General features: G+C 33.6%; 4 protein-coding genes and 1 long non-coding RNA gene across 12 annotated transcripts in view; 3 read left to right on the top strand and 2 right to left on the bottom strand.

Annotated features, from left to right (window-relative positions):
- Positions 1 to 3,989: 3,989 nt before the first annotated feature.
- On the bottom strand, positions 3,990 to 24,042 carry LOC126689027 (uncharacterized). 8 transcript variants are annotated; one of them, XR_007644398.1, is made up of 8 exons: positions 23,806 to 24,042; positions 20,573 to 20,642; positions 19,823 to 19,885; positions 19,077 to 19,125; positions 17,600 to 17,674; positions 17,376 to 17,475; positions 14,926 to 14,975; positions 6,641 to 6,864 (listed from the first exon to the last, which is right to left on the bottom strand). It is a non-coding gene; the product is annotated as an uncharacterized LOC126689027 (long non-coding RNA). The 8 variants fall into 8 exon arrangements; XR_007644399.1 differs by lacking the exons at positions 6,641 to 6,864; positions 19,823 to 19,885 and adding an exon at positions 3,990 to 4,636; XR_007644392.1 differs by lacking the exon at positions 19,823 to 19,885.
- Positions 24,043 to 26,380: 2,338 nt separating this feature from the next.
- LOC126690257 (uncharacterized) lies at positions 26,381 to 27,199 on the top strand. Its single transcript, XM_050385377.1, has one exon. It carries the CDS (start codon positions 26,381 to 26,383, stop codon positions 27,197 to 27,199), a length of 819 nt encoding a protein of 272 aa, XP_050241334.1.
- A 2,343-nt stretch (positions 27,200 to 29,542) lies between these two features.
- Positions 29,543 to 30,274, top strand: LOC126690256 (uncharacterized). Its single transcript, XM_050385376.1, has one exon. It carries the CDS (start codon positions 29,543 to 29,545, stop codon positions 30,272 to 30,274), a length of 732 nt encoding a protein of 243 aa, XP_050241333.1.
- A 12,925-nt stretch (positions 30,275 to 43,199) lies between these two features.
- On the bottom strand, positions 43,200 to 51,356 carry LOC126689026 (glyoxysomal fatty acid beta-oxidation multifunctional protein MFP-a). Its single transcript, XM_050383999.1, has 18 exons — positions 51,139 to 51,356; positions 49,720 to 49,791; positions 49,570 to 49,635; positions 49,396 to 49,455; positions 49,237 to 49,304; positions 49,012 to 49,093; positions 47,499 to 47,554; positions 47,086 to 47,388; positions 46,915 to 47,001; positions 45,903 to 46,077; positions 45,568 to 45,689; positions 45,302 to 45,465; positions 44,970 to 45,224; positions 44,733 to 44,854; positions 44,497 to 44,618; positions 44,110 to 44,258; positions 43,888 to 44,026; positions 43,200 to 43,456 (listed from the first exon to the last, which is right to left on the bottom strand). Exons 1-18 carry the CDS (start codon positions 51,239 to 51,241, stop codon positions 43,421 to 43,423), a joined length of 2,181 nt encoding a protein of 726 aa, XP_050239956.1. The 5' UTR covers positions 51,242 to 51,356; the 3' UTR covers positions 43,200 to 43,420.
- Positions 51,357 to 59,359: 8,003 nt separating this feature from the next.
- LOC126689024 (uncharacterized) overlaps positions 59,360 to 62,119 on the top strand; it is a 6,722-nt gene continuing 3,962 nt past the window's right edge. Inside the window, exons 1-5 of the mRNA XM_050383998.1 lie at positions 59,360 to 60,557; positions 61,240 to 61,321; positions 61,436 to 61,627; positions 61,697 to 61,761; positions 61,840 to 61,999. Of these exons, the coding sequence (XP_050239955.1) occupies positions 59,518 to 60,557; positions 61,240 to 61,321; positions 61,436 to 61,627; positions 61,697 to 61,761; positions 61,840 to 61,999 (1,539 nt within the window). The 5' untranslated portion in view covers positions 59,360 to 59,517. The remainder of the gene's footprint in view (positions 60,558 to 61,239; positions 61,322 to 61,435; positions 61,628 to 61,696; positions 61,762 to 61,839; positions 62,000 to 62,119) is intronic.

Here is a 62,119-nt window from a genome sequence, read left to right as displayed (position 1 = left end):
TACTAATTTATTTAATTGATAAAGAGGGTTAGATATATTATGGCTCAAGTGACCCAAGCCAATTGTAGACCTATATATTTGTAGAATAAGCTTATTAACCTTAGTAGATTAATCACATGGCCCCAAACTTTAATAAGTAAGAATATTTTTAAACCTACAAGAGTATTAATTAGGTTCCAAATAGTAGCCAATAGATAAAATAAATAAATTACTAATGCAATGGACACAATAAAATGTTACAATAATTTCATAATATTCCTAAATTAACATGTCAACTCACACATGGGCTCACCACAATCACTAATTTAAATTTTTTGCTATACTAATTTAAGAATGTTGTGAAATTTAAGGCTGTCCAGGCAACCCGAAGACCTTAAAAAATCGACCAACCAAACTGGAACTGACCCATCAAGGCCGAATCTGACACCTCCGGCAGTCAGTAATGGGTCTCAACACTCAGAAACCGATTCTGGTTGGTTGAGTGGCGGGTTTCGTCCTCTAAAACCCGAGCCACCCAACCCTATTGACAAAAGCTAAAATAAGGTTGAAATCACCTTGATCTGGTGACGATATGGCATTCCTCAACTCCGATCCAGCCACGTTTAGCCTTCCTTTACTCAGATCCTCTCAAATCCAGCCAAGATCTACTCTCCTCCTTGCTTAAATTTGCTCAAATTCAGCAATATTTAGGTGGAACTGGCTCAAATCTACTCAAATCCGGTGATACTTAGCTTGATTTGGCTCCGATCTATCCAAATCTAACGATATTTAGTGAGATCTGACTCAGTCTCTACTCAGATCAATAGAGATCTAATCTCCTTACGCCCACCATCGCTGCTCATCAAACTCGACCAAACCAACTAATTCTCTCCTGCACCTAATCCGACTCGACCCATGGTGGTCGATGGTCGGTTGCAGGTGCCTTCACCTTCCACCCGACCTAATTAGGTTGAGTCCAAAATTGACTCGGACCAATGAAATCATTGTGTACTTAGCATTACTCAAATTGAATTGTTTAGAGTAATGCTAAGTAAATAAAAAATGATGTTTGTAGTCGACATAAATTAGAACCAATAATAGATTACCAAATAGAATTTTTTGAAAAAAAATTGTGGATGTAGTTTTACTTAATTGTTTATCAAAGACAATTAAAAAAATAAAATAGGAGAAAAAATTAGCAAAGTGAAGGTGGACAACTTTCCAATCATTTCTTTGTTTTATTTATTGTTTTAAAAAATCTTTGTAACTTTGTAGTTTATAGGCAAAAATCACATTTTCGTCCCTATATTTTCACGCAATTCTCGCTTTGGTCCCTAACTTTTATTTCCATCGCTTTTAGTCCCTATCCTGAAAAACGCATCTCATTTTTGTCCCTACCGTTACATCAAAGATGGAAAATGCACACATGACAAACAAAGTACACTGTTGGCATACTAAAAGCTGACGTAGCCATTGAAAAAATAATAAAAAATATTATTTGGCATTAAAAAAATGCCAAGTCAATATCTAAATTAAAAAAATTAATTTATTAATTTTAACTAAATAAAAAATTAAAAACAAAATTAAAAATTAAAAATCACATGAATTGACATCTAAGTATATCTTGAACAAGAACAACAATAATACAAACCCAAATTTAAGAACACAGACCCAAAAATTTATAATATATATATATATAATAAAAAATAAAAACTCTTTTACTTTACTTTCACTTTCTCGGCAACCAAACGGAGATTTACCTAGGGTTTTGGCACCCGATCTTCCAGAACACAGCGTAGGACCAGTGATTCGGAGTACAGAGCGTCTTGAGCACCTCTTTGAGCAAAAACCCCCATGGCTTCTCAAATCAGAGCTTTCAACGAACTATTTTTGGATTGAAGTTGAACAATCAAGCTTGCTTCGGAGCTGAAGAAACAGTAATAGTTTTAAGCTTGAGAGTCAAAAAAATACACAGAGAAGTAAGTCACTGCCGGCGGAGACTTTTTTTTTCCTTTAATTCCGGCGAGTTTTAGCGCTAACTATCGCGGCTCGACCCTCGCCCGCCTGCTTCGTTCTCAAACCTCCGCTTCTCTTCCTCTTCGGATCCAAGTTTCCAGCGAGAGAGAGAAAGCGAACAAGTGAAAGAGCAAAAGAGCGAAAGCAAAAGCGAGAAACTGAGTCTAAAAAAAAAGTCTCACTCCTACACTATTCCAGAAGTTTCTAGCCTTGAAGATTCGAAAAGCCATTTCAGTTCAGTTCTCAGTTGAAAACTTGGAAAAAAAAAAAAAAAAAACTGAGTTGTGATTGGAAACGAAACGAGTCGAAATGATGAAGTGAGACTATGTGAGAGTGATTTTTTTTTTTTTTTTTTTGGTGTCTCAAAGAGTGAAAGACCGTACAACAGAGAGAGAGGTTGGTGAGGTCAATTTCAAGCTCAGAGGTTTTGGTTTTTTTTTTTTTTTTTTTTTTTTTTTTGAGATCCGAATCTCAGGGTTTGGTTTTTCTTTTTTTTCTTTTTTTAATTTCTGCGTTTGTGTTTGTTCTATTTCAAAACATATTTAGATCTCAATTCATGTGATTTTTGGTTTTTAATTTTTTTTATTTAGTTGAAATTAATAAATTAATTTTTTTAATTTAGATGCTAACATGGCATTTTTTAATATCAAATAATATTTTTTATTATTATTTTAATGGTCACGTCAGTTTTTAGTGTACCAACAATGCATTCTGTTTGTCATGTGTGTATTTTCCGTTTCTGATGTAATGGTAGGGACAAAAACAAGACACGTTTTTCAAGATAGGAACTAAAAGTGGTGGAAATAAAAGTTAGGGACTAAGTAAAATCGCGTGAAAATGTAAAGACAAAAATGTGATTTTCATCTAATTTATATGTATAATACTCCTTATTAACAAAAGAAAAAAGTTTTGTGAAAAATTAATCAAGTATTAAAAGGGTTCTTTAGATAATTTATTACTAGCAATACACAATATAATAATAAAAAAAAAGTGGAATATAAAAAACAAAAAAAAAAATTAGATGAACACACATGAACAAAAAAAGCATTAAAAAAACTGAAAAAATTTTGCATCTAAAAATAATTTGAAGAATAGATATTAAGTAAAAAAAAAATCTTTAATTAAATTTAAATATATAAAAGACTTTAATTTAAACACCGTCTTAGGCTCAAAGGATTTTGGGCCGCCATGAGCAACCACACACCCCAGCACCGTGTACTTTAGGCCACCTACACCTATTGCAAGCTCACAAGGTGCCAATGGGTGAAGGACACCTGCCCTCCATAGTGGTACCTTGCCATTCGACTTTGTTTAAAGGGATTGATCCATGCTATTCGAGATCCATGGATTTGAGATTTTGTGGGGAAGGTGAGACCCTGCCATTCCTCTTTGATTTGCTTGCTGCAAAGGCTACAAGAAGAAGATGAAGACGAAGAAAAAGAAGAACTATAGAGCAACGGTAATATATTAAAACAAGCTTACTCTAAAGCTTGGTGGGCCTTACATGAAACTGAGGAAGTCTTGCACTTTCTTCCCCTTCTCTAATAGTGGGCCTTCATGGGCCTTAACTTTGGGCTTTAGGTCATAACATATGGAGGAGGCAATGGGTTTCCCCTTAGACGGTCATTGTTTGGATTTTAATTTTCTCAAATATAGTTTTTTTTTTTTGATAAATTGCAAATTACACCCCTAATATTTAGGGTGTTTAAATTTTACCTCCTAAAATTTCAGAATTTAGATTTTAACCCATGAAGTTTGGGGGTGTAGGGTATTTGGATTTTATACCCTAATGTTTTAGAATTTAAATTTTATCCCTTAATTCGGAAGTATTTAGATTTTACACTTCTAATATTTTGAAACATCAGGATGTAAAATCCAAACATCTCAAATTTTGGAAAGTAAAATCCAAACACTCCTAAAATATAGAGGGTAAAATCTAAATTTTGAATTACCAGGGTGTAAAATCTAAACACCCTCAAACTTCAAGGCGTAAAATTTAAATTTTGAAATTTCAAGATATAAAATCCAAATATCCCCGAACATTAGGGGTATAATTTGCAATTTACCTTTTTTTTATAGAGTGATTCTTTGTATCTGGTTTGTAATCTTTTAATTGTAAAAAAATGACGTGGCATAATAATATTGGAGTTATAAAAATGGACTTTTACCCCAAGTCCTTATTGAATTTAATCTCTTTAGAAAAAATTATTTGATTAGGCCAAATACAAGGTCGGTAAGATGACCTAGGGAGTATGAATGGTTCTATGATCATAATTCTTCCTTAAGACGTGGCAAACTATAAGTGGTTAGCTATCACTTTTACATGGATACACCATTTATTCTCAACTACTTACCATTTGTCATGTCACAATTGTGGGAAAGTTATGAAAATGAGAGTTGTGGTACTAGATTTTCTCTTTCTTGAGTAGTACCCAATAATTTATCCCTACGAGGAGTCCAACACATGAAGTTTCACACAAAAAGTTGGCACACACGCACACACTGCAATCTACTAAATTGACTATCTTTGTTGTGAAAAATTTGTGGCAAGATTAAAGAAGAGATAAGAGAATTTGACATAGAAAATTTACTCAGTTCAGCAATATGTCTACATCCACAAGTGGCGACAGAAAAAAATCCACTATAAAATAATAAAATTACAATATTAGAATTGTCACAATACTCAAAATCCAGGTACATCATTGGTTGTCTCACATAAAAATAGAGCACTCTATTGTATTTTCCAGTGTTGTGACATAACCTTACCACAATTCTAATGTGGCAGACTGTGAGTAGTGAAAAAAAAGTAATAAATTAATATGAAAATGATAGACAGTCAATTACAGTCTACCATATATAATAATTATGAAAAAAAATGCAGTAAAATGGTATGGTTCTAGAATTACTCCTCTACAATTTATTCAATTTATTTGCATTGATGTTTTGCACGCCTATTAACGGAGCCATTTCATAAGCATAACCTTTATCACTTTTTTTTTTCCCTACCTTTCTCTCTAAAAATTTAAAATAAAAAACTTTTATGACTATATGTTTTATTAAGTGAAGTGACTGATTATGACCTGACACCAAAACAATTTAATTAATAAAATACATTTTTACTTGAAGTTTTATGTTAAAGGTTATTGTCTATGGAATGTAATTGAATTTTACTTGAAAAATTGTGTTGTATCATTGAGTTAAAATTTATTGCTCATTCAACCTTTTTTTAAAAATAAAATGAGGATTTTTTAATAGCTTAATTTGCATTCAAAAAATATTATTCGTAAAAGTTCAGTTCCACAATTTGTGCACGTTATTCTCTTTTCACGTGACCTTATCATTGGAATTTTGGAAGTGGTTTTATTTTTGAATTGATGCTTACTCTCCAAAATTGGATTTATTGGACCTAAGCCTTCAAGAAATTGAGGTGTTGCTCGATTTTTTATTTTGCTCATCAGGCCAATTTTCACTCTATTCCTGAAATTGGAGCCAATTTCTTGGAAGAGCAATCATTCTAGGATATAATTAAATGTAAGTGACAAATTAAAAGTGTAGGGATGTTGGGCCCAGGAGTTCATTATCTGTTTATATATTGGGCCCGTGGCCTAAGCCGAGGACAAGAGGACGCCCGAGGAGGATAATCTTTGTCAGAAGAGATAGTGTTAGTAAATAGAGAAATTAGTTTTGGTCATAATGGCTTAAGAGGGTGGGTCGAGGATAAATGCATCCTCAGCTAGCCAAAGCCAAGGTCCGAATATGTGGGTCGCCGTCCTAGGGGATGTTCCAGGGAGTTCTGCTGACATGAGTAAGCATTGTAGAAACAAAGTACAAAGGGGAGTCCTAAAATATCTGAGGAGAAAACTGCTACCACAGCATTAATTGCTCTGTAGCTAACTTTTTGGCCGCATTAATATGGAGTTGATGCCTGAACAGTAGAGACCAGCCTTACAACTACTACAGAAAGCTTATGGAAGGTGCTGATGGGACAAGTATCAACACCAGCCACCTGGCATGCACGTGGAGGGCAAAGACGAAAAGAAAAGAAAATATAAAAGAGAAACAATGCAAGGAAAGGAGGGGATCAGAGAAATCAAGAAAGAAACATTGTAACAATCTAGAACCAAACTTGTAACCATACTTAAGAACATTATATAAAAATCATTTTCCTCGGACATTGCCGAGGACGTTCTTCCTTCGATTTAAACTTGTATATTTTCACTCATTTGTCATCAAGCCTACCTAACTTGTTGTTTAGTTAAATAAAGCCCAGTTTTTCTAACTCATTCTCTACAAATTCATTGTTTTAAACTTTTTGGGTCTAAGTCCATTCATACCTTGGGCTAGGAATTCAAATCTAGTCCTTACAGAAAGTATTAGATTTGAATTGGCTATGGGTTACTCATAAAAGTATTTGATAGAATTCCTTAACTATATACTCATTGGTTTTGACAAGTATTTACAAGTATTTGTTGGGTCTAGAGATGGCAAAACAGATTTATATGCTACTACCTGGATATTATAAGAGCCAATTGTTGGATAAGAGAATAGGAGACAGTAGATTCCCAGTTAACAATATGAGCAATACGAATAAATAAATAAATAAATAAATAAGAAGCAAAAATACCCACACAAAAAAAAAAAGAAAAAAAAAAGGATAATTGAGACAGGGAAAGAATAAAATAAGTAAAGGGGGAAAATGTCTTATTTATTCTTTGGAGATCATTGGTAATTCTTTACATGCATTGGATAATTTATCTACGCGTGGTGTTCCTGTTGAAGCAGTTTGTCCAATATGCAGAACTTCTAATGAAACTGTAACCCATGTTTTGTGAACATGCGTGAGTGCTAATGGAGTCTGGACTTCCTAGACTAAACGAAAACAGAAATGTGTTATTGTTGAATGTAATTCATATATGATATACAAAATAATAAAAAATTGATTCTCAAACAATAATCATATAAATAAGATAAAACTTAAGTAATTAAGTTAAACAAAAGACAAAATATACACAAAAGCTATTCAATTTGATGAAAAATAATTAAAGTAAACAAATACATTAAAAAAAAATTAGAGTAAACAAATACATATGTGTAAGGTTGTAGGCAAAAAAATGGAAGAATAGTGGAAAAACCCTATAGTAGGTATTTATTATGAATTATCTAATACATATATACTCCACATTGAAGAAGTTGACATGAACAAAAAGTCAAATGTTAGTCTAACTTGTGGAGGTGTAAACAATGGTAGTTCTAGGATTTTTTTTTTTTAAGGTGGTCACTTAGAAATTTAAATCACCATAATATTTTTCTTGGTACCATTTTTTAAAGAAATATGAAATTAAAAATTATTTTTATTAAATAGATTGAACGAGTTACAAATTTTATCTTTTTATTTTATAATAGGTTTTTTGTTGAATAATTTTTTCACTTCTTGTTGTTTGGTCTTGTCCTGTTTTTGTTTGGTTTATGTTTGTTGAACGGCTCTAGATTATTATTATTATTATTATTATTATTATTAACAAAGAAATCTACTCTCTCTACAACAATACCACATTGAATTAATTTCACTGTCAATCCATCTCTATCGCTTCTGTCCGAAGAAGTGCAAATCTGGTTGTATGGATTGCCACAAATCGATCCAAATTCGTTTGGTGAGTTCAACCCACCACTCTAATCCAGGCTCCCCTGAGTGTTAGTGAGGCAGCCAAAAAATCCACTAACTGGAAATGGGCAAGACCCAAAAGTCACAGCCACATTAAACAATTTGAAATTCAACGCTAAAGAAAATAATAAAGATAAGAATGGATTGTTTTAAGATTTGGAACTTGCTCACCCAATAATGCTTCTGCTTAATAAGAATTTTCTGACAAAGATTCTGGCAGCTAATCGGAGCTCCTTTTATTTTACTGTTGCTTATGCTTCCACTAATGTGAATGATGATTCTAAGTAAAGAGAGATGAGGTGTCTACAGTTTTCTTCTTTTTTTCTTTTTTTCTTTTTTTTGTGCTGAATAAAGGTGTTTACATACGTCAAAGTGTAATGTACATTCTTGTAATCTTAGATTCATGTAATTATATTACAACAATATAAGATTAAGGTGTTTGGTTCATTAATTACATTCTGATCATAATCCAAAAATGTAACATTCATATATATATATATATATATATATATTTTCAGGTCAGGGTGTTCCTGGGAACACTCTAAGCTGCACGTGGTGCCGCCACTGCATATACTTGATTCATAAACATTGTTAGAAACAATCAAAATTATTATAATTGCAAATTCATTGAAAATAGCCTTCATACCTAAAAATATCAAAATTACCCTTGAACTTCAAAATACCATTGGAAGCCCCAAATTACCCCCTAAAACATCAAAAATACATTCAAAATCTTAAAAAATGACCAAAATACCAAGGAAACCTCTGACATTACCAAAAATACCCTAAATCCAACGAATAGTACCAAATTACCCCCCAAAACCTCAAAATGACCAAAATAGTCCCAAAATCTCTAAAATGACCAAATACTCGTGAAATCACTAGAATATCTGAAATGCCCTCAGAAATCATTAAAATGATCAAAATACTCTTTAGATCACCAAAATGCCATCAAACCCTCTAGAATGAGCAAAGCAAAAAGTCTAAAACCTCTAAAATGACTCAAATACCCAAAATCTCTATAATAACCAAAAAACCCCTAAAAAATGACCCAAAAAAACCTAAAACCTAAAAATGACAAAAATATATCTTGAAACCTCTAAAATGACTAAAATATACCTCTAAAATGATCGAAATTCCCTTGAAATCTCTAAAACGACCAAAATATCTTGAAATCTCAAAAATAACCAAAATACTCCTTAACCTCTAAAATGGCAAAAAAAAAAAAAAAAAAAAAATTAAACCTCTAAATGACCAAAATATCCATGAAACCTCTAAGATGACCAAATACCCAATACCCACTTAGAGGTTTCGAGGTATTCTTGGTCATTTTAGAGGTTTCCAGGTTATTTTAGTAATTTTTAGGTTTAGGTGTATTTTTGTCATTCTAGTTGTTTCGGGAGCAGTTTGGTAATTTTAGAGGTTTTGAAATATTTTCATCATTTTGGAGGTTTTAATGTATTTTTGCTCATTTTAAAGATTTCAAGGGTATTTTGGTAATTTTTAGGGTATTTTTTTGCTCATTTTAGAGGTTTCAAGGGTATTTTGGCCATTCTAGTGGATTCTAGTCTATTTTGGTCATTGTAATGCTTGTGAGAGCGTTTTGGTCATTTTAGAAGTTTCAAGGTATTTTTCATTATTTTTGAGATTTCAAAGTATTTTCGGTTATCTTAGAGGTTTTTTTTTGGGGGGGGGGGGTATTTTAGTTATTTTATTGATTTCAAGGGTATTTTGGCCATTTTAGAGGTTACAATGTTTTGTTTTGGTAATTTTAGAGGTTTAGGGCTATTTTGGTCATTTTAGTGGTTTCGAGGGTATTTTGATCATTCTAGAGGTTTTGAGGGTAATTTGCGCATTTGAGAGGTTTTGGGTTTTTTTTTTTTTTTTTTTTTTTGTCATTTTAAATTTATTGGGGGTACTGTTGTCATTTTTGAGGTTTTTAAGGACATTTTGGTCATTTGGAGGTTTAAGGGATATTTTTGACATTCATAGTGCATTTTTTGGTCATTTAAATGGTTTTGGGATATTTTAGTCATTTTAAAGGTTTATTGATATTTTAGTAATTCTCATAAGTATAATAAAATTTATAAATATAGTGAATTTTGTCAATTCAATAAATTATTACATCTCCACCAATAGGTAACCTTCATTTAAAAAAACAATGAAATTAAGATAATGTGATATATTTTGTAATTTTAGATTACCATAATCTTATTAAAAAAAAAAAAAATCAAATGAACCAACAATCACCTTAATGTAACATTAAGATCACATTACAACAAACCAAATACCCTCTTTTTTTAGAAAGATCCAATAAAATTAATAGAGAACTAGTTCATACTTCATCCTCAAAATTGCCCACACATAGTTAAAATGAAACATGGAAAAACTTCGTCATCAACAACGAGAAATCATGCATGCAAACATACGGGGAAAAAAGTAACGAAGTTAAGTTAACAGTTAACACACGCACGTAGACATGTAATAATGTGTTTGAAGTTACGATCTCAGCCTCCACTAACACTTAAAATGTTTGAGTAATGCCAATTACTTGAGCAACAAGTTTATAATTAATGCAAGTAACATAGCTTTTGAATTTTAATACCGGTGGTCCCTTAACACCACATACCAACTGAAACTGAATAGTGTTTGTGAAAAAACGTTTAAATAATAATCTATTTATATATGATGTAAACATACTTCACTAACAACACAACGAAGCATTTAGGTAAAATCTCCACACAAAAGTGACTTTCACAAAACCGTAAAAGTTGATCAAACAATAATAGGGATCATCATTATTAGCGACCCAAAACAACTTGACTCAATATTGAACTAGAACGATTAGAGTTTGTTTGGATTGGATGAGTTTTGAGTGATATCACTCAATTTTCTATTTCCATCATCCAAATCATGCGAGTCCCGCGGGTGATGGTTTGTTTAGACGAGTTTTGGATGATGGTTTTCATTACTCGGTGATTCAAAAAATGGATTACAGTGATGGAAAATGAAAACAGCTGAAACCTGTTTTCAAAACTCAAAAATCATCACTCAGTGGCACGTCCGTAAATAAGTGAAGATTGTGGGCCCCAAAAGTCAGTGCATTGTCACATCCAGAACAGGCTGAGTTATTACCGTTGGAGCTCCTCTGTTTCATTTCAGTTCTCCACCACCGAACCCAGCAACCCCAAATCAGCCAAACACAGACCCAACAACCCCAAACCTAGCCAACTCCATCAACACAACCACCCACCACCCACTACCGCAACCACAACCAGCCCACCACAACTCAAATTAAAATAAAATAAAATAATTATCACCACCACAAACCCACCTCAACAACGGTCATCCACAACACCCATCATAGGCCACAACCAACACATCACAAGCCACAAGCCACAAGCCACAAACCACACGCCGATCTAACCCATGAAACCCAGCAAACAGATCTATACCCACACACCAACACGCTAACAAAAGAGGGCATCCCAATGCTAACTCCAAAGCGGTGACTCCAAAAGCCCAAATGTCAATTTTCATACGGTACCCATCAACCAAGTTTGGGTTTGGGCTTTTGACTTCCGAAGCAATCCAGTAAGGATTTCCGAATGAGGAGAATGAAATTAGGCCCGATTAAGCGAGTCTTACAAAGCCATTACAATCCATAAGAGTGTTGGAACCTTTAATGTCCCTGTGAATCTCTTTTCAGTCATTGTGAAGATAGGACAGGGCTTTAAGAATAAAAGAAATAAAATACACGATTTAGATAACCTGTTTTGGAAGGACGACGTCACAATGGATTCTATGGAATTGGTTGAGAAAAATGGCATTATCAACCAAAGACTACCATCAACCATGAAAGAACAGTAAACTTTGACAATATTTGGATGAGTGATGCTCTTAAATTTGTTGATAACATCCTCACGTGATCAATCATCAACTATTGTTTTGATAGCCACCTCAGTGGAGTTCTTGGCCAAACATATGGCCTTGTAAACGATGGAGTTGGCACCAACGCCAATTTGCTCAAGTATTTTGTATGAGTAAGAGTTGGATGGGTATTCTTCTTCGTTGTCCATGAAGACGAATTTTGGTTAAAGACTAAAGAGGTTGTGTTTGTGGGTTTCTTAGGTCTGAAGTTCTCATGGTCGTGGGTATTGTATTTGGTTCTTCAAGTGTATGAGAAAAATGAGTTTTTAAGGAATTTTCTTTTGAGGGTTTATAAAGGAAAGAAAATACAATACCCACAACCAAATACAATACCCACAACCATGAGAACTTCAGACCTAAGAAACCCACAAACACAACCTCTTTAGTCTTTAACCAAAACTCGTTTTCATGGACAATGAAGAAGAATACCCATCCAACTCTTACTCATACAAAATACTTGAGCAAATTGGCGTTGGTGCCAACTCCATCGTTTACAAGGCCATATGTTTGGCCAAGAACTCCACTGAGGTGGCTATCAAAACAATAGTTGATGATTGATCACGTGAGGATGTTATCAACAAATTTAAGAGCATCACTCATCCAAATATTGTCAAAGTTTACTGTTCTTTCATGGTTGATGGTAGTCTTTGGTTGATAATGCCATTTTTCTCAACCAATTCCATAGAATCCATTGTGACATCGTCCTTCCAAAACAGGTTATCTAAACCGTGTATTTCTTTCATTCTTAAAGATGTTCTTAAAGCCCTGTCCCATCTTCACAATGACCGATAAGAGATTCACAGGGACATTAAAGGTTACAACACTCTTACGGATTGTAATGGCTCTGTAAGACTCGCTTAATCGGGCCTAATTTCATTTTCCTCATTTGGAAATCCTTATTGGATTGCTTCGGAAGTCAAAAGCCCAAACCCAAACTTGGTTGATGGGTACAGTATGAAAGTTGACATTTGGGCTTTTGGAGTCACTACTTTGGAGTTAGCATTGGGATGCCCTCCTTTGTCACAACTCACTCCATCCAACTCTATGCTTTTTCAAAAGATTTTTGGGAGGTTTGGGTTCGCAAATGTTCATGAAAGAAACAAGAATTATGAAAACAAGTTCTCCAAAGAGTTTCAAGATATGGTAATCCAGTGCCTTGATGTAGATGAGTCTAAGAGGCCTTCTATCAAGATTTTGTTAGATCATGATTTTTTCAAGAATTGTACTCCAAGTTCCGATTATCTCAAACTGAACCTGTTTCAAGGATTGCTGAGTATTGAAGAAAGATCCAAGAATAAAGAACTTGTTGAGTGCATATTCAATGCATAGAGATTAGAATTTGATTTGGGCCCTCCACTACTTTTGTCCAAAGGGTCTAGTGATGGTGGTGGTGAGGGTATAAGCGGTAGGGATGATGGTGGTGACAATGAAATCAGAAAGAAAATTCTAATTCTTAGGGATTTTCATGTCCAATTGAAGGAGAGGATTAGTTTTTCACAAGAAGGCAAGATGGATTTGAATAGTTTAAAACACATGTTGAAAACTGAAGAAAAAAATTGTACATTTTTGCATTTTGAACTATCACTTCTTATGCTTTCTTTCATGAAACCAAAAGAATTTATACCAAATGCCACAGCATTTTTCATACAACAGAAGCCAAGGGTGGTATTTGTAAAAAAAAAAACCCTCTATTGATGAGATTGAACCTAGAAATCAGTCATTTGGCAGAGCTTTGATAAGGCTGAAAAATAGCCTTAAACAACAAAGTGAAGAAATAACCAAGCTTATCTCTCTTTTAGATAAAGATGAGATGGAAGAGGCTCATAAGGTGGCAATGAAGTTGGCGGATATGGTGGTGGAATGCACTGAAGCACATACTCACAACCTCAAGCAATTCATTCCACTGCCAAAGAAAGAGCAAAACACTAAGCCGAATCCTTGAAATTCAAGCAGCCACAACTCCTGTTCCATGCATGGTTGTTTTTTGGTAATAAAATTCTACCTTAGATTTGATCTCCCTCATTCAATTTTATATTCCAATTTTGAGTGTTGTTCCCTGATTTTTGGGCAAACTAGTAAAAAATCCAGTAGGTAGAGAAACAAACAACCACGCAAAAAAATCAGGGAACAACACACAAAATTGGAACATAGAATTGAATGAGGGAGATGAAATCTAAGGTAGAATTGTATTACCAAAAAAACAACCATGCACAGGACAAAAGTTGTGGCTGCTTGAATTTCAAGGATTCAGTTGCTCCCGCCGAATGAAATGCTTAAGGTTGAGAATTTTGGTTTCTTTGCAATCCAGCACCACATCTACCAACTTCATTGCCACCTCATAAGCCTCCTCCATCTCATTTTCATCTAAAAGAGAGATTAGCTTGGTTATTTCTTCACTCTATTGTTTAAGGCTATTTTCCAACTTTATCAAGGCTCTATGAAATGGCTGATTTCTAAGTCCAATCTCATCAATAGGTGGTTCTATTACAAAACCCACCCCTGGCTCCTGCTGTATGAAGATGGTTGGAGCATTTAGAACGAATACTTTTGGTTCCATAAAGGAAAGCATAAGCAGTGATAGTTCAGAATCGAAAAATGTACAATTTTCCTCTACAATCTCCAATTTGTCTTTTAAATTGTTCGAATCCATTTTGCCTTCTTGTAAAAAAGCAATCCTCCCCTTCAATTGAACATGAAAATCCCTGAGAATTAGAATCTTCCCTTGAATCCCTCCTCTTGTCCATCCAACTTTTATCCATTGCGATACAATATTTACGGAAGTTTACTTACAACAAAATGTGTTATTATGAAGGTAATAATTATTAGAATTAGATTCATATGTGATTTGTTAAGAACAAACATACCCAAGTACGCTTAAATTTTCTTAGAACATACAACACTTATTGAAGACTAACTCAGTGTGATAAGCTCTAAAAGAATTTAAGCATAATTGTTTTAAAAAGATATTAACAAATCACATATGAATGTAATTGTAAAATTATTAAATCCGTAATACCATGATGCTTAATTACTTCGGTCATTGGTCAGAAGTGAGTTAAAAAAGATTGCTTGACAATTAAAATTGTAATGATGTTGTTTGTATGTTCATGAATATGTGCCGAATAACCAGTGTGGATGCAAGAGTGTGATGCTAGTTTCATACCAAACATGTGGTTTAAAATGACCTATATGAACATAATCCAGCAACAATGCCTAAATAAAGGAGTCATGTTGTTTGCTTTATGTTTTACACAGAGTCATAACAGAAATAAATAATGCAATGATACCCAATAAATGGCAAAAAGTGGGCCGGTTTTGAAAAGGAAAGTAGTTCATACCACACTTGGTTGTTCTCGTCTAACTCAATGGAAAAGCGTTCTTCCCCAACCTGCAATCCACAAAATTTCCATGACACATTAGTGTCAGCAAGGGTTCATCAAAATTCAAGCAAGTTTAACAGAAATATATTAATTAATTAATTAATTAATAGAAGTGTTAAACAAGGTGAAAAATCACATGTGGAACAACATCATATAAATTATAACAATTTGTTTCACAATCCCCATTGTTTGTATTCTAGGTCGTCCCAGACTACATGTGGAACCAGCAAAAGTAGGAGGCAAAATGGCCAGCCATTATGGTTATATTTGCATATACCTAAAGAGGCCAAAGACTGCAATGCAGCCAGCAAGTTGTATTGTTATCCATCAAGTTGTATCACTCAAAGTGGACCATCTCACATATACAACAACTAGTGGAGGCCTTTATGTTTAGGCGACCATCAAAAGTAAGCACTTCCACTTTGATATTTCTATCACGGTATCACCCTTTCATCAAGGCCTCTATGTTACCTACGGTCAAGATGATTTTGAAAACTGAAAATGTGTCCTAGACCTGAGTCTATAGGAATTGATTGTGGGTTTAGTTTAGGTGGCTCCATGCCCTCATTACTAGCATTGTGCCTGCCTCCCATGTGGCTACCGGTCATTCTTTGGAATGAAGCCTCCATTAAATCTATTCAGGCATGGATCCCAATGTGATTCGATTGATCTTTGCAGATAAGTCTTGGATTGCTTTCAATAGAGTTTTCAAGGTGTGTTTCATAATATTTCTCAAAAAAAAAAAAAGGTGTGTTTCATAACAAATTGGGATTCAGAACCAGAGAGGGCAGAGACTATGTGACCACCATGCCAAAGCATGTAATGTGTGCTAGGCATAGATGTGATTGAGATTAGCAAGCAAGATTCTTCACAAATTAATTTTTCATGTAAAATAAAGGCTAGAGTAGGAAGTTAGTCAATAATTCAAATGGCTAAACTGCAATCAAGTAGTACCAACATTCATGGTACTGAAGGTGATTGTTGGAAGTCAAAAACTTCGACTAGGTAAGGTGAGCTCAACAGTTCATAATGAGGTTATGCAAAGATTTATTTATTTATTTTGCCTCAAGGGGTGACCAAAGAAATAATTGTTGACAATTAATTAAAACCAGCAGTTAAAATAATGATGAATGAAACCAGAACAGCAAATATGCTTCCTGATGCTGGTAATTGTAAATTGATAATCATCACATTATCCTAATCTCAGCTCATGCAACCAGCATATTGATTGGGGTGGATGGATTGAACTTTACTGTCCCTTAGCCAAGAGACTTATGTTGTGCAATGCTTGCTTCTTCAGCATAATAAGGAAGCTATTCATCCATTGGTTGTTTTTATGCTTATTACATATGCCAGAAATATACTGTTCAAGGGCTTGCTACATTTTGTTGCAGCTGGAAATTGATTTTGATAACCATCAATGGTACTTCGTAAGCACCATTATCTGTGTGTTTTACATGTTCTACTTCATTCTCATATCTCTACTGGAAAATGCCTAATCACCATTTGTTTGGGTTTAGTTTAAACCATCAAAAATATTCAAGATCCAATATTTTTATTACCTAAACCCTTAAACATCAAATCCACTCATTGGGCAGAAAAATCCACTCCATTTGGCACCAGGGGGTTGGTAAATTGCCACTACTACACAGGCATTGCGATTAAGCAACTCACATTCACCAAGAATAAAGAGGCATTTATATAAACCTGATTGCACTAAAATAATGAAATTCTATAGCTGTAAGGCCAGTGGTCTGTCTAAGGTTTGATGGTTGTAAAGAAAAAATTTCAGACTATGCTCCAATAATATAAGAGAAAGACATCCTTAAATATTCCAGGCATATGAAGACCTAAAAGGAGGCAGTAAATCTAAAGGCATGAGATTAAATAACAAAACCATATTATAGGTGGACCCCTATAAGACTTCCTGAAGGCTCTAATAATGCTACCTCAAAAAATGAGTCAATATAACTATCAGGGTCACATTTAGCCATATATTAAAGTTCGGTTTAGATCCTACAAAGGAATAATTGTGGCCGGATATACAAGATCTTTGACGGAGAGGCCCAACGAATCTTGTATTAGGGCTTAAGTTTGATATACGTCTCCCTAAAGATAAACATTATGGAATCACCTCCCAACCAACTAGATCAAGCTAGATGAATTCAGATAAAATACCAAAACCATGTTATAGGTATACTGAAAATAGCACTTGAGACCACCATTTATACAAATCAAATTTATAATGCAAGTAACAAATATAGAATAAGGAAGCTCTACTCATCCTAAAAACATCTATGGAAAAAAAAAATAAAGCAAAACAAACAGAATGCTGCCTTCCTAATGAAGCCATCCCAAAACTTTGAAGAAATACAAGAAACAAAATCTATGAAGAAAAAAAAATGTACCTTAAATGTAATCTAATTCCTACTTGGAGCTTAGCCTTTTCCTTTACTCACAAAGAAACTCAAGCTATCACAAACAGCAGGAAGTTCTTCCACCAGAACTCTGTAAGTAATACAAATTGAACCAAAATAACTGATCGTTCATATAAAAATTTAATTAATTAAGTAAATAAATAAAAATTTTAATTGTTTAATTAAATAAATAAAATAAGAGAGGATAGCACTACCAAATATGAACAAAGGATACGATTGAATCTAATTCATATCTTGTATCCTTATTTGATATTATTATTGCCACACTTCTGCATAACAGAGATGTAAAAAAGAAACAAAGCATCATAAGAATAATTCCAAAAACATTTAAACTTTGTTCAGTAAAATCAAGTATTTGAATATTTTCTGCCCTGTATTTGCATAAACCACGGAAATTTTTTTCCCAACAGAAGTTTCGTGTTTTTGTAGTTCAAATAACCGTGCAGCAAGCCAATTCACATAGTTGAAGTTATCTCTTGAATGAACAGTATAAACTGTGGTGATCAGAAGTTACAAGATCCCATAGTTGCAAACTGATTAAAATCAAAAGCTTTAGAGAACAAATGGAAGAAATCCAAATAGAACACCGATCTCTTTCTAATACTCAAAAACTATCCAATATCTATATAGGGTCCTAGACTCCTAGAGTCTTCAAGAAAATAAAGGGAGAGGAAAGGGATCTTAGGTTTAGGGTTCACGTCCTGACATAATATTTTCAGCTTAAATGTTGCAGCACATTAGAATAGACCTAGATTTAGAGGCAAATAAAAAACTAAGTCAGACATAATATGTTTTACAGACTTTACTAGGCACAAGAGAAGGTTATTATGCCAATAAAATGAAGTTTGATATCAATTACTTCTAATAAATTGAAAGAAATGAAATTGAGAATTACAAGTTGTATGACATCCAAAATAGCTTGAGAAATATAATGGGTTTAGAGTGATAAGGATCTTGCAAAAAATTACTTTAGATGTGTATACGGAAAAAGAGGATTAAGGGAGGGGGGCCATGTAATTTCTAGAAGGATGAGAACTGAGGAAAGGAGCGATTACATATCTTGCATAAATGACACATAATTTGATAAGCTTCTGTTTCAATTTTGAGGTTCTTTTTGTATGGACTAAATCTTGGTTGTTGTATGGACTATGGAGTCCTTTAGGAAAGAATCACTTTAGGAGTACCATTTGCTTGGCTTTCACTTTTTATCTGTACAATAGAAGGTGTATAATATATATATATAGTAGTATAATAGAGACATAAATAGACACCGGAGTTATTACGGACCCCCAAAAGTTGTTGTCGTTCTTGGGACACTTAAACTTAATAGAGAAGTAGAAGGAAAGATCGAAGAAGGGAAACAAGTGCAACCCAACAAGATGCAAAAGGACATAATGGAATTGTGATAGAGACATCATTGTCCTATATATATATATATATATATATATATATTAACAGTACGCCTACCACATTTCCATTTGTAAATGCAGAAGAGCCCTTCTTCCCCTCAAAAAAAATGTCATTCATAAACATAAGTAGTCACATGAGACACCAGAATTTCTGTAGCTTTATATATATATATATATATATAAAGCTTCCTAGCACATACTAAAGCCAAACCATAACAGTCACAGTTGATATTATAAGATGAACAGTAAAAAAAGGTAGTACCTTTCAAAGAGAAACCCTTCTTCTCAAAACTGCTAATAATCTCACCAACCTGAAACACAAATAATTTCCTTAGAAACTTGAACTGCATTTAAATAACAAGTTACTTACTACGCTTCCAAAAAAAATCCAACCAAAACTATTTAAATTTCACATTAAGGTTTAACTAATTAAGCTCATCCCCTTTGCTCTACTTAATAATCAAATATGAGCACTGCACCTGACATGTCTAAACTGGAACCATTTGATGGAAACCATTATAAGAGATGGTCTGAGAGGATGTTATTTTATCTTGAATCTATTCATGTGGATTATGTGTTATTCAATGATCATGTATCTGATGAAATGCATGAGCCTGCTCGTTCTGCTTCTATTAGGAATTTTGAAAGGGATAATCATGCTTGTAGGGGTCATATTCTGCATTACTTGTCCAATTCATCATTTGATATTTACTGTGGTTATAACTCTGCTAAGGAAATTTGGGATGCATTGAAAAATAAATATTCTATGGAAGATGCTGGTTTTAAAAAATATGTTGTTGGTAGGTTCCTTGATTTTAAAATGGTAGATGAAAAACCAATCATGGATCGGGTCCATGAGTATCAACATGCTGTTTTAGAAATTTTGGCTGAAGGGATGAAAATAGATGAGGCATACAAGCAGCTGCTCTCATAGAGAAGTTGCCACCTTCTTGGAAGGACTATAGAAACTATTTGAAACACAAAAGGAGAGACTTATCAATGGAGAACCTGGTTGTCCACATCCGGATTGAGGAGTCAAACTGGATGAGAGATAAAACAAATTATCCTAACCTAGAATTCACATATAAAGCAAACTTAGTTGAACAGAAAAATTTCAGAAAAAATGGAAAGGGCCTAATGGAAAGACTGAAAGTATATTCAAGAAACAAAATAATATTGGAAAGAAAAAGAAAGGTCCTTGCTTTGTGTGTGGAAAAAATGTTCATGTGGCTTCTGATTGTAAGTTCAGGAAGGGACAAGATCACCATCACCCCAAGCCTCAAGCCAACTTGACAGAATCTGAGGTGATAGCTGCTGTTGTGTCTGAAGTGAATGTGGTCAACAACACGATTGAATGGGTAGTGGACACTGGGGCCACTAGACACATCTGCTCAAACAAGGAGATGTTTCTTGACTATGAGGAAGTCATAGATAGAGAGAGCGTCTATTTGGGAGATGCTCGTACTGCAAGTGTTGCAGGAAAAGGGAAGGTAATTTTTGAAAAAATAAACAGCAAATAACTAGTGCTTAACATCGCCTCCAACATAACCGAGACAAACCTAATGGTCAACATAACTGAGACAAACCTAAATGCTACCATCAGAGAGCATATTACAGCCACAATATCTTGTTCTCATAGTCAATAGCACCTCGACAATACATCATACATAACTCAGATTCTTTTTTAGGGGGTTGGAAGGAGGGAAGTCAGGGGAGAAGGGCAAGGGGGATTTGGGGATATAGAGAGGCAGTGCTTACCTATGGTTTACGAGGCAGCAATGGCGAACTACTGTGGCTGCTGTTGCTACTGCTTCTTCCTTTAATGGGCCTACACATAAGCAAGCTTCCATCGGAACAAACCCAAATATAAATGAAAGCATGAAACATTTAAAGCTGCCAATACATGTCCTATATATATATATATATATATATATATATATATATATATATATATATATATATATATATCCTCAAGAGGATAGAATGTAGATCCAACTTTTATTCGATCATGGGATCCGGACGGTCCGGGGGGGACCACCATGGCTCCTCTCTTCTCAAGAATCCGTACATCCCTTATCAGTACATGGACAACTATCTCTCAAGCACTGGTTTAGGTTTGGCCTCAATGGGAAAATAAAACGGAGCACCTAACAATGTATCTTCATAGACCAAGAACTACAAAATATATACATATATATATATATATATCAACAAGGAACCTAAAATGATATGTGTTAAAGGAATCAATTTTGAAATTAATTTCTATGAATAACCTAGTTAGGAAATTGTTAGTCTATTAACTAACTAGAGGTTTCGCATGCACCATGTGTGAGCACCATGACTCACAAAATTTCTTTATTAAATTTATTTGAGTTGCTAATTCCCTTCTTCACAATTTTTGGTCCTAACAAGATCCCACTGCCAAGAAAATCTTGGAAAGTGGGAGATATAAATAACTTTAAATAATAAAAGTACAAATCCAAATTATTGTCTATACAACTATATCCTCAAAAGTTGAGATGAAACAGACTTCTACTGTCTTGACTTCTACTATCTTCCATTACTTTGGAGATATTGGAAAAGGGAAAACATCTTCACACCAAAAAAAAAACCTTTTCACACCAAACACAGTTGGTTTTCTATATTAGCATAGATTTAGATCACATATACTACATTTTCTTTCCTACCAAGGTTCAACAATATCCCACCGAGTCCGGTTAGAGGAAATTCAATATTTTTATTCATGTGACTTCTGACTGCACTAGTGCCACCTTAAGTTTATGTACTCTGCCTCTTAAGAAACAAGTACGGACATAAAATGTCAAAAAGGAGAGAAGGCTAAAATCTCAAATTATTTAGCTGCAACAAACTATAACCTCATCTATATGGCAATGGTTGCCTAGTTAGGATACTTGTTAATTCTGTTCATGTGGCATAATCACCCAAAATGATGCCACCTAAGGATTTTGTTGGCTATCTCTAAAGGGGTTATAATCAAGTACAATAAGATAAGCACACCAGCAATAATCTTTTTTATGGAAAACTGGACAATAAAATCATTCCATTTTAAATTAAAAAAACTGGCTTTTAGTGGCAGACATACATTATTTGGTGTGAGAGTCATCACAAATCAGGCATTACCACAACACACAATGATTTCACATGAAGATATAAAAAATAGTTCACTGCATAAAAGATTTGAAATATTACAGCTGAACCACCTCTGATGCTCTAAATGAAATGATTTGATATTTGCATAAAAATTAAGAAATGTCTCCTCAAAGTATAAAATGCAGTATTATAAAAAACGTGTAACATCAACAGCAAGAAGAGAAACTACAAATGTGCAGAGATTTATGATTTTTATTTTGGATAAATGGGGATGTGCTTTTAAAATATAGATAAAATCAATCTATAAGTTAAAGAAAACCACAGGAAGAACAAATTTTGGATGACTACATGAAGCACAAAAAAATCAATGAAAACAGTAAATGAATAAAAAGCAGAGTACATAAACTTAAGGTTGTAAAAGAATTTTTGTGGTTAATCAGTGGCTATTGATATGTATTTTGTTGTGTGTGTGCGTGTGTGTGTTGTGGGGGGGGGGGGGGGGTGGATACAACTCAATTAGTTAGCACCTCTTAGTATTTCCAATAAAAATATCTAAGGTTTAAATTCCGCCACCCTCAACTAAAAAAAGAGAGTAACGAGAAAGAAGAATATAGAAGAGAGAAGAAAATTAAGAGGCCGAACATATTACCTATGGTTTTTAACACTAGGGTTATGAATGAGCCAAGTTGAGCTGAGCGTTTGATTTTATTTCGTATATTAGTTAAGTTTGAACTAATCTACCAAACAAATTAAATATTCAAGTTTGGTTAATTTTTTTTGTCGAACAAGTTCGAGCTTGTTCACGAGTTACTTGATTAACTTATTATTTTCTTATATATAGTAAAACTTTAACTACATTTTTTTTACTTTTTCACAAATCTATGAATTTCTACTATGAATGAATTGTTTATATTACCAATAAACTACAAATAATAACTACCTTGGTTTGGATTTCAAATGGTGTTATTTGGTAAGTTTCAATTTTAAGTGGTAAGTTTCAATTTTGAGTGAGACTTTTTGTCAAACACGTGGAGTACATATTCTAAATGGGAATGAAAAGAATGTTTTACAGCATGAATACACCCAAAAAATGCACCTAAATTAGGCACGCTAAAATTGAACATTGACAAAAGCAAAGAAAAAACTTCAAAATAATCCATAACGAAATTTAAAAAACATTAGTTAAAGTTGAAAAGGCAATCCCTTGTACCTTTTCCCTGTATAGCAGCAACTTTAAAGAAATCAGGAAAGTAGACACATATTTTGTATTTGATTGTAACTCGTAACTTAAATGAAAGAAATTTTATGTAACAATGATCATAGAGTTAGATATGACTGAAGCAAAATTCTTTACAACTTCAATCTTTCACAACAATTCACAAACTGCTATTTAGCAATCCCTTTGCTAAAGTTTAAAGGATCAAATCTAAGCAAAGTAGAAAAGCAAACATTGAATCTTTTGCTGGAGAGAAAAACAAAATGGAGAAGATTCTAGGAAGGATGGTAACTTGGCAAATTAGTGCCAATTACTGATGCTACAGTCAAGATTATAAAGATCACAACTCTTGCGACATCAAAAGACTTGTCTTTGTCTCTCTCTCACACTCGCTGGTAGATTTTTTTTTTTTTTTTTTTTAAACAAACAATAAGGATTTATTAACTGAGACCCAGCATCAAACACCTACCACGCACTATAACTGAAATTTTGAAAACCCTAACTTTAAACTAAACGGATTAAATTTAGAATGAAAAGAAGTTGGAGAATTACCAGAAAATAAAAAAGTGTCAATGTAAGACTGCAAAGCACAAAATAAAAGAATTTTGAAAATTAGAGAGAGATTCAAATAACAATGAATGAATTTGAAAGAGAGAACAGGTACTCGCAGCAATAGAAGGGGAGGCGTTTGAAGGTGGGTGCGAGACTCCTTGTATCTGATCAGCTCTACCTTTGATCGCTTACTTCTTTCTCATCTGAGTTTTGGAGTTTGATTTTGGGGGAAGGAGAGAGTTTTGATTTTTGGGTTTCTGAGAAGAGAGAGCAGGACGGGTTTTAGTTTTAGTTTTTAGAAGAGAATTGGGTTTTGTTTTGTTTGGGGTAGATTTTTTTTTTTTTTTTTTTTTTTTTTTGAGAAGGGGTAGAATTTTTTTTTAAATATATTTGCTGTTGTGTAAAAATATGAGAGTGCGGCAAGCACCAAATAAGTTTTAAATATATATATATATATATATATTTATATAAACTAGTTGAAGGTCCGTCTTGCACGGTTTTATATTAAAACTGGTAGAATATATATAATTATTATAACCAAATAAGTAATTATTATAATGAAATGAATAAATTGAATTGGTATAACAATTATCTTCTAACATACCAATTGTGTTATAATATCATTTATAGTTATATGTATCAAACTTTGGCATATGAATTTTATATCTAATGAATCTATAATATAAGTGATTTGCAATATTGTTAACAATAATATTAATGATTAAAATCTTTAGACCAAGTAACATAAAATTTGCCACTTTTTAAAAATAGAACTATTCGACGAATAGAACCTTTGTTCTAATTAAAAAAAAATTGCAAAGTTCTACATCTAGATTACAAACCTTTCAAAAAAAAAACCAAAAGAATTATTAAAAACAAATATTCAACACAAAATATTCTTCGTGCTCTCTGTAGCACTTCTTTCCTTCTCCGTTAACGTGCTCTCTATAGCATCACCTCTCTCCTTCTCCGTTTAACGTGCTCTCTGTAACAGCACTCCTCTCTGTAGCACCTCTCTCATTCCGCTGATGGAGGTGTCTGATCTCATTTCACGCACAGAGAATAGCTCCTAGATCGATGCGTGCTTAGAGCCTCCTCCAAACCAAAATGTTCCGGTAACTTCCACCTTCATACTCCTTGGTAAACTTATAACCCACAAAAACGTTGGTACTTCCATTGTCTCCGATGTTGTTAATAGAGCATGGAAACCATCCTTCCAGATACGAGTTAACCAGTTAGATGAGAATATTTTTATGTTCCATTTTAACCATGAGGCAAATCTGAGTAATGCGTTTCGAAGAAGACCTTGGTCTATTAGAGGTGGTCACTTAGTCCTCAAATAGTGGAACCCTTCGTTGACATGGCAGGAGATCCCTTTCTCCACTTCATCAATCTGGGTTCAGGTCCACGGGCTCCCTGAGCTTTGGAAGTCCCCAAGCAATCTGAGAAGACTTGGGGAAAAGGCAGGGAATGTTATTGAACTGGACCTTGCAGGTGAGAGGGGTGGAGCATGGAGAAAGTTTGTTCGTATCTAAGTTGAAGTGGATCTCCTTCGGCCCCTCATGCCTGGTATCTTCCTTCCCAGGAGTAATCTGCCTCATTTGTGGGTAAGTTTTCGGTATGAGAAGTTGGCAGATGTTTGTTATCAGTGCGGCCTTATCGATCATGAAACCCAGGTCTGCCGTGGCAAAACCTTCCTCATCTGCAACCCGTTTGGATATGATTTTAATGCTTCGGGGCCGTGGTTAAGATCGGAGAGCAGCATCACTCCGCTAGATTTATTGCGGGTCCCTTCATGCCCTTCGCCGCCAAGCCACTCCACCGGAGCAAATCCAAGCTTGCCTGACGCCACCAAGGATGCAACAGCTAGCATTGCCACCTCATCAATCCAGGACAACTAGTACAGTCTGTGGCAAGCAGGTGTACCTCACCAGAATTGTACCAACGTACTTGTGTAGCTTCCCGAGGCAATAGGTGGCACTAGCACTGAGGGGGGGACCAGCAATCAACAGCTGGTAGCCATATCCACACATGTCAGCCAAAGCAAACCAGGGGAAGAGGATTTTCGGATCACTAGTCATTTACCAGGGGCCCAATTCTCCTCACAAGCTCAGATTACTCTTAACCCGACCACTCAGCCCATTGAAGCAAGCCCAATGTACCCACCTGGCTTCGGCCCACCCATGACAAGTCCAACCAATGATATTTCATTCATTACTAAGACCCCTACGACCAAAGAAAATTCCATTACTGATTCTGAACCAAATCCTGTAACCCCAAATTTCACCTTTTCGGCATCACCACACCATCACCTGAACCTTAGAAGTACAAACCACTTTTCCCCATCGACCCAACAACGCTCCATCACTCAAAAGGAAATGATCAAGGAAGGAGAATAAGTGTTTCCTGAAAAAAGGCAAAACTGAGAGAGTTACTTCTAAGGCGGCATGCGATGGTCCTGGAGCTGTAAGTCCCATCCCCGAATCAAGTCTCATAATCAACAGCCATGAAGAGAGGCAAATCACTTCAGGTACTGAAATACCCATCCAAGGTGAGACTACCTTAAACTCTTTCTCTAATGGAATTGTTGACACTGGTTCTGCTGTTGCTCTCTGTGATGGTGGGTCTCTATCTGTTTCTTCTTTTGTGGCCAAGGAGGCGAGCCTTATCAAACCCCCAACCTCCCCATGAAGCTCCTTGGCTGGAACTGTCGTGGCATCTGCAACGCTGCAACAGTTAGAGCCCTTAAGGCTCAAATAAAAGGGAATAGCCCTAATGTAGTTTTTCTAAGTGAAACTAAAGCTTCTGCTAATAGGATGGGAGCTATGATGAATTCAATAAATTTTTCTAATATGTGTGTAGTAGATGCCAAGGGTTCTACAGGTGGTGTGTGTATCATGTGGAAGGAGGGCCTTATGATCCATCAAGTGGATTACAATAAAAATCTCATTGTAGTGAAAGTTTCGGATGCTCTGTGTAGCTGGGTTCTAATTGGTTTCTGTGGCCCCCCCTATATATCTAAAAAGCAGAAGGCTTGGGAAAACCTTTTAGCCTTCCTAGAGTCATGCCAATGCCCCTGGGTCTGCTTAGGAGATTTCAACTTCACTGTTAATGACAATGAGGTGTTCAGTAAAAATAGAGATGGGGCTGGTTCTTCGACAACCAATTATTTGAAGGAATTAATCTTTGAGCATGGAGCTATTGATTTGGGTTATTCAGGTAATGCCTTTAGTTGGGCCAGAGGTAGTTGGAGAAATTCAGCTATTAAAAGAAGGCTTAACAGGGCTATAGCGAGTATTTCTTGGAGGTTAGCCTTCCCGAAAGCAGCTGTAGCCCATCTCGGAGCTATTAATTCTGACCACACTCCCATCCTTCTAGATACAAATCTAGAGGAGAGTTTTGCACAGAGACCTTTCCGGTTTGAAGCAGCTTGGATTAGAGATAATTGGTGTAACTCTGTGGTTGAGAAGGCATGGAAGGCGGATAAGTGGCTCTACTTTGGATAAGTTGTATAAAAAGCAAGACTTGACTAGACAGGCTCTCCGTAAGTGGAATAAACAAGTGTTTGGGAATTGTCAAGTTAGAATCAATCGTCTTATGCAAAGCATTATGGAGGTCCACAGGAGGCACCCATCTAAGGAGAATGGTAGAACTGAAGAAGCCCTCCAATCTGAGCTAACAGAGTGGTTAACAAGGAGTGAGATACTCTGGAAGCAGAAGTCTAGGCAGCTATGGTTGAAGAAAGGGGACAAAAACACAAAATTATTTCATCTCTTCACTATCATTAGAAGAAGGAGGAATAATATTGATGCGATAAAATCAGAGGAAGGGCTTTGGGTAACAAGCTCTAATCAGATCAGGCATCTATTCTATAATTCTTTTAGGAAGATCTTTACGGTCGAGGAAGTAGATTTCCCTGAAAACTTAGATAACCTCATGCCTTCATGTGTGTCTGAGGAGGAGAATTTGGAACTGAGCAGAATCCCTACACCAGAGGAGATAAAGGCAACTGTGTTTCACATGCAGGACCTGAAGGCACCTGGCCCGAATGGTTTTCCTGCCCTATTCTACAAAGAGTTCTAGCCCACGGTTGGCGATACAGTTGTTCAAGCTATAACATCATTATTTACTGATGCAAGTATACCTAATGAGGTTAATAGCTCCCTCATCGTCCTGATTCCTAAAACTCCTAATCCTTCCTCTGTCAATAATTTTCGTCCCATCAGCCTCTGCAACCTGGTGTATAAGATCATTTCAAAATTACTCGTTGCTAAGCTCAGACCTCTGTTACACAAAATTATCTCTCCATGCCAATCGGCTTTCGTTCCAGGGAGGTGGATAGCAGAAAATCAAGTAGTGGTTCATGAGCTCCTTCACAGTTTTAAGACAAGAAAAGTAAAAAATGGATTCATGGCTATTAAATTGGACCTCCAAAAAGCCTATGATAGAGTAAACTGGGACTTTACTAAAGCGGTGCTCACCAACCTGGGCTTCAATGACACTTTCACAAGGTGGATTATAGACTGCATCTCTACTGTGTCTTATGAGGTGATGGTTAATGGAGGGAAGTCTGATCAATTTAAACCTAGCAGAGGTCTGAGGCAAGGTGACCCTCTTTCTCCATATTTGTTCATATTAGGCCAAGAGGTCCTCTCGAGAATGCTGGATAGAGAACTTTTGTCGAGTAATATCAGCGGTGCAAAAGCTAGTGTTAGAAGCCCTGCTTTGACCACATGATGTATGCGGATGATATTGTGCTCTTCTCTAAAGCCACTAGGCACGATGCTAGTATTCTTGTCAGGTGCCTTGATAGGTACTGTAGCTGGTCTGGGCAGTATATCAACAGGTTGAAATCTAGTCTCTTTTTTTCTAAACACACCTCAGCTAGTATCAGAAGATCTATCAAACAGCAGCTCCTTATGAAAAAACTAAAAAAAGATGCTATATACTTGGGTGCTCCGCTATTTCTATCCAGATCCCCCTCAAAAGACTTCAAATATCTTAAGGAAAAGCTGGAATCAAAGTTGACAGGCTGGAGAAGTCACTGCCTCTCGTGGGCTGGCAGATGCACGCTCATTAATTCTATCACCTAAGCCATCCCCAACTATACTTTTTTGGCTTTCAATGTACCAACCAAAAATTGTATCAAGTTGGATGCCCTCTCAAGGAGATTTTGGTGGAAGCTCAAGGAAAGGAACAGCAGATTCATTGCATGGACTGCATGGGATAAGTTGTGTCAACCTAAAAAACAAGGAGGTCTTGGCTTTAAAAAGGCAAAAGAGATGAATTCTGCACTTCTAGCTAAACTGGCCTGGATGGTTGCCTCGGGTAAGCAAAGCATATGTATGGAGGTGCTTAGAACAAAATACAAAGTCGGTAATGGATGGATGACTGCGGAACCTTTGAAGGCAGGTTCCCCTTCTTGAAGAGCTATTGTAGAGGCCAGAAAATTAATAGTGAAAGGGGCATTCCTCCTGGGAGATGGGAGGTCTATTGATGTGTGGATTGATCCGTGGGTGCCAGGGATTGGAAACTTCAGACCTCAACCGAGAGTGGAGGAGTACAAACAAATTGCACTCAAGGCGGCTGATCTTATTGACTCTTCAACCAGATCATGGCGCAGAGAATGGATAAACGTGCTGTTCACTCCGGTGGATGCAAAAGCTATACTCTCCATCCCAATCCCTTTTAATCTAGAGCAAGATAGGCTTATATGGATTCCTGACTCAAAAGGAAGATTTTCGGTCAAATTGGTGCACAAGGTTGCCTTCACTAGCCCGAAAAGAGATTCTCAACCCCAAGCTTTCTGGTTGAAGCTGTGAAAAGCCAAACTCCCGGAAAGACTCCAAATGCTTATTTGGAGAATCGGTGTCAATGCTATCCCCACTAAAGAGAATTTGCAAGTAAGGCTGCCTCATATAGATACTTCTTGCCCTTTGTGCAATGCGTCGGTGGAATCTAGTATCCATATTTTCTTTGAATGCCCTTTCGCCAGAGCCCTCTGGGCAGCTGCTTGCTGGGGCTTAAGTGTGGATCCAGCTTCTATAAGAACACCAACAGATATCACTAAGCTCATCATGGAACCACCTGCTTCCCCGATTCTGGCTCAGGAGCAATGGACCGTGTCCCTCAACATGGCTTTAGTCATTGATGAGATATGGAGGTCTAGAAATCTCAAGCAATTTTGTGATGTAAATGCAGATGTCATGAGTGCTAAAAGAAATATTCACTCAAGATTTCTTGAGATTGCCAAGGCTTTCACTCCGGATATGATTAAGCCAAATGAACTTGCTAACTTCAGGTGGAACCCACCACCACTTGGTTGGATCAAGATTAATGTGGATGCCGCCTTGAACAGATACAAATCAGCTTTTGCAGTAGTTGCTCGTGATCAGCTGGGAGAGGTTCTGTTTCTATGGGGAAAAATTCATCATGCCTGCCCCCCGGCGCTAGCTGAAGCTGAGGCCCTCCATTGGGCTGTGCAACTAGCGATCAAAGAGCGTTGGCAGAATGTGATGTTGGAAGGGGATGCAAAGAACTGCATTGAGGCTCTAACAAGTGATGATGCTACCCCGGATTAGCTCTATTCCAACACTGTTAGTAATATCCATAGGCTAGTTAATGGTTTTGATTCTGTTAGTTTCAGTTGGGTAAGGAGATCAGGCAACTCAGTTGCGCATGCTGCGGCTAAGTTGTCCTTGAACTCATGTTTAGATTTCTGTTTCAATAAAGGTACTCTTCCACCCTCTCTTGAGGTTGCTTGTAAGGGAGATGCCAATGTTTCTGTTGGTTAGTTTTATGGAAGTTTGTTTGTTTATCAAAAAAAAAAAAAGATTACAAACCTTTCTTAGGATGCTTGAAATCTTTTTTGACAAAAAAAAAATCAAAAATCAAGAAGAAAATTAAACAGAGTTAAAAAAACAAAGTACCATATAGATTGCAGAATTGTATGTAAATTTAATAGTCTATGATTAGAATTTGCTACGACAACTTACATATATATTGGACAACAAAATAATTAAATTGGATCAAACCATTAACATATGAATTAGATCAAATATAAGGAAATTACCCCCTCAAAAAAAGAAAAACATAAGGAAATTAGCTTAAACAAAAGGCAGCAAATACATAAAACGTATTTAATTGATTATAATAAAAAATTAGAGTAAAAAATACATACCTACATGATTGTAGGTAGAAAAATGGAAGCCTAAATAAATAAATAAAAAAACTGTGCAATAAGTTGAGAAGGAAAAACTACACCAACTAACGGTGTATATATATACATACTCCACCTAGAAAAGGAGTCCAAGTAAAAATCAAATACTCTAAACTCCTTGAAGTTACCTAATCAAGAAGTTTAGGTTAATTACATATTAGTTTTTTTTTTTTTTTAAATACTTTATCCCAAGAAAATAGTTAACGTTATTAGCTAGATTGTTATTAGATATTTTTAATTTTTTTTTTTTTTACGTTAAAGTTAATACCCAAAAAAAAAAAAAACAAAAACAAAAAAAAAACTTACGGGAAGCAGTATGTTTTTTTTTTAGAGATACACTTACTTTATGATAACAATGAATTAAAGTCCTGATTTTTTGAATTTGAGATATGAATGAATTAGAGTATTGATTAATCTAATATTAATCTGCAGTTTTTTATTTCAATTTTTTTTTATAGAGATACACTTACTTTATGATAAAAATGAATTAGAGATAAGAATGAATTAGAGTCTTGATTAATCTAATATTAATTTACCCACAATCTTACATGAAGTAGTTTTTATTTTACGCTTACTATATAATATTTTTTTGATTAATCTATACCTACAATCTTACATGAAGCAGATGTGATAGTCGCTAACCCGTGCGATGCACCTGATAGTTAATAAAAGTTTAAAATAGTATGAAGTTTTCCAATAAGTTTTAAAATAGTATGAAGTATTCTCAATCCTCTACCTCTTTCTCTATACGTCTTTATCATCGATGCATAATAATCCTATTGGTTCAAATAGTCCACCAAAAGAACTCCTACGTTTTTTTTGTTAGCAAAAGATTAGAAAAAAGAACTCCTACGTTAAACCTATTAAAAAAAACCAAATAATAAACCAAATTAAAAAAGGTCTTCAAGTTGAACAAAGAAGAACTCCTTCATTTTTGTTTTTGCTTTTGTTTTAAGTAAAAGATTAGAAAAAAAAAAAAAAAAACTCTTACGTTGAACCTATAAAAAAATATAAAAAAATTAAAAAAAAAAAACCAAATAATAGGTGTAGCCTGAGGTTTTATTTTATTTTATATATGGTAACAACAATTCTAATTGGTTTCAAATAACTCTGACAATTAAATGATATGGTTAGAGCCAATGCTGGATGATCTTTCTTGAGCTTTTGAGTATGTTAGCAACAACCACACCAATTTTAGAGTGTGTCTAATTCTCTAAGCAGTGGCCAAAAAGCAAATTTTTATTTCTTTACTTTTTTTAAAGAGATAAACTATTTAATGATAAAAATGAATTAGAGTCATAGTAGTATACTATTCATTTTTAGTTTTTTAAAAATCTAAAAATTTAATAAAATTTCTGCAATTTGGTGAAGTCACGTGGCGTAACCACGGCGTCTAAGCCCAACTTTTATTATATATAATATAATATGATATAATATGATATGATATAGGTCAAAAGCTATGATTTTATAATATACTAGTTCAAGAATATGCGTTGTACGGTTTTATCATAAACTTATAAAATATATATTTTATTTGAAAAAATAACAAAATAAATAATTATTAAAAAGAAAAAAAAATATTGCATAAATGTAACAACTATCAAAAATATAAAATGATAACACCACAACAAAAAATAATCTTCTAAGATCCCAATTGTGCTCTAATAAAATTTGAAGTTACATGTATTAAATTGGATATCCATAAGCATCTATTGTTGTCTCATTTGTAAAAAATATTTGGAAATTTCTTAGGGCAAGAGCCATTTAGCAAGAAAGAATTTATTTTTTATAAAGAGTATTGAATGCTTTGCACAAAATAGTAGAATAAAAATTAGCCAACAAAATGAAGAAGGGGAAGATTTTAAAAAAAAGGGAAATTTGAGTTGTGTGTGATGATTTTTTAGTAACTAACTGACCTTTGTCATTTGATGGCATCGTTTGTGGATTGGCAACTATTCAAGCCAATGTACTGATAGTCTGATACTAATAATAGTTTTAGAGGGACAAAAAAAAAAAAAAAAGGAAGAAGAAGAAAAAGACTTGCCTGGGTGATCAATTTCTTGAATGGAGTTTTTCTTTTGTTGGTACTTATTATATATATCACGTCTTTGCAAATTTGTAACAACTTTATTGAAGTATTCATAATTCAAGAAGATTAGTTTTATTTGGAAATAAATTTATTATAAAATAAATGTACACAATTGAAGCAAATAGGTTTGTAATCCAATACAAATTTATTATCTGTTCTTATATATATATATATATATATATATATATATATATTAAGAGGATTCAGAAAGTTAGTTATTGTTTTTTTTCCTGTCAAAAATATTCCTAAATTAATTAATCAACAACTTAAAAATGAGGATAAAATAGTAAATTGACAAAAGAAAGTTAGTTATTGCTTTTTTTATTGTCAAAAATACCCTTACCTAAAACTTAAAAATGGGGTTAAAATAGTAAATTGACAAAAATAATAAATTCTTATTTCTACGTTGAAATGTCTTCCTTCTTCTAATAAGCTCCTACTTTTACGGTAATTTAAATTCCTACTTCTACTCTTTAACTCCCTACAAAATAGGATTTATCTTTTGTTAGTTTTAAAACTCCTCTAATCTACAAAACTCACCCCACGTATTCATTTTTTTTTTTTTTTTGTAATTGGAAAAAATAGAAATCCTAAATTATAATAAATGCAAATTATTAATCTTTACCCAAAAAATAGAACGCGCATGCTTAGAGGCTAGTGTAAAATAAATGTATGACTATATAATGGTTACCTTCAATTGTTCATTGTTTATATGATATGTTTGCAAGAATAGTGTTTCTTTGTCTTTTATTGGCTGAATCTAAGATCTTGATAGTCCTAAATTCATAATGGATTTTCTTTTTGATCTTGTAAATGATTACAAAATATACAACCAAACTAATGTATGTATATTTGAAAGATCAAGTGCATGTAAAGTGTAAAAAAATACTTGCCTGTGGTGGTAATAATGTATCCCATGTCAAACCGCTTCTTGGAGAGAGAAAGAGTTTTTTTCTTTTTTTAAAAAAAAAACCGATAGAGAGACTTTGTTTGAAAAAGAAGTCAATATTATAATATATAGTAGCTAAAACATTTTTTTTTATAGGTGCTAAAACATTAATATTTGGAGGTGGTATTTGATGCGGATAGTATTTCAATTGTGATCAAATTCATCTTAGGCTTTATCTAATTAGTTTTGTTGGTCCTTGTAAATTTGTAATTCATTTTATATTTTATGAGTTTTAGCGTCTTAGGCTTTATCTAATTAATTTTGTTGGTCCTTGTAATTCATTTTAATTAGAAAATTTTGCATTCCTACGTTAGAAATGATGGCTAGATGTTCAAACTTCTCAGATTTCCTATAACTATCAGTAGTTGCATGGCATCAAGTTTTCAATAGGTATTAGTAAAGTTGCTGCTTTTTTATACACTACAGGTAAAAAAAAATAAGGATCAAAGGAATTACATAAAAAATTTGGATTGTAACTAAATTAAGATTTTTATCAACTTAGAAATTATAGGAATTAAATATATTTTTTTTAAATCTAAAAAAAAATATATGCAATATGGTGAAGCCACTTGGCGCAACTACGGCTTCTAAACTCAACTTTGATTATATAGTACTAGTATTAGGCCCGTGCGATGCACGGCTTTATTAAGAATCATATGTAAATTAATGAAAATAAAGAATAATAATTTTTATATTAATTAAAATTAAATAGATAATAAAAATAAAGTAATCTTTTGCTCTATTTTTTTTTTAAATAAGTAACCTTTTACTTTATGTTATGTAATGAATGCATATTGTGTAAGATTGAGTTTTTATAAATAAAAAAAATCATATATAAGTCCAAAATTAATTGAATGGAATATGATAAATAACTATGCAACTAATATAAAAGGAGATGTCTGAAAAATATAAAGGGAGTTTGCATAATTAAAACTCAAGTGCATATTTAAATAAAAAAATCCTGAATTCAATAATTAAAAAAAAAATTTGAAAGCATATTTAAGTGGTAACCTCAATGTAATAGTTAAGAATTATGAACAACCCAAATTACTAAACATTAAAAAATAAAAGTAGATAAACTTATGTAAGAATTGAATTTTTGTCTTTGAAAGTGAGGAAGGGGACACCAAATTTCACCCTATCAAAACAAAATATGTAAATATAGACTTCAAGAATTTTTTTTGAGAAAAAATTTTGATCAAGTGCTTTGAAACCTCAAGGAAACTCCTTGGAAAAATATAATAAAAAACAACATAAATAATAATAAAAATAAACAAACAAAATTGGGAATTTATTTTTTGAAGCAAAGAGGGACTGAATTTGAGAGAATAACAAATAATGAGAGAATAACAAATAACAAATAACCCTAAAAAATGATGGAAACTTGGACAAATATTAATGAAAAAAATCATAAATCTCGCTCTACTATTTATAGTGAGTAGTGACCTAAAAATCTAAAGATGAGAGTCACAGTATATAAAAAAATTAAAAATAAAATAAAATAAAACTATTATCCATAATCATTCCTATATTTATCCAACAAATAAAATTTCAACCATGGTAAATTTTAACCCCAAAAGAAGTTGTTTCTATTTAAAATAATAATTTTAAATTGTGAAGAAGTTGTTATAAGCACACAAAAAAGGGAATTTATTTAAAATTAAATACCATAAAAATCAAGTTGTTAATGTTAATAACAATTTTTTTCCTCTAATATACGGTAAATATCAAGTTGTTAATGTTAATAGCTTTTCTTTTTTTATCCAAAAATTTGATATTTATCCAAAAAATAAATTAATTAAAACAAAATGTAGGGTTAAGGGCCCAAATCATATACTGGGCCTTGGGCCTGGGCTGAGAACATGAATGGTCCGAGGAGGAATAAATAGTTATGGGTAATTCTAATTTAGAGTCTCATAAGTAAGGAATGAGTGGAAGGTAGAAGAGGAATTTCTTATCGGGTATGATAAATACAGCTCAAATATGTACTCCAATAATTAGGGTGACCTTCCAAGAAGCTTTAGTGATAGGGACGTCCATCGTGAACATACGAAAAAGAGGGGAACCCAAAAATATCTAAGGGAAAGTTGCTACCACCGCATTGAATGCACTGCAGCTACTTTTCTGGCCGCATTTTATGTGGAGAAGACTCCTGAACAGTGCTACCTTGACTACCACAACTCACAAAAAGCCAAAAACGGTGTCTAATGAGACAGATACTCAAGTAAGAGCTCAAATGATCAACAAGTGTAGGATCAAGATGGTCCAATGGGAGCTATATAATGGAAGAGACCCTCCATGAGGAGGGAATCGGAAAAAGAGAAAGATAATACTGTAGCCATCAAAATTATACTTGCAATCGGTTTAATTGATTTTATATGAAGACTTACCTCCTCAGACAGTGAATTCATTCAGATCAATGCCTCTTGTTTTTGTTTAATCATCCTTTAAATCCATACTAGCCGTTGTCCAATTCATTAGAGCCTAGTTCTTCGACACACTCTCTACAAATTTATTGTACTGGGCTCACTGGGCCAATATCCTATACATTTTGGACTTGGGCTGCAAAACGTGTCCCTACACAAAATATATTTGAAAAAAAGTAGATAACAAATTTATTATTAATTCCTCCCGTGTGTATATTCTCCCAATGAAAGTGGTTTTTTTTATTATATATATTTATTTTTAATTTATGAGATTAGCTACACTTCTACGTACACAACTACACATTTTAATATTTTATGCTTTGGATTTTTTTTTTCTATCCTATTATTTTTTACTTTGTTGATAATATTTAAATTGACACAATTGTAGATAAATTGTTATCCATAATCATTCCTATATTTATCCAACAAACAAAATTTCGACCATGGTAAACTTCAACCAAAAAAAAAAAAGTTGATAAGAAGTTGTTTCTATTTAAAACAATAATTTTAAATTGTGAAGAAGTTGTTATAAAAAAAATAATAAAAAAGGAATTTATTTAAAATCAAATACCATAAAAATCAACCTATCAAAAAAAAAAAACCCATAAAATCAAGTTGTTAACGTTAATTACAATATTTTTCCCTAATATACAGTAAAGATCAAGTTGTTAATGTTATTAGCTTTTTTCTTTCTTCTTCTTCTTTTTTTTTTTTTTTTTTGTTATCCATAAATTTGATATTTATCCAAAAAATAAATAAATTTAAACAAAATAAATTTGAAAAAAAAAATAGATAACAAATTTATTATCAATTGCTTCCCGTGTGTATATCCTCCAAATGAAAGTGGTTTTTTTTTTTTTTTTTTTTTTTTTTTTTTTTTTTTTTTTTTTTTTTTTTTTTTTTTTTAATTCGTGGGATTAGCTATACTTCTATGTACACTACTACACGTTTTAATATTTTATGCTTTGGATTTTTTTTTCTTTCTATCCTATTATTTTAGGCTTTGTTGATAATATTTAGATAGACATAATTGTAAGCTGTAGTTGTATGGCACCAACCAACTAAATTTACTTTTCAAAGAAGAAAACCAACTAAATTTAATCTCTTTTTAAAATTTTATGTTTTGTTGAATGTAGGTAGCATATTTTGTTAAAACACTTATTTTTTAATATAAGTTGCAAGTTTTGTTAAAACTGCTTTTTTTATAATACAATACACATAAAAAAAAGGATTAGATGGATTAGATGAAGAATTTGGATTATAATCAAAAATTAAGATTTTTATCAATTTAGAAATTATAAGAGAAAAAAAATTATGTATATTTTTAAAATCTAAAAAAAAATTCTACAATTTGGTGAAGCTATTTGGCGCAACCACGGCTTCTAAGCCCAACTTTTATCGTATAGTATATGATATGATATGATATGATATAGATAATAATAATTTTATAGATTTTTTAATATATGAAAAAAGAAAATTCTAAAGAATCTAAACTACATCACACTAACAATAGTGCTAAGAAATCAATTAATTTTTTATATAGGCAAGGTTCAAATCTCATATTTATTATTCAACAACAAGAGTTCTAATTCAAGTAACTTGAATCCAACACCAAGTATGAAACTTTAAAGTTTGGTGAGTAGAATTTTTTTTTCACAACCACACGGTCCACACCCACACCTAAACTTTAAATAGTTCGTCTTATCAAATGAACTCTATGAATGAATTAAAAGAAGCAAAATCTCATACAATTATGTACCCAGAGCAAAAGAACAAAGGCAACAAGAATATGCATTAGTTCAATTGTTTAACCCATTTTTTGATTAATAAAGATGGATTTCAAAACAATCACAACACACTTACAAGACCCTCATCTTAGCCCAAAATAATTAGAAATCGATTCGAAAAAACAGAATCAATGTGAATTAAAAGAAATAATAAGAATAAATCCTAATGATCAAGAGAATCAGAGTGCTATTGTGTGAAAATTAGAAACCCTAGAATACAAGAGATTGGAATGGATGATGTCAACACCACCAAAAGAGGCTATGGTGGTTGTAGACATCAAAATTTTATGATGTATTCACAACCGTCTGATTGTTCATGATAAAATATTTGTAATCAAATTAATCTTCAATTGATGACGTGGACGATCAGCGAATGAAATCAAGCCATGTGGCAACAAAACCATATGGCAACGTCAGAAGAAAAGACCTATATGGAAAGTTCTTATTAAATAAAATACCAAATGAAATTCATAATTTAATTCAACTCTCAATAAATGCTGAGAGAAAATTCCAAATTAAATACTATTGAGTTGCCTATAAATATAAGCTTCTCATATGAGAAAAAGGACAGACACTTGGAGAGAAAACAATACTGACACTCTGCCAAAATAGAGAGTCATCTCTAAAGTTCACAAGAGTTCCATTGTTCTTCAAGGCCTATTCCTACTTCTTCAAATCAAAGTGGGGATTCTCCTTTAATCTAGTTTGAGATCAAGCCAACGGCCCTCGCATCAAATCAAGCACGTTCAACTATTCATTCAACTTGGAGACATCAAAGCACGATTCAAGATCAAGCTTCATAGCACCCTTCGGATCGTAACGTTTCTTGGAGGTCGAATCAGAGGAATTTATTGTACTCTTTAATTGTAAAGATTCATACAGAAGATTGTACTCACATATATACAAATCAAATACAAGTTGATTATTTGTTACACTATTTCGTGATCGTGTGATTTATCTTTTACGAAAATTGTGTGTATAGTGATGTTCATGGAGGATGGTCATTGTTTGGATTTTGATTTTTTGAAATATAGTTTTTTTTTTTTTTTGAGTGATTTTTTGTATCCTGTTGTAATCTATTAATTGTTAAAAAAAATGACATGGCATGATAACTTTAGAGCTATAAAAATGGACTTTTATGCCAAGTCTTTACTGAATTTAATCTCTTTAGGAAAAATGATTTGATTCAGCTAGATACAAGGACGACAATATGACATAGGGAGTACGAGTGGTTCTTGAACCATAATTCTTCCTTAAGACATGGTAGACTGTAAGTGGTTAGCTATTACTTTCACGCGAAAACACCACTTTTTCTTCACTACTTACCATCTATCATGTCACAATTGTGAAAAGGTTATGACAAAAAGAGTTGTGGTACTAGATTTTCTCATTCATAGGTAGTACACAATAATTTAACCTTATAAGCAGTCCAAGTCCAAGTCCAACATACAAAATTTCACTCAAAAAGTTGGCACACGTGCATGCATTGCAAAATTTATGTGGTTTGGCAATATGTCTACATCCACATGCAAGTGGCAGGAAAAAAAATTCTACCATAAAATAATTAAATTACAATAGTGGCACACATACGCTCTCACAATACCCAAACTCCAAATACATCATTGGCTCTCTTTCTCACATACAAATTGCTATAAAACACAAGCGCGCGCACACACGCACACGCACGCGCACACACACACACACACACACATATATAAAGTTGGGTTCAAGTTATACTTGGTATAACTTTAAGTAATGTTACACCACTTGATATTATTTAATTGAATGTAAATTTTGACAAATCCACTTTTAGATTACATTATCTTCATATATTCTCTATACTTGCAAAATTTCAATGTAATCAAAGATCAATAATCATGTCATCAATTAATTATTTAAATTCAAATTTTTGTAGTTCAAAATAATGCATAAAAGATGGATCAAATGGTAATGGGTAAATCGCAAATTACACTCCTGAAATTTGGAGATGTTTGTATTTTTCACCCTAGAGTTTCAAATTTTAGAATTTACCACTTGAAATTTGAGGGTATTTGTATTCTACACCATGACGTTTCGAAATTTGGATTTTACCCTCTAAAATTTAGGGGTGTTTGAATTTCACATCCTAAAATTCTAAGACTTTAGGGTGTAAAATTTAAATACTTCCAAATTCTAAGAAATAAAATCCAAATAATCTTAAAATTTAGAGGGTAAAATCTAATTTGTGTTTTAGCTTTTCAATAGTTACGTGGCTAGTGGGTTGCTGTGCATTAATCCTTAAACTTGGTTTTACCTGAATCCAAGGAGAATTGGCCCACCTAACAAGGACCAAATTCTCAAGCCACATGCAACACTCACACTATAAATACAAAAAGAAGCCCAGGAGGTGTGGCCTAGTGGTAAGAATCCCAAGCGCATGCACAATGATCCCTTGTTCAAACCTTGACGGGTAGCAGGGATGAAAAGTGACTCAATCTAACATTCTCTAACGCCCCTATGATTACGCTTAAGTGGTGAGTCACACACCCCTGCCCCCTTTTTATTATAAAAAAAAAAAATACAAAAAGTACAAAACCCCTATATTTTATGTACGATTCCCTTACTAAACCTAAGACAAAAAAAAGATGAAGTCAATCGCAAAAGTTAACAACCATCATCATCATCGGGATGAAACAGAGGCAGAAGGATCCATAGAGAAACTCCCAGATGCTATGCTGTTGGAGATCCTTTACCGACTCCCTTGTTGCCGACGTGCTGTTCAGTTCAAATCCGTCTCCAAACGCTGGCTCTGTGTTATTTCCAATCCTTACTTTATTCGCCGCTTCATGGATCACCACCGCCATTATGTCTGTAAGTTTACTCATGTGTTCCAGAATACCATCGAGCTCAACGTAAATACATATATCCGACTTGTTTCATATGATCATAATGATAACCCTTCGTTCAAATTTGACCCTCGTATCGGACTCGAGTTTCTCGACTTTCTTCCTGTTCTAAGTTTACATTATCCAGTTTGCATTCAGGCATCGTTCAACGACTTGTTGCTGGTATGCACCCAAGTTCCAAAAGCCTCGTTTTTTGAGTACTACATCTGCAATCCGTTTACCAAACACTGGCTCAAGCTCCCTCCAATTCCAACTGACGGGACCAGGACAAGGGTTATGATCGGCTTTTTATGCGATCCCTATATATGTGACAGTGACAGAGAGCAGGGATGTATTACCAATGCTCACTACAGATTTATGGTAGTACGCATTCTTTGTCCTGAAGAAAATACTACTCAAATCCAAACCCAACTACAGGTGCAGATCTTTTCTTCTGAGACTAATGAATGGCGCAACTCAGTCGTTTCGTCACCACGGAAGTTGAATTTGAATCCCTTCATGCCTATAGCTTATTTGAATCCCTTCATGCCTATAGCTTGTTGCGCAGGTGTTACTGCCTGCAATGGGATGCTGCATTGGGTTTGTGTGAAAGATAAAGAAATCAAAGGCTTTGCGGTGTTCGATCCATTCAATGATTCAGAACAATGCCATTATATCCATCCACCCATCGACCTTTCACTTAAACACTATGTCTCTCTTGGGGTGTTCCGAGGGCGTCTTCGAATATTCCAGCTTATTTCTTACTGCCCCCACAATTTTTATGCTGGCAGTTTTTCTTTATGGGAACTTGAGGATTACAGTAATGCAGGTACATGGTGCATGAAACAAAAAGTTTACTTCAGCAACATGGTTTTCGGAGACTATCCTGAGAAAGCAAATTCGCTAAAGATCTATGGTATAGATTATGTTAAAGATCCTGAGAGAGCAAAGATGATGCTCTACAGGGAGATGACTTTCTTGGCTTTCCACCCAAATGATGGCGACAGTGTATTCTTAGATTGTGGAGATTCCGTTCAATTGTGCAACCTACGGACGGGGGTGTTGAAAAGGGTTTATTACACCGATCGTAATGTGAGACCTCAATTCCAACTTGTGCAACCATCATGGCCAACACCAGTTCCTCCACTCCCATTGAATGCCCCTCCATATCAAACTCAAAACTCAAAGTGGGATTTTCTGGCTTCAAGGGATCATTTTTAAAATCCTAGTCATGTTGAGGATGCCAACGCAGACAAGAATTTGTATCCCAAACAATTTGATATACCACAAGTCGTGACATTGGAGGCTGCAAAGTTGTACTAACTCTTCAGTTGAGACTATGAGTCCAGTATAGCTCCATATTTAGGTAAGTCAAAGGGGCAGTGTTGTTCCATGTGAATTTCGCATTGAAACAAGACTCTGAGTTCATTAGGGACTTCCAAGATTACTGCTTATCGTGATTACAAGTTTAGTCGATATATAGTCTCTAACTAGTTACTGTAAGTTTAGTTTGCTTTTGAAATTGAGATCATTAATACATGCATAATTACCTATAGTCTATTGGCCCTCGATGAATGACGAGTGCCCCATTGAAACTTACTCCTTCCTAAATGTTATATATATGACTTTTGAAAAGAGTTAAATGTGATTTGGATAGTTGTTAAAAATTCAAGTTTTGTTGTCAAGGCAACTGTAAATTTAACATGTTTATTTTGGTTATAACTGACTATTCAACTGTAGACAAGTAGTTAATAGCTGAACCACTAGTAATTTCTACAAGTGAGACATCGGCCCAAACTAAAATGACATGAAGTGTAAAAATATAGGAACCAAAATAAAAACTTGACCAAATTGAAATAAGGCAAGGACAAGAAATGTATTTTCACCTTTTGGGAACTATAGCTGAAGCTATACATAAAGTATATAAAGAAAGATGGTCAAGTACCACATGACCATAGATAGTACATCCACCATCATTACATAAGTTAGGAAAATAAGCATGAAGGACATTAATTAAAACAATAATTCTTCACCTTAAATATAAAAGATTTTTCCTTTTTTTTTTTAACAATTGAAAGCACTAGCAAAATATATAGCTTCATTTTTTTTTTTTTCCTTTTTTTGCTTGCTAGAATAAACTGATTTGTTCATGGTAGAAGTTAGAACAATACATCACTAAAAACTTTTATGATTTTCATAAAGATCACTTGACATGCTTATAGAACATTATTGTCTTAAGATCTCACTTGTTGATCATGTTGTCATGCACAAGTCTCCCCCTCATACATTATATAGCTCTTCCTGAGCCATTTATCTATAATTATTTCAAGAAAATAATAATAATAATAAAGGAAATTCTTATCCAAGCTAACAATGCAATGACCAAACTGATCTTACATCCGCGATTTTGCTTGCTCCACTGGAGAACTCTGCAAGGCAATAGTGCAAGAAACATTAGAGGAGTATTAGTAGACAAGGAATTACAATAAATCATCAAGTAATTAAACTTGTTAAATCAGCTTATTTCTGAAATTTTAGTATATACTAAACGGTGACGGACCATAATAATCTTGAACCATGAATAGTAAGTGCAATGGCATGAAAGTGGATTCATATGTGAATGATTTGTGTTGATGGGACCTAAGCCAGTCCCTAGCTCATAAATAAGTACAAAATTATTGTTTCACTACAGTGAAATCTACAACATAAGGTTCAAAGGACAATCTTAACTCCTAAGCCCCGTGGGCAGGGATTCACTAGTTCACTTCTCTTAAACTATGACTGTAATGTGTCATGGATTTGTCCTTACTTCATTGCTATATTTAGAAAATAAACAAAAAAACTGTCTCAGATTTCTCACCAGAGGAGCCCCCTTGGAAGCTCTTTCAGCCAAATAGGCACATGGCTTGAAGAATTCTCCGTATGAGTTTGACCATTCCTCCAATCTTGAATAAATGTATTTGGAACCAAGAGAATCAGCCCAGAACATTATACCTCCCCTGATCAAAATGTACCTCAACAGGTTATTGAAAGAATTGCATGGAGATTAGGAACTTGCACAAAATCAATGAAATTTACTAACCTGTAAGGTGGGAAACCCATGCCGTAAACAGCAGCAATGTCAAGATCTGCTGCTTTGACTGCAATACCTTCAGCAAGGACTCGGCATGCCTCATTCACCACAGGAAAGAATATCATCTCCACAATGTCCTTTTCGGGTAACTTCACAAGCTGCATCCAAGTTCAATTTCATAAAGATTAGGAGAGGGAGGGAGGAGAGGCTTCCATATTTATACTCTTATAAACTATTGTTAAGAACAGCACCATATTGTGGTTTTATGCCGCCAACTTAGATCACATTATGGCTCCCCAGCTTAGTAAACAGGTGAGAAAAAATCTAAAGAACTAAATAATAAACTCCCTGTGTGTGGGGGGTGTAAAGGAGCACATATGAAAGAGAAAGAGAGACCTTAGGGTCAATGGCTACACCAGAGATGCTCCTTGATTTCTCAATATATTTGTTTAATTCAGGATCTGGGTTAGCTCTGCGTTTGTCATCATACACGTAGAAGCCTTTGCGAGTAGTTTCACCTGAATCAAGCGCATGGTAAACCATGAAATAATTAAAGACCCATACTGAATTTCAATAGACTTAAATCAATAGGCAGACCACTTGACCATTCAGTTTTAACAAGAAACCAGCACCTGCTCTCTTATGCTCCTGCAGAAGTGGGATAAGCATTGATTTATAAGTTCTCTCAGGAAAATTCTCAATAAATTGCATGCCAGTTGCAATTGCAACACCAAAACCAACCAAGTCAGCCAATCTGCATGGATAAAAATATACATATAAAGCCAGTTAAGTGCATGAAATCAGATCACTTTAAGAAACAACAAGATCAAGATGACTGAGACATAAATTATTCCACAGGTATTAAATACCTGAAAGGGCCCATTGGCATTCCAAATTTGGTAATTGCCCTGTCAATTTGATAGAGATCTGTGCCATGCTCAACGAGCAAGAGACCAGCTTGTGTATAAGGGAAGAACATCCTGTTGACAGCAAAGCCTGTGCAATTTCCAACCACCACTGGAGTTTTCTTTATCTTTTTCCCAACATCTAGCAAGTCAACAATCACTTGGGGAGACGTCTGCTTAGTACGAACAATTTCCAAAAGTGGCATGACATGAGCCGGACTGCATCAGAGGCATAACTAAATTGTTAAGTAAACAAGTTGCAGAAGGAAAAATAATAACAGTAAATCTTGTATTACCTAAAGAAATGAGCTCCAGCAATCCGATCTTGGGATTTTGTCCTCTCTCCAATCAGGTTCAAGTCAATTGTTGAGGTGTTACTTGCAAGAATGCAATGTGGTGGGCAATATTTCTCAAGATCAGAAAAAATTTGTTGCTTTAAAGAAACATTCTCAATAACAGCCTGTTCCAAGAATCAACAACAGACACTGAACACTTTTTCTCCCCAGTGTGAATAAACAACAATGATAAAGCTAAACTGAAATCCAAATGCATTCCAAACTACCTCAATCACCATATCCACATCTTTAAAGCTTTCATAGTCAAGAACACCCTTGAGAAGAGATATGGTTTTCTCAAACTTCTCTTGAGTCATGTTCCCTTTCTTCACACGGCTTTGCAAATTGGCTAAACGAAAAGAAATTTCACACACCCTTGAGAACTTAACTTTATTAAAAAAAAAAAACAATTGGAAAGTCGTGTCTACTAGACTATAGCTATAAGTTTTTCATGCAGATTAAGAGGGAATACCATACAACTTTTGAAAACAAAAGCCAACTAAAAGTTTCAGTTATAAGATACTAATTATAAGTATTAACCTTTGTGGGATTCTAGCCTCACCTGTGACTCTACCAATCCCAGCCTGCAAGAACTTGTCATTTACTTCCTTCAGGATGACTGGATAATTACTAAGAATCAATGCTGTTGCAATTCCTGAGCCCATTAGTCCTCCACCAAGGATAGCAACCTTCTTCACTCTCCTTGGCACTAAACCAATATCAGTAACCCCAGGTACCTGTTTAAAGTTATGAGAAGAAACGTGCTCAGTTGAAGAATCATGTCAGATAAGTAAGGCAGAATCAAGTTTGCAACCTCAAGGTGTAAGGGAAAATACTCTAATTCTACAACATGGGACAGATCCAATGAGACCTTCCCTTTGAGAAAGAATAAAAACAAAAATTAAATATTTTTCAAGATTGTTAGGTTTATAAATGTACATATTTATCCAAGCTCCTAAATTAAGAGGATCAGAATTAGTTGAAACTCAAGCTAAATATAAATCTTGTAATTCCAAGCTCGATCCAAGTTTTTAAAGACACCAATATGATTACTATTAACCATGAGCCATTCAATTTAGCATCCTGGGTTTCCACTTCAATGCCAGCTAAACCATACCATATAATGGCATCATGAACAACAGAGCTCAAAAGTTTGAAGAAAGGTTCTGATACACAAAGAATGTCAACATATTTCAATATTCAATTACCCAGCATGGCTCCAAACTTCCTCAAACTGCCATTAATTTAAATCCTTTACTTGAGTAGCCAAACCTTTATGCAAAATATAAACTAATAATTTAATAAGAACTAAACCAAACATGTCTAAAAGTAAAAAAACGTCCTTAAATTCAGTAAATTAATACAAGCAGGTCTCAATTCTTGAAAAATTGAAGTTCAAAGAATTGGTTGGGTATATCTTGGCAGTATATTAATGGTAAACAATAGATACATAAAAAGAAAAAAAAAAAACAAAAAACAAAAGAAAGAAAGAAAGTCCTACGTGCAGGGTTCTTTTCCTTACAAATTGGAGATGAATCAACAATGCATTGGAAATAAAAGTTTAATTTTCAAACCTTTGATGTTCCACGTTGAGCAAAGAAGATGTGGATCAAACTCTTGGAAGTCTCAGAACGCATAAGTACTTGAAAAGCTTCAGCCTCCTGCAAATATCAGACACAACATCAAGCAGTTGCACATGACTGTTTTTTATCGGAAGTAAAAAAACAGCAGAGACAGAAAAGGACCTTCAAGAGTCCAGCCCGGGGACCAGAAACTATACCCTCTTCAATAACATCAATGCAAACCAATGGGTGTGTGAGATTGGGAGCCCGTTTCCGCGCCTGAGCCCTCACAAACTTAAGTATTTCCCTTGCTTCCCCAAGGGGCTCTATCTTGTCAGTCTTGAAAAGACTAGCAACCCATGGTCTTCTACAGTCTAAGATATCTAGAGCCCACCGACGTGCAGTGTTTACCAATTCATCAGGTGAAACGATGGCATCAACAAGGCCCAAAGAATAGGCCTCCTCCCCTTTCACTGGCTTTGATGTCTGTTTAAGAACACCCCCAGAGAGGGAAGAGAGAGAGAGAATTGAAGTTTATGCAGCTAGCACGTCAAATTAATAGAGCCAAGTGAAAAAGAAGACTAATCATGACATACAAGCATCATTTCAAGTGCTTTTGAGAGACCAACAAGACGTGGAAGCCGCTGTGTTCCTGAGCCATATCAAGAGCATGTATCAAGATGAGCATAATAATCCAAGAGAATTTCATACAACAATATGTACTTGTGCATCATTCTTTTCTTACACTGGATGCTGACTTATACCAAGGCCTTTTTTTTTTTTTTGATAGGTAATAAAAGTTTTATATATCAAGGCCTAATTAATTAAAGAGAATGTCAAGAAAGGGGTCTCCAAAATGAACCCTAAAATCATATAGGTGGGAGAAATTATTCTTTGATTCTATTATTCACCTGTTACTTAACAAGGTCAAGTTGATGAATATGAGAAAAGCTTAAATGGAAGGAACCTACAATAAGAGATATGTATATATATATGTGTGGGTGTATATATACACATACACACATTCTTTTAAAGAAGCAAAGAAAGAAAATGATGTGCTTATCCTTTAAAGTAGCATAACCAAGTTATATGAAATGGATAATTTTTTATGAACCATACTATTATGGTATGACTAACACTATGAACCATACTCCAAAGTGTCAAAGTAAAGAACCATACTAAAAGCCAAAAGAGTACACCATATCTGCTCAGGAGTCAAAACCATTTTCTGATCCCGGGGGTTTGAGATCAATCAAGTGAATCCCTTAATGATCATTACAACCCTACCTTCTGGAAAGGTCAGTGTATGACTTTACTCATAAAGGATCTCCACCCACATTATTCCCCCATCCTTATTAGCCTCCCCCCAAATGAATATCACTCCTTGCTAGTGCAGTCATTGGTCTTGACTCTTGAGCAGCAAATGGCAAACATTTTTAGTCAACTTCATCTCATAATTGTTCTCCATTAGTACTATATCTGTTGCAGAAATCCTTCTTTAACATTCTCATTAACTAGCTTGATTCTACGGATGGATTGTTTCTTGAACACCTACTATATGGTACCATAATCACAGATAGCCCTATTGATGAAGTTGCTATATCATGATGGTGTCCTATAACTAAATGCATATGTCCCAGTTTTTTATTCTCTTTGCTAACAAAGGTGTCCAAAGCTCTTTGAAAACCTAACTATTCCACCAGGTGCCAATTCAGCCAAACTATAAAACTACACTCTAAAAGCAACACGTTTGACAATCTGTTCCACATGATGGAAGGAAGATCCATGCAAAACAATGAAATTGATCATCTTGAGTTTATCATGAAATGTTTATTTTCTATGTTTGATTTAAAGATACCCATGTTGCATAACTATAGACATTGCAAAACAGTAATGTTGTAGTTTTGGGGTCAAATGCAGAAAGAGTACTGGATTTTGGAACCCTTCATAGCTTAATTAGAAACTCTAATACTGATATGATCAAATGAAATGCATACTAACCCTTCATTCATCCAAGAGGCAACCAATGACATACATAACACAATGATTCCATCAGGACTAAATATTATTTATCAAACATTCAAAAAAATAAGGACAAAGTAGTTATACCTCCAAATCCAGGAATTATTCCAAGCTGAAGTTCAGGCAACCCTAATTGTGCAGTGGCGGTTGATATTCTAGCATGGCATGCCTGATACCCAAAAAATAATAATAATAACAATAATAATAAATAAATAAAAAGAAGAAAGAAGAAGAAGAAGAAGAGAGAGAGAAAAGATAATATTACAAAGTTAATAGAAGAGATTCTAGTCAAAGAGAAATGGCTACGCATACCATTGCAACCTCTAATCCTCCACCTAAGGCAATGCCATCAATGGCAGCAACTGAAGGCTTTTTTGCAGCTGAAAAAAAAAATAGTCAGCATTTATCAAGTACCATCTTTGAAGATCAACTCCAAATTATGAATACGCAGATAAAAATTCGAATACATACCTTCTACAGTGTCACTGAGAATCTCCATAGATACATATCCAGGCCTTTGTTCTATCTCCCCTGTAATACATAATTGCTACTTCATTTTTTTTTTTTTTAAGTACACAACCGGAACTTCATTTCAAGAACTAAGAAAGTACTATCAGAATATAAGACAGAAAAAGCAAAGCATACCCATGTCCATTTGCTTTCCTTTAAATGATGAAATATCAAATCCACCAGAAAACTTTCCCTTTGCACCTGCTCCAGTTACATATGATATTAGCTTCATATCTCAATCAAATCCAATGCAAGAAAAAGACATATTAATGTATCGTCACTCACCTGTAACAACAATTGCCCTTACATCATCTCTTCGTAAGGCCTGCTCATAAGTGGCTTTTAAGCTGCGTAACACTGCAAGAAAGAGAGAAAAGATACAAAATCTCATCAGATTATTTAAAATCCAATATTCTTTTGAAGACAAGACAATATTTGAGCAACCATCTTTCGAAACACCAAAGTGAGCCTGACTCTTTCCCTGCACCTACACAAACTTTGGGGAAATGGGTCAATGGTGCCTTTTTTGTAATGATCCAAATATGACTTCCATTCGCATCCAAACCCCAAAGAATCAAGGTTTTATTAGTAAGCTACACACAGTTAGTGGGCTTTGAACCCCCATCCGCCACCTTACTATTACAAAGGGGGAAGCTCCAATATACTTGTGATAATGCACAGCTATATGTGGTCTATTATTCTCAGGAGAAGTTGAAGCTTCTCGTTGTCCTTATACTTCACCAAATGAGTCCATCAAATTCCATGGTGGGGGTTGAGACCTGAACAACTGGTCTTAAAAAGACTAATTTCACAACCTTGTCATAAATCATAACAACATCTATACCCTATTATAATAAAAATATCATAACCAATTATCAATTTAACTGTAAAATAAATAAACTAACTAAAGCTACATATGTTGGATCTTATTTTATTATTATTGGTAATTACACACGCACCCCCGAACACCTAGTAGGTTTTGAACCTACCACTTCACTCCCCCACCATGCCTTTTATAAGGGGATGAAGTGTCATTTGAGCTAGGACTCATTTGCATGTTAGATCATTAGTGTGTCTGCAAAAACAAAAGTTGGCATATGCAAATTCGATTTGTTCAAGTTGATTACTATCATGTTATTAGTTATCATCCTGTGCCCACAAATCAAGCTATACAATTAAAAATAAAAAACAAAATAAATAAAACTACAAGCATCAATCCTATCCAAACACCCATGCCAGCTCAGTGCCTGAGGACCTCTTTGGTTGTTTTACATTTCATCCTCCATTCCTCAATCAGTGATCCTCCAATCCAAACCTCCCAGTAGCCACAACCATGCCATTGTCAAACCCAATCACAATTGACCTACCAGTACACCCTGACCCCAGAAGATTTTCCAAAACACAATTACCAGATTCAGCAATCCATACATCCACTCATATACATGGTTTTGCTGATTGTTAATGTCAATTTCCAAAATTCAATCCAATTCAATTTAAAGACCCAGAATTGGATTTAATAGGTGATAATAGAAACACAAAATCCCATAACTAATCCAAGCAAATATTTTTGATAAAAACAAAAGACAACAAACAAAAACTCAAAATTTAGCTTAAGAAACCAATTGGGTATGTCAAAAAAAATATATTAAGAATTCGACAAGATCTGGTAAAAGTGGGAAAAGGGAAAAAAAAAAAAAAAAGTACCATCAAAAGAGAGGGAATTGACAGGAGGGTTGATGATGGTGATGATTGCAACCCCATCGGCTCCAACCTCCATGACTGCTCTCCCCTTTGCATTGCTACCCATTTTGTGTTGTAAAGCTATGATCTTTTTTCACTGTGTGTGTGTCACTCTCTCTATTTTTGTAATGGTCACTGTGTTCAATTGGGCAAAGAAATATTAATAGTAATAATGTTTTGAGTCCTCGTTTTAAGGATGAGGTTGTTCGGATTGGTTTAATAATTAATTATTGAGAAGTCGTGTCAGAATGCGTGCAGTGACGTGTGCTAGGAAGAAGCTTTAATAGCTTGCTAACTTGGACTTGGTAATAAATCAGAATGATCCACCCACTGATGACCAAAATTCTCAACCCCCACTCGTGCCTATCGAGAGTTAAAAGCACACGCTTTTAGACACAGTGGAAACTGGAAAGTGGAAGCGCCTCTCTCTTTTTAAATGCATCTTTCAATCTGTTACAGCCTATTACTATTAAAGGGTTTTTCTTATTTGGAGGTCTTTAATTTAATGATCATGTTAATGAGTGTCCTTAAGGCACTAATTAATAATTTATTTAAGGAAAGTTTTGATACTATTTTTATAGAAAATAAAAAAAATTGTCAAAATATTAATTACTTTTTTTTATTTTTAATAAAAACTTTCTTTAAATTGATTATTAACTAGTGCCCTAAGGGTACTCGTTAGTATTTTCCTTAATCTAATTACCCAAAATAATTTTAAATTCATCCATTTTTAGGATTTAAATCATAAGACTGGACATGTAAAATTAGTAATTTAAAAATTCCTAATTTTTAGTTAAATTATAAATAAATAAAACATTTTTTTCTCTCACCTTCACATTTCTCTTTCACATTAGTTGTCACGTACTAATATAACTTCTTCTTCTTTTTAAAAACTAAAAAATATAATTGCTTTTTTTTTAATCACTAAACTTTTTTTTTCCCACCTCCACATTTCTCTCTCACATTAGTAGTCAAGTACTAATACAACTTCTTCTTAAAATAAAAAATAAAATAAAACTGACTTGAGTAAAACTTGTAAACCCAAAAAATAAAAATAAAAATAAAAAGTTTTATCCCTCCCGTGAAGCGTGTGTGACAAGGTTAGTAACTTTTAAAGGACTAGGATTCTTTTTTTCTTTTCATTTTTCATAGGACTAGGACTAAGATTCTAATAATACATATAAAGTATATCATATAGATAAGTTGATTACACTTAATTTGTTTCTAAAAAAAAATAGATAAATTAATTTGATGATAATAATAATAATAATACCTACTATTATTATTATTATTATTATTATTATTATTATAAGAAGAAGAAGATAGATAAGGTAATTTCACTAAATTTTTTTTTTTTTAAGAGGTAATTTCACTAATTTGTTTCTCCAAATGAAAAAGAAGATAGATATATAAGGTAATTTGACGATAATAGTAATATATATATATATATATATATATATATAAGATAGATAAGGTAATTACACCTCTCCCCCTCTTTTTTATAATTCATGAGGAAATATTGAATGTATTGCCAATTTTAGAAAAAATTACTAAGAAGAAATATATTAAAATTATTGCTAATATTGTTGTAAAATATATATCAAAATGATATGATAATAAGTATGATCGATCATCTTATACAATATTTATTGTCGTACAATGTGGTAAATAAATTTAAAAGTGTTTTTGGTAAATAAATTTAAAAGTGTTTTTATTACTTTGTTTAAAATGTGAAATATCTCCTTGTGATATGCTAACATAAGATTATTTTTTAAATTTCCCCTTCCTCCTATATATTTTATTGTCAATTACAAAAAAAAATTATTTTAAATTTTATTGCACTAATTAATAGCACTCATTTGTTTTAGAATCCTCTATCTTAAAAGTTATTATATATTTTTATTGGGGTTTGTGGTGTGTTTTTATGTTAAAATTAGAACCTCATATCTTTTCTCTTTGTATGTTTGTTTATATATAAAAAAGACGAAACTATATTATTGGTCCCTGAAGTTTATCCTATGTGCACAATTGGTCCCATAAGTTTGAAATGAGCACAATTAGTCCCTTAAGTTTTAAAACTGAGTTGTATTGGTTCTTTTACTAACTGCTATTAATGGTGTCACTTATATAGCTAACGGAACAATAACTTTTCATTTTTTAAAATGACGTGACATGTTTTTAATTAAAAATTAAAAAAAATAGTTTCCATGTGAGATGAAATTGAAAATCATATTGACTGGATTAAAAACAAATCTGATATTTGTTTAACAAAGGCACAACGGAGAGAGAGAAGGGGAAGCGAGAGATTGACAGCCACAAGAACTCGAATGGAATTTCCATCACAAGCTCTTTTTTTATAATTAAAAAAAAAAAAAAATCAAATCTGGAAAACCACTCCACTAACTAATAGTCCATCTCCCCCACCACAAATTCGTTAGGCTTGTGTGTTATCATTTTAGCCAAGACTTACTCTTAAGTGATTTTACTTGTCTGTTTTTGCAACTTTCATTACAAGAAGGAGAATCCTAACGTTGAATCACAGAGCTACGCCACCAAAATCCAAAGAGATTTTTAAGAAAAAGAAAACAAAGATTGTTATAAATCAAGTAAAATAAAAATAAAAATAATTTATAAATTGAACTGCCAATCTAATATTCCACAACTTTTTTTTGTTGGCTTACACACCCATCTTCCTCCTTCCCTCTCTTTGCATCTCTAGTAACTTACCCACCCAAACCTACCATCGGCAATTTTCATTCGCTTTTTGTGTTTCTAATAGCATCATCATGTTTTTTCAGAGAGGTTGAGGTTGGGGTTTGTGAGACTATGGACCGTACTACTACGGTGGTGTTTTGGGTTGGTAGCTATAGCTTGGGCTATTGTCGGCGGCGGCTAGGGCATGGAATTTCAAGCAACTCTCCTATGGCTGTCAATCTCTTGCTTCCCCTTCTCTCTCTTCGTCATGCCTTTGTTAAACAAATATCAGATTTGTTTTTAATCCAGTCAATATGATTTTTCAATTTCATCTAACGTGGAAACTATTTTTTTTATTTAATTAAAAACATGCTACATCATTTTTAAAAATGCCAAATCATTGTTCCGTTAGCCATATAAGTAATACCGTTAATAGCAGTTAGTAAAAGGATCAATACAACTCAGTTTTAAAACTTAAGGAACGAATTGTGCTCTATTCAAACTTGAGGGACTAATTGCGCACACAAGGTAAACTTCAGGGATTAATAGTGTAGTTTCGCCTAAAAAAAACAATAAATAAATAACACACCTGATTGAACCTTTTTTTTTTTTTTAAATTGAGAAAGATGATTGAACTTAATTAACAACCTAAGATACATTGCTTGAAATTATAACTAAGCTGATTTGGATTTCTCAAAACAATAAGTCTAGTGTTACAATAATTTTTACAAATTATTAATATATGATAAAATGATATCATTAATAAGTTTAGATGAAAACCAATAAAATCCTATTAAGTCATTTGTTGTGAAAATTATTGTGTATTTAGTGAGTGTTTGGGTTTTGATTATAAGTAAGAGTTTGTAGCCAACCCACCAACCCTCAAAAACTGACTTGACCCAACCCAACCCGCTAGGTTGGATTGGTTTGTAGGGGTTGGTGGGTTGGGTTAGGTTATGCAAAATTTTTTAATGGTGGATTATGATGGGTTTGGGTCATAATAATCACAATCCCATATAACCAAACTCGACCCACTTGTATATTTAAAATTTAAAAATATTTTATATAATTAATAATTTTTTCCCCTATTCAGCTCTTCCTATATAAAACCCAATTATCTTGCAAATCCTAATAATCTTATTTTTCTCTCTGTCACCTTCCACTCCCACTCTCCTATTCCACTCCTTTTTAAAAAAAAAAAAAAATTTATTATAACTGAGTTGAGATACTAGTTTATGTATATTTTGTTTATCAACTCAGTTGGATATATTTTGTTTATAACTGAATTGGAATACTAGTTAATGTATATTTTGTTTATCAACTCAAATGGCAAGTGAAATATAAATGGTTAATTTTATAATAATAGTAATAAAAAAAAATTTGTCCAACTCATGGGTTCAACCCAACCCAACCCAATCCATGTGGGTTGGGTTGGGTTGGATTTTTTTAACCCACCTTGGTGAGTTGGGTAAAAAACTCCCTTCAACTCGACCCGACCCAACCCAACCCAACCTAAGCCATGTTGTACACCCCTGATTATAAACCAACTTATTGTTTTGTTTTTCTTAGTATTTTTTACTTCTACGTGAGCCCCCACTTATTTTATTTAACTTTTATTTTTTATTTATAGTGCTCTTAGCAAAAAAATTTGGGGAAAATTAACAAATGCTCCGAGTGCATTTATTAGTTTAGTGAATAATTTTAAGAAAGTTTTTATGAAAAAAAAAGTTAATTTTTTGATAATTTTTTTTATATTTCTCATAAAAATAGTATTAGAATTTCCTTAAATAGTTCATTAATAAATACCTTAAAATACCCATCATCAGTACCTAAAAAAAAAAAAAAAGAAGTAAATAAATTGTTTTTAAACAAACAGACACCTTAATTAACATTATGAAAAAAAAAAAAAATTAGCATTACTTTTCTCAAAAACTACTTTGAGTGAGAGAATTCAGGTGCACTGGATTTTTGTGCAGACGGGAAAGGGCCCAAAGGTCGTGTTTCTCACGCATTTTATTGTGAAGTCTAATGGGTAGGTGAAGGCCTAGGAGGCTCAAAGATTATCTTTTCCTTTTTATTTAATATTTTTCTCGAAGGTTTCAATCTCATAGTCATAATCATAATTATCGCGTATCTCCAACTGCATGCCACGTGGAATAGTAATGGCGGCAATTGGGTAGGAGTAATATAAATTTCTTTAAAAAATCTATTTTTTTTTATGTTAAAAATATTCAGTACCCTTAAAAAAAAATTTCAAAAATCAATAATGTAAAGGCATCTACTTATTGGCTGTATAGTTAGAGGGAATTATTATATACTTCGAACGTATTATAAATGTATATTTTTTCTCTTTCATAAATTGTGAGTTTTACTATAAATTTAATTATTATAATTTATAATTATGTGAGAGAGAAAAATACACATTTATAATATTTCGAAAGTACATAATAATTATCTATATATTTATTTATACTATACCCTTCAAAAAAAAAAAAGTTTTACTATAGAGTAATATGTAATATTGTAGAAATAAATATTCATTTCCAAGTGAAAATGTCTATTTCAGTATTTCTCTTTATATCCTCCTATCCGAATGGAATATAGAAGAGATATTAAAATGGAGGGATTTTTCCAAAGTTGCACACTTTTCTATGCAATATGCATAGCATACATCGACTTCAATCTTCCATTGTAGATTGCTTTGTATTTTTTGTTTTGTTTTGTTTTTTTTTTTTTTTTTTTTTTTTTTTTTGGGTAGAAAGTGTTTTTCAATCTATTGCGTCAATTCTTAATGGTAGTTATTTATTTATTTATTTATTTTTTGATGAGATTTGATGGTAGTTATTTATTATCAAATTATAACATTAATTGATTTTTAATGTAGGCGATGATTGAACTCTAAATTTTTTATTCAACCATCAAAGATTTTTTTAATTGAACTAACTTAAGTGTATGCCCAACAAATAAGCAAAAATGACATGGGCTTCATTTTGTGCTCATAAGGCTTAAGACCTTAAATAAATCACTTGTCTTAATCATTTTTTCTACACAATTTGAATATAAGTAGAACATAAAAAAAAAATGGACATAATCTTTTTTAAATGTAAGTATGAAGCAGTTGCAGACTTAATTTTAATTTTTTTCAAATAAGTCAAGTTAAATATATCCAAAAAAAAAAACCTATTACATATATAAATAAAATATGCCTGTAACACATTCTAACATATGTTGTTTTTCATCTATAACAAACATAATTAGAACAAGTAATTCTTTGCATAACTTAATTTTTTTTTTCCAATTCAGTATGTTTGTGAGTTGTGAACTATTTTTTAAATCACATGAATCATAATTAATATTCCTTGAATATTTTAAATCAATATTTTTGCTAAATAATTTTTAGATTACACCGATAAAATATATTAATAGTTTTGGGAGTTATGAATAATATACAATTTTCATCAATTTTAAATAATAAACATTACTTTACATCCTTAAACATATACATGTAAATATAAAAAAAATTAACAACTAACAAACATCACTTTACATGTCTAAACATATACAAATCAATATAAGAAAGATTCAAAAAATAATAATTACTAAAAAACAACTTTTTGTTCATAATTGACAAATGCAAAAAGGATCTCTATCTATTAATTACAAAATGCATAATTGTCCTTTCTTGTTCTTCTTTGGGGGGGGGGGGGGGGAGAATTTCAGTCTTTTGAATTAAAAAAAAAAAAAAAAAAATATATATATATATATTTGAAGAAAGGGAAGTGGAGGTACATGTGAGAGGAGAAGAAGAGAGAGAAAAAAGGAGAGAGAACGAAAAAAATTTGAGGAGAAGAAGGGAGAGAAAAAAATATAAAAAAACATATATATTTTTTAAGTTTGCAGCTATAGTAAGCTGCTGTCTTTGACAATTTACTGTAACTTAATTGCCATTTATTTAAAACTATAGCATATTTGATGTAGCTTTATTTTGTGGTGTGGGTTGTTAAAAAATAACAGTTTGGCAATATAAGAGCTTCATTGTGAATGCTCATATGCTCAATCACTTAGTAGTTAGTAATAAAAGTTTTTGTTTAGATGACTAGCATGTGTAGAAGAAAAACATGCCCACCATTTAATTAGAAATGGTACTAAAATTATATATTGATAAGGCTATTTATTACTATTTTTCAAGTGGAACAAAGTTTCTCTCCAAGCTAATTTAGAGAGAAACTCTTCAAACTTTTCATATATATCTTTTTTGGGTGTAAATTTTGAAAATCCAATCATTGAATTTTATATTCCTTATGTTCTTAACATGATATCAAATTTCGTTCAAATTGGATGTTATTTACTATTTGATCAATAAAATTATTTTTTATACACAATTTTAGATCACAAAAACTTGAAATTTTAATATTTATTTAATGATATAGCAATTTATCTTTAATATTCTTAAAATTTTGCAAATGTGAAGGATATAATAAGAACATTAAATCCAATAGTTAAATTTTAAAAATGTACTCCCAATATAAAGATATATGAGGAGTTTAAAAGATTTTTTTTCAAACTAGTTTGAAGAGAAACTTTATTCGTTTTCATCAAGGCTTTATATATGGAAATTCTACTGTGAATCTAAGATCTTATTACCTGAAATTTGCAATAATTTTGCAATTCTCTAAAGTACTTTGGGTTTGATTTGGAATTTATAAATTGGTGTATTGTGAAAACTGTTTCATTTTATGGGTTTGTATAATTGTATTATTTGTTTTAAAATCAATCATTTAGAAAACATTAGACAGTATAGTTGGATCGATGTTTGAATTCACTGAGATTATCTCTGTGTTATTGTGTTTGGTTGTCAAGAAAGTGCAAGAAAATGTAATAAAAGTTGGAGATGTTCCTACATTTTTTGTCTATTGTTCAACTTCATAAAATGCAAGAAAAAATGAGGGGCTATTTGGTAAAAATACTGAGAAAATGTTGTAAACATAACCATTAGAACAATTCTTTTCTATTTTGCAATAAAAAAACATACTTTTTCTATTTTATACATCCACTTTTATAAAATACCCACATCAATTTATCTATTATATCATCTATTTTATTTAAATAATAATATTTTTTTAATTTTTTATTATATCAAACAAACCACCACCCACATGGCCCCACCCACATTTTTCTTTATTTCTCTGTTGTGAAAAGAAGATAGATGAGAGAGCAATATGACGCGGAGAGAGCAAAAAAAATAAAAAAATCATTTACACATGAACAATAACCATGCATTATGCATGATTATGGTAGCAGTTTTGTATATTTGCACATATTTACAAATACTGATCTGAGTGTTTTTTGGATTTAAATATGTAAAATTGAAAACTTTTTGTATTTGCAAAAGTTTGCAACCACTAATCTGGTTGCTCTTCGAAATTTAAAAAATCACATATCAAAGTACTCCACCTCCACTCCTATCAAAAAATAAAATTCAAGAAATAATTAAATAAATACAGTAGCATTTAATTTGCAGATCCCGCGCAAAATACAAAGCCCCCAAAGTCATAAACCAAACTCCTTAACTCCCCGCCCAGCCTCTTCACAAAACACAAAAAAGAAGAACCTGTATCTCACAAACCCATCGCCGCCACCACCACCACCATGGCCACCACCGCCACGGCCACCACTGCCACAACCACAGGTCCGCTAAGCGACACAGATATAATACGCCTAGCTTCCCAGCACCACCATGCCCAAACACAGACACAAACACCCCTTCCTTCCTATTTACTCTCCCTTGACTCTCACCCCAAACTCCTTTCCTTCCTCCACGCTCGCGCCTCTTCTCCCTCTCCTTCTCTCGCCGTCTCCGACTACACTCTTTCCCTCCTCTCCCTCATTTCCCTTTCCCCTCACACTCCTTCCCTCTCTTCCCTCCTCTCCTCTCTCCTCTCCTCCTACACTCACCTCTTCGCTTCTCTTCTCATTCCCCACGACTCCAACTCCCTCAAAACCATACAATTCTTTGTCTCCCTCCTCCACCACATACCCGTTACTTCTCTCGAAGCAGTTGTCGATTCCATTCTCTCCTATTTGCCTCAAATTGATGATTCCGAGGATACCCAGATCCTTGATCTTCTCCCAAGTTGTTTGAACTTGGCTTTTGATTCAGGTGGGGATTATGCACACCAGGTGTTTGATAAAATGCTTGAATGTAATTGGTCGAAGGAGTTGTTGATGAAGATGGTTTCGATTGTGGGGGAGTTTGCATTTCTTGATAAGGTGAGGAGGAGAGAGTTTTTGGACAAAGTGTTTGTTGGGATGAAGCGGGTGGACTTGCAGGACTTGCCTTCGCTTGTGTACCAGTTATTGGTCTTGTCGGCCGCGTCAAAAGGGTTTAGCAAGAGAGAGGTGATTGAAGGGATTGTGATGTTTTTTGGGTCGAAAATGGGGTCAAAGATGAGCTCCATATTTAGGCAAGTTGAAGGGACAGTGTTGCTCCATGTGAATTTCTCAGTGAAGCAGGATCTGTCTTTGGGGCAGGAGGTAATGGGGCTTGTAAGGTCAGATTTTCGAGCTTTTAATCATTTCACGGTAGCCATTTTGTTGTCAGTCGCAAGGGTTCGGAGGTTCAGTGAGAGTTCATTAGGGATTTTGAAGACGGCAGTGCTTACTGCGTATCGTGATTACAAGTTTGCCAAGTAAGGGTCAAAGGTCTCTAATAAGTTTCTATTAATTTAGTTTGCTTTTGAAATTGAGGTCATTAAAGCATACATAATTACCTATCAATGAATTAGTGGTATCGGGTGCCCCATTGAAGCTTACTCCTTCCTAAATGTTATACATGACTTTTGAAAAAAAGTTAAATGTGGTTTGGATAGTTATTTGTAAAAAATCCATTTGTTGTTATCAAGGCAACTGTAAATTTGTTGAATTAAATTTTACAGATATGTTTGTTTTGGTTATAATTGACTTTTCACATTGTTCTTCTAAATGCATGTTCATTCCAAGTGAACATTTCAGTAAAAAAGTAAACCAAATAAGCGTGAAATAAAGTATACCAAACATCGGAAATCAGGTGGAAATTAGTTGGGGCATGTGTATTGGAAATTAGGTGGGATTTAAGGACTAGTTCTTTCGTGGTTGTATGTTTCACTTATGTAAAGGAATGATGGTCGCAACATATTATGATAGACATCTCTGTATGGTGCAGTAGATAATTCACATTCACTTAATACTATCTAAAACAATCTGGGCTGATGTGCAAACGCCACCATCGTTTTTTTTGTAAAACATAATTAAGCAGGAAGTAGTTAAACTTCATAGCATGTAAGATTTTATTTCTTATTATTTCTCAGTAACTTGTTTGTGAATGCTTTACAGAGACTGTAAGTGGCTTTCAGATGATTTGAAGGAAGAATATCTGGAGAATGTCAAATTAGTAGAGAAGGCTGTGTTAAGAGCTGTACTTTCCTTTCCTATTATGTCAATTAATTTGCAAAACTGTGTCTTAACAATGATACAATTTAAATAAAATATGCTTTAACTATAAACTATTTACTCTTCTGCTGAAGTTTAGGTAAATGAGAGCAGCTATGGAAGAGAGCATATTGTGCCCAGCATTGTGCAGTTTGGTTTTGTATTGCTAGAGTCAGTAGAAGAGAGAAGCAGTAAAGAGCTGTGGAATTCTAGCGGTCTATTGGGCATTGAGGACCTTGGTATTCAGATGCTGAAAGTTCTATTTGAGGTCCATGATATGGCAAGGAATGAGGTAGGTACAACTAGAATAATGTTGCTTTGATTTATGATAATAGTAGTTGATTTAGTGAATGTGATGCAGATTATTGAGCAATGCAAATTTCGCATACTCTCTTTGAAGCCTGAACAGAGCATGCCAATTATAAGGTAACTGCAGTTAAATTAATGTTAACTCTTGGTTTGATTAGTGATAAACAGTGGCATGATCGTAATTTTTTTATGCAGGCTTCTCAGTAATCTTATTCAGACTTATCCTTATCCCATGTTGGAACATGTTTCCCGTTTGAAGGAATTGTTGGATTATTTCACTTTCATGCATGGCAATGTTGCTGCTTATCTTGTCACTGCTCTATTGCCTCTCATCAAGTTCAGCCGCGATCTTCAGGTATTTTCTTTGTAGTTTATAACTATTATAAAAAAGGATGTGGTTATTCTTGTGATGGGAAGTACGTAGTCCTTATATGTATTGAAAAGAGCATGAAAACATTGACATGTTTTAGCTCAG

Source organism: Quercus robur, chromosome 6 (assembly GCF_932294415.1).
Source record: "Quercus robur chromosome 6, dhQueRobu3.1, whole genome shotgun sequence".
Lineage (NCBI taxonomy): Eukaryota > Viridiplantae > Streptophyta > Magnoliopsida > Fagales > Fagaceae > Quercus > Quercus robur.
This window is presented reverse-complemented; position numbering and strand designations above follow the sequence as displayed.

What these genes read in the sequence shown, in the direction of transcription:
- LOC126690257 (XM_050385377.1), top strand. Translation starts at nt 26,381, where the DNA reads ATGAAGCTCCTTGGCTGGAACTGTCGTGGCATCTGCAACGCTGCAACA.
- LOC126690256 (XM_050385376.1), top strand. Translation starts at nt 29,543, where the DNA reads ATGCTTATTTGGAGAATCGGTGTCAATGCTATCCCCACTAAAGAGAAT.
- LOC126689026 (XM_050383999.1), bottom strand. Translation starts at nt 51,241, where the DNA reads ATGGGTAGCAATGCAAAGGGGAGAGCAGTCATGGAGGTTGGAGCCGAT. An exon ending in CCCGGGCTGGACTCTTGAAG is followed by an intron (nt 47,002 to 47,085) that starts GTCCTTTTCTGT and finishes TGATATTTGCAG; the next exon opens with GAGGCTGAAGCTTTTCAAGT. An exon ending in GCAGGAGCATAAGAGAGCAG is followed by an intron (nt 44,619 to 44,732) that starts GTGCTGGTTTCT and finishes CGCTTGATTCAG; the next exon opens with GTGAAACTACTCGCAAAGGC.